The sequence below is a fragment of the Artemia franciscana genome, chromosome 5 (genome assembly GCF_032884065.1).
Source record: "Artemia franciscana chromosome 5, ASM3288406v1, whole genome shotgun sequence".
NCBI lineage: Eukaryota > Metazoa > Arthropoda > Branchiopoda > Anostraca > Artemiidae > Artemia > Artemia franciscana.
This window is the reverse complement of record NC_088867.1, coordinates 53,841,626-53,902,573: the sequence shown is the minus strand read 5'-3', so window position 1 is coordinate 53,902,573 and position 60,948 is coordinate 53,841,626. Positions and strand designations below refer to the sequence as shown.

At 35.7% G+C, this 60,948-nt stretch overlaps 1 protein-coding gene across 1 annotated transcript; it reads right to left on the bottom strand.

Moving 5' to 3' along the window:
- Positions 1–277: 277 nt before the first annotated feature.
- On the bottom strand, positions 278–19,189 carry LOC136027603 (hematopoietically-expressed homeobox protein hhex-like). Its single transcript, XM_065705015.1, has 4 exons — positions 18,740–19,189; positions 12,902–13,086; positions 8,970–9,020; positions 278–744 (listed from the first exon to the last, which is right to left on the bottom strand). The coding sequence occupies exons 1-4, from the start codon at positions 19,020–19,022 to the stop codon at positions 688–690; spliced, it is 576 nt and encodes a 191-aa protein (XP_065561087.1). The 5' UTR covers positions 19,023–19,189; the 3' UTR covers positions 278–687.
- Between the last annotated feature and the right edge of the window lie 41,759 nt (positions 19,190–60,948).

The following is a 60,948-nucleotide window of genomic DNA, read 5'->3' as shown; positions in this document are numbered from 1 at the left end:
CAGTCTTAGAAAGTACTTGCAGAAGATTTTTACAAGCGATCTATAAACTAGTAAGTTAATTACCCTCACTCAATAAAATAAATTGTTAGTGTTCGAACCAGTTCATAAAATATAGCTTTTTATGTGAAAAAATTGCAACAATCTGCAATATAAACGTCAAAATAAACTTGGATATTTAACAGCACTTTTAGTAACTATATACATTTTTTTTAACTTTGCTCATATATTCAAAATTTTTCAAAAACTAGCGCTATTAACCATAGCTCTATCATTAAGGTAATTTTTAAACTATTTTTATTTACAATCATTTATCATAGAAAATTATGGTAAAAATACAAAAACTATAGAAATACAACAAAATTAGCCTCTTGACTCAAAATCATAATATTACAAAAAAAAAACATAATGAAGACGCATAATAATGGGATACCAGAGGGGTTACCGCAATTAAAAACTTTTTATTTAAAAAAAAAAGAAGGAAGCTACAGCCACTAAAATATGTGATATGCATATGCAACGAATATGTATTACAAAAGAAAGACACGGAAAGACACAGTTTAGAGTAATTTCCCCTGGCAGCCATACAATTACACTTCCCCTCTACAAGAATCTAAGTAGTGAGTAGTTAAATATATATGATTCTTGTTAAATTAAGCATTTGTGAATTTGTCCATTTATATGCTTACATCAATCGTCAGTATCATCACTTTCAAGGCTTCTTGGACTTGATCCAATTGGGGTTTCCTAAAACATAAATAAGGTAATTATACAGAGAAACATATTTTTTTTTTGTATACCAAGTGGAAATCATCCTTAGCACATAATTTACATTCGTACTTAGCAAAATTATTTCCCAAAATTATTATTTTTTGAATTATTATTTTATTATTTTTATTATCAAAATGATTCACGCGTTTTTATGGGGCTAATGTACACAGTCACTGGTCGTAGAACATAAGTATATGACATATGCAAAGTACGTGGGGGTAAAAGAACCTTAAGTTGGGCCTTTCAGCCGTATAAATTGAACACCCGATAGTTGAATGTTCAGACCAGTTGTCTACCTTTTGCTTTAATGAGATGCCCACCTTTCTATACATAAAAGGAGCTAGAGAAAAGGGGTTGAAGGAATCAACCCTTCTCCCCAACATAACCCATGGACAAAAGACCCCACTTTGGGAACTTCATACGGATTAAAATCCTAAGTAAATTTAAGGTGTAGTGAACGGGATATGGGCCCTAACTCTTCATTTCGAACTCTTTAACAATACAAATCAAATATCCTTGTTTGAATCTGATTTCAAAGTGCTTTGGGACGTAAAATTTTTTCGTCTAAAGTGTATCTGTGAAGCCTATTTTTGTATGGCATGTTTGCATATTATTACATCATTGTCCATGAGGCTTTACTTATCATTCACCCCTTCAGGCATGTTTTTCGAAGTATTCAACTTGTTTTCATTAAAACGGCTATGTATTAATTTTTACCCAATGCCAGGTCATTGTCCTCGAAAAGGTTTTGGTTTAGTTTCTTTATTTACAAACAGAAAAACAATTTTTAAAAACGTTTTAAAACGTTTGTGCTGCTATCGTGCAGCATAAGATACTAATCAGTTTCATCCCCTATAATACAAAAATGACCAACGGAAAAAAGAAACGAAAGAGAAAAAGAATAAACTAGACTCTTCCAACAATATCATTTCTATAACTGACTCTTACCAAAACCCCTTATTAGACTACCTCCCTTCCTCACTACCACTCTTCCTCCTTGATACCCACAATTATAACAAACTGTTCGAGACAACATTCAAAATAGCCATTTTCTCGCTTCCTAACAACAATAGTCAAATTACCCTTCATTTAATAAGTACTGCAATACTCTAAAACTAAAAGATGCCAAACTGTCCTGATGCTTAATGGTAACGAATTCAACACAAAAGTTCCAAGTTCCAAACAGTAATCCAGACCGTGTGCTGCTCCTATCCTTAACCACCAAAATTTCACTAAACCTATTCATGGATATCACTATTAAAATGGTAAAAATTCACAAATATACATAAGACTAGATTTGTACATTGGAAAAAAAAACACAGCTTGATAATCACGTAGTTCACCAACGCTAAGCAAATCCAAAGGTCTAAAAGAAACATACGTATCCTTCATCTTTTTAACATACTTTTTAACTATTATTCTTGCTTCTTTATTTTGCGGGATTCGTATTTTTTTGAAATTACCATAAAAATTACTGCTCCAGATGAACAGACATAAGAAATATATGGGAGGATAATTGGTAGAATTTTCTTTGGCAAAAAATGCTGCAGGTTTCAGATCATTCTAACTTGTCTGGCAATTATACAGCATCAATATGGTACCTCTATAACAGATTAGATTCAATGAAAAATCATAATTATCGCAGGCAATCCACTTGGTCCATGGGCTTGCCACTAGCATCAACAGGCAGTCCTACTTTGCATGAGGTTATGAGGAAGATCTTGTTTAAGTTGATGCAGAGTAAACTAAGATTTATAAAACCTTCAACTCTTTCAACTGCTTCTTTAGTTGTTAGCATAAGCTCGTCAATAGACTTTGGGCATATTGTTAATACATCGACATCAGCAAATGCAGTGTCACAAACATCTTGAAGAGGAAGTTTTATGTTGTCGATATGTACCAAATAAAGGAAAAGAATTAAAACTGAGCCCTGCTGCGCGCCACATTTTAATAGGAACAAGGATGAAACAACATGATTTAATTCTACCTGCATGCCACTAGGCACTACAGATAGTGCTAGGGTACTACCCAAAAGAAGTTTTAATATGTAATTGAATGAGCACTCTCCAATCAGCCTGTAGAATGAGGCTGAAAAAAAAAACAATTTATGAAAAAAACATTTCTTTTCTAAATCTGCGCAAACGCATATATTATAACTGATTCATTAATATTACCAGGTAGATAATAAGTGGAATTTTGATTCAGGGCCTTTGTACTTGTAAGGAACGTTTAACTTTTTGTGACCACATACGTATAGGAAGGGCCTTCTCTTACCCATCTCACGAACAGATTCTATGTTGTTTCTATAGCAAATCTGCTTCAGTGGATTGTTCGAAGTTGTCTCTCCTTTCCAACACCAACAGTTTTTGGAAATATGCCAAATGACTACAACCAGGAGAAGACACAAGATAGATGGCTTTTGACCCGTGCCTCTACCCAAAACACCGATTAAGGTTTATTGAGACGAAACTTTCTGATTGCTGTTCGTTTTTCAATATTGACCATGCAATTTGTTTCCACAAGCTAGGCAGCTATTCGCCAGAATGCAAAGAGAGGGAAGGCCCTTAAGAACCTCCAGTTCTTAAGGGACATTATTCAGTTCTTAAGTTCGCCAGTGACTGTCGAAATTAATCAGATTTCTGACATTCACCATAACATATATTTGAAGCACTATCGCTATAGAATAATGTAAACAGACGGAGAAAAGAGTTGGAACTGAATTGGCTACTAGAAATAAATTTTGATTTATCATAGAGATTGCTCAACACTCTTTCTGTTTCGTCCGTTCACTCTTTCTGTTTCTTTCCTTTCATATTCAGAACTGACTTCTAATAGCTCATCTCCTCCATAATTCCCAGTAAGTTGTTCCTATAGGTAAAATGAACATAAAACATTGAAAAATGAGTATAAACACGCATGCATGTTTATTTTTTCTCTTTTTTCACCCAGGGGCGATTCGTATCAGACTGAGAATCTTAAAAAACCGGGAGAAAGGACTCATTCTAACAGAAACTAGAAGTTCTAGTGCCCTTTTTATGTGACCAAAAAGTTTGGAGGCTAACTAGCCCCCTCTTATGCCCTCTTTATTCCCAAAAACATTCTATTGAAATTTTAAGATAGCCGTTCGTTTCAGCATATTTGACATGTCCAGTAACTATACCTCTGAGGATGACAAAAACCCCCCCATAGACCATAGGGAAAAGGATGTAAGTTATGCGGGGTGTAAGGGATGTAAGTTAAGCTAGAGCCTTGAAAACAATAAGCGTTTTGCTTATTGTTTGCGTATATTTTTATCATCGGGAAATATACAGACATTTTTTGGGGATGGGATTTTCTTCGAAGGTAATGTTCCAAGGGAAGAATTTTTTGTGGAGAGAAAAGTTTCCGGGGTAAGTTTTCAAGGGGAAGTTTTACACGGGAGGGGGGTTTCTGGTATGATTGGAAAAATGGTCAGAGATTAAATTACAAAAGCAAGCTTTTCTAAATGAAAGTAAGGAGCAACATTTAACCTTAAATCGACCAGAAATTATTCTGAATATGAGGGGAGCTATCCCTTCCTCATCCCTAGCTCTTTACGCAGAAGTTTGAGTTTTCTCCGCGATCCTTTAAAAAATAATTCTTGGAACACAAAGGCCGTTGAATTGGAACAAAAGATTTTTTAAAGCATTAAAAAAACAAATCACGGAACGAGCGAGGAATGAGGAAGGGGCAGCACCTGTCACATGCAAAATATTTTGATTCGTTTCACGTTTTGATGTAACTCCTTTATTTGAGTTGAAAAAATTCATCGCCTTAATTTAATACAGAAAATAAACTGAAAATTTCATGAATTTAATCCTTGTTACATCCGCTTTTGGAAACTATTAATTTTTGATGTTGTAATTGACTTTCATTTTCGACAGGTATGAAATTACGACAGGTATGAATATGACAGGTATTTTACGCTGTTTTGGTCCTTTTTTTTAGACTGTTGGATGAAAAACAAAAATTAAATGGTTTCCCAAAAACTTGGAAAACTATAGATTCTATGACTATTTTAGCTCTATGACTATCTACCTTAGCGCTTTTGCCCTAGGAATGACGCATAGATGTATAATAAATAGTCTTATCTATAAACAAATGTACTAACATCCTTTTTATACAATCCTAATAAGGGGGTTAATGCCAGATTCGCATCTCACTCAATCGGACTATCTGACTTGGCTTTTTCTACCCATAGCCATTGCTTGATGCCCACAACTATTCGATTTTATTTCGAACTTTTTAGGTATTCTTGTGAGAAATCAGCCAATGACTTAATTTGAAAAAGTAACATTTTCACAAATTTAGAGCCAAAAGTAATAGCTAACTACAAAATGAATTATATAAATAAACTCACACTGCATTTGAGCAATTGGGAATTATATCTTAAACATGAGCGAAAAATTAGCAAAAGTAAGTCAAAAACATAAAACCGTGAAAATAAAACCTTATTGTTTGAACTGGTCAGTTAGAAGCTTAGAAAACTATCTATATTTCAACAAGAAAGAAAAACTGAAAGTTCAATTTTTAATTAAAAGGACCTTCACATGCAGTTATACAGCAGCAAACAAGCACCAGAGTAAAAAAAAAGAACCTGGGCGAAAAATTAGCAAAAATAAGTAAAAAAAAGTATAAGAAAGTAAAGCTGTTCTTCAAAGATGTAATTGTCTTTGGAAATAAAAATATGCCTACTGTTTGAACCTTTAACGTAAGAAATCGTTGTCAAATTTAATCGATAATTTTTGCTTATTTATTTCGGTGGTTCAACACTGCAACTCTGACGAAAATGTAATACAACCTTTATAGCTTCATTACTTTGAAACCACTAAAAGGAAAATTGGATCTTTTCCGTTATACCTATGCCATTATTTAAAATTTATTTTGTAAGCCGTTTAAGGGTACTAACTTGAAACAAAAGAGCGGTGTACAGCAAAATTTACTTACTTACTTGTACTTGGGTCAAGTTCGAGCCTCGTCCAGGCCCATAGTGGCATCAAGAATTTGCCGAAAAGCGTCCCTCCATCGTTCTCTTTCAAGTGCGACTGGCTTGATCAACTGAATCCATTGTCTATTCCAGCGATGGCCGTGCTTCTTTAAACCTCCCATTGGCTCGAGGTCGGCTCTAACTGTCAATAAGCACGTCTATTTTTGTCCTCCAGGCTTCTACCTCCAGTGCGTAAGAGGTTGGCATTTCAAGCACTGTTTGCTGACTGAGTCATCCGGTCGACACAGTGTATGCCCGAACCACCGTAGACGTCTCGCTTGACAACATCTGAGACAAGTGGTATATCACTACATCTTCTTCTGATGACATCATTAGGGATGTGGTCAGAGAGACGCAAGACAAGAATACAGCGCAGACACTTGTGGAGGAAGATGTTTAGGTCACTAGCTTTCCCAGCTCTGAGGGGCCACGTTTCGCAATCATAAAGAAGTACAGAGAGGACGAACGCGTTATATATCCGGAGCTTTGCTCGAACAGAGATTTCATTTCGTAACCAGAGACACTTCCGAAGCTGAATGAATGCTGCCCCGGCTGTGGAGATGCAACTTTGTATTTCGTTTAGAGCTTTGCCCTTGGGATTTATTAGGGAACCTAGATATTTGAAATTTTGGACCTCCTCGATTGGGACGTCATTTAGTGTGATCGGAGTTTCATCTAGCCCAGAGGTGCGCATTCATTCTGTTTTCGATTGGCTGATATTTAGTCCGGTAGCAAGGGATCTAGCAGCAATGTCGTCTATCATGAGCTGTGCTTCTGTTACAGACTCAGCCAAGATATCAACATCATCGGCGTAATCAAGGTCTGTTATTGATACTGTTCGACTGATTGCCACACCTTTGTATCAAACAGTTCGTGGTAACGAACTGTAGTAAGGAGCGACCCGGCTCAATAGTAACCAAAACTCTAAAAAATGGAATTTTGATACCAATAGCTACATCAAAAGAATCGCATTTTAATGCTGGTTTTAAATATATAAGTTTCATCAAGTTTAGTCTTACCCATCAAAAGTTACGAGCCTGAGAAAATTTGCGTTATTTTAGAAAATAGGGGGAAACGCCCCCTAAAAGTCATAGAATCTCATCGAAAATCACACCATCAGATTCAGCGTATCGGAGAACCCTACTGTAGAAGTTTCGAGCTCCGATCTACAAAAATGTGGAATTTTGCATTTTTTTTTGCCAGAAGGCAGATCACGGATGCGTGTTTATTTGTTTTTTTGTTTTTTTGTTTGTTTTTTTTTTTGTTTTTTTTTTCCTAGGGGTGATCGTATCGACCCAGTTGTCCGAGAATGTTGCAAGAGGGCTCATTCTAACGGAAATGAAAAGTTCTAGTGCCCTTATTAAGTGACCAAAAAAATTGGAGGGCACCTAGGCCCCCTCCCACGCTAATTATTTTCCCAAAGTCAACGGATCAAAATTCTGAGATAGCCATTTTATTCAGCGTAGTCGAAAAACCTTATAACTATGTCTTTGGGGAAGAGTTACTCCCCCACAGTCCCCGTGGGAGGGGCAACAAGTTACAAACTTTGACCTGTGCTTACATATAGTAATGGTTATTGGGAAGTATACAGGCGTTTTCAGGAGGATTTTTTTGGTTTGGGGGAGGGGTTGAGAAGAGGGGGATATGCTGGGGGAACTTTCCTTCGAGAATTTGTAATGGGAGAAGAAAATTTCCATGAAGGGAGAGCAGGATTTACTAGCATTATTTAAAAAAAAACAATTAAAAAATAAAAGTGAAAAAGCTTTTTCAGCTGGAAGTAAGGAACAGCAATAAAACCTAAAACAAACAGAAATTATTACCCATATGAGGGGCTCACCTCCTTCTAATACCTCGTTCTTTACGCTAAAGTATTTTCGGTAATTTCAACTACTTATTCTACGGCTTTTGTGATTCAGGGGGTCATTCTTAATGAATTGGGATAAAATTTAAGCTTTAGTGTAAAGAGCAAGGTACTGACGATGGGGCGAATCCCCTCATATATGTAATAAAAACATGAGAATACAAAAGTTCTTTACGTAAGCTAATTTATAAGTTACGTAAATCTTTTACCAATAAAAAGATTCGTAAAAAATTAAAAGTTCTAGTTGCCTTTTTAATTAACCAAAAAATCGGGGGGCAACTAGGCTTCGTCCCCCGCTCTTTTTTTCTCAAAATCCTTCGATCAAAATTATGAGAAAGCCATTGAGCCAAAAAAAAAATATGCAAATTTCGTTTTGATTATTCCTCTGCGGAGAGCCAAAATCAAAACATGCTTTGATTCAAAAACGTTCAGAAATTAAATAAAAAAAACAAGTTTTTTCAACTGAAAGTAAGGAGTGACATCAAAACTTAAAACGCACAGAAATTACTTCGTATATGAAAGAGGCTGCTTCCTCATCAACGCCCCGCTCTTTACGCTAAAGTTTTTTACTGTTTTAGAAAGAAGAATTGAGAGAAAGAGTCAAACTTTAGCGTAAAGAGCGGGGCGTTGATGAGGAAGCAGCCTCTTTCATATACGAAGTAATTTCTGTGCGTTTTAAGTTTTGATGTCACTCCTTACTTTCAGTTGAAAAAACTTGTTTTTTTTATTTAATTTGTCAAGGGTCTTCATGATCTGGTCGATGACAAAGTTAAATAAAATGGGCGATAGGGCACAACCCTGTCGCACTCCTTCGTCGATTGATAGTCCTGCACAACCCTGTCCTACTTCTTCGTCAATTGATAGTCCTAATTATTTATTGCCATGCAAGATGCATGGGCAATATATAATTTAAGGCACTGACTAGGACATAGGGCAAGTGCGCTGAGGGGTTGAGTAAAGTGAATCGCACTAAGGCATGGTAAAAGTAACCATGCTAGGATTTTTTAGGTTACTTATATCGTTTCTAAAAGCGTTACACTTTACTCAATCCCTCAGCCCTCATCCCTCCCTTTAATCTGCCAATATGCAGCCTAAGTTATATATTTCCGTGAATCTTGCTATACGTCACTCTTTTGTTTCATCTTAAACCGGTAAATTGAAGTAACTTGATCAACGGGTATATAGTGGTATAAGTATAACGAATAAAACTTGATGTTTTGGGAAATCGGAGTTTCCAGGGATGAAAAAATTGAACAGGGGCCAAAGAAGGGAAACTTTTGTATTTTGATATCTTTGGTAATTGAACTACAAGGGTAATATGGAACAGGATCTTACCTTGGAAGTTCTTCTGCATTTGGCTCTCCTGTTCTGGAACCACGTCTTAACCTGCGAAAAAATACGAGGGTAATCATTTGTTTTCTTTAACATTTTTCTGATTTCTAAGCTATCCCAATCAAGAAGATGTAAATTGATATTCAGCTATAGATATTTTTCTACCTGTTCTAAATGAGTTCTTCTTTTAAAAAAAAGCCATGGGGAAATATCTATTGAAGATACGTTTTATTTTAGTTTGGATTAGTGTCTAAAATCCTTAAGATAAAAGAATCTATGTCGTTTAATTTGGGGGTGCTGTTTGTATTATGTTGAAGTATATTCTATGCTCAAATTTTTAAATGAACAAATTTGAAACGAAAAAATAAGACACATTATCCCTGAAAATACGGAGGAATCCCATCAAGCAAAAAAAAAGGATCTATCTTTTAACAACCAGCCTCTCCACATGTCAATGGAAACTTCTTAGAGGGTTGTGGTATCAAACGTATTTAAATTTTAAATTAAAACTTTTATATAAAGTTATTATATATATATATATATATATATATATATATATATATATATATATATATATATATATATATATATATATATATATATATATATATGTTTTAACAACCAGCCTCTCCACAAGCCATTGGGATCTTCTTAGAGGGTCAAACGAGCAAAGAAGCCCCACAAATGTAAGACCTTTGACATACACGAACAGTGATAACTTGATGCAGTAAGGAAAGAGGTTGACATAAAACTGTTCGATATTCATGGAAGATACAGGGATGAATGCAGTCTGGAACAGGAGATTTATTCATTTTGAGAGACATAAGTTCCTTTAGAACTATTGTATCCTTAACCTGAATAGGGTCCATATTATATGGTACACCATATATAGGAGATGGGCGTATATGGGAGGTCCAGCAGCCTTGTAAGGAATTATATAAGATAATATAACGAAATTAAAGACATAAAAAATACATAAATCCTTTTAAAGCTGTTATATCTTTACAAAGATATAAATATGTGGTGATATACCCTTAATGTACTTTATACAACAATTTGTTTCAGAAGCCACTCTTTTTGTTTAATAAGACAAATTTCATGTGCAGTTTGTTTCATATAGGATACCTAAATTTTCATACAAAACATCATTAGATATTCGAAATTAACATTTTATGCTAAAAGAACTTTTTTTAATTATATACCTCACCTAACAACATTTTAAATTCCCTTTCTAACAAAGGAGTAACATTTAAACCTATAAGACATTATTACAGCCCTACAGTATGGCCATTAAGCCATATACATGTTGCTACCATGCAATCGTTATATGACTGTCTTTTTCTTCTTTATTTTTATTTACGATGATTTTAAATTTGTATTTTAAAAAACACAAGAAAAAAAACAAATCTTCAAAAACCAGATATTATTAACACACTAACTTGGCCTCTGGAAGAAACTCGGGTTCGTTTTGACATAAGAGGGACGTTAGCTATCACACACCTAATCCCTCTGTTCCTAATGTCATCTCCACATTATAGTCACATTCCTCAATCAAACAGTTCGTGGTAACGAACTGTAGTAAGGAGCGACCCTTACTAAAAAATGGAATTTTGGTACTAATAGCTACATCGAAAGAGTTGCATTTTAATGCTGATTTTAAATATCAAGTTTAGTCTTACCCATCAAAAGTTACGAGCCTGAGAAAATTTGCGTTATTTTAGAAACTAGGGGAAAACACCCCCTAAAAGTCATAGAATCCTAACAAAAATCACACCATCAGATTCAGCGTACCAGAGAACTCTACTGTAGAAGTTTCAAGCTCCTATCTACAAAAATGTGGAATTTTAAATTTTTTGCCAGAAGGCAGATCACGGATGCGTGTTTATTTGTTTGTTTTGTTTTGTTTTTTTCCCCAGGGGTGATCGTATCGAACCAGTTGTCCTAGAATATTGCGAGAGGGCTCATTCTAACCAAAATGAAAAGTTGTAGTGCCCTTTTTAAGTGACCAAAAAAATTGGAGGGCACATAGGCCCCCTCCCACGCTAATTATTTTCCCAAAGTCAACGGATCAAAATTCTGAGATAGCCATTTTATTCAGCGTAGTTGAAAAACTTCATAACTATGTCTTTGGGGACGACTTACTCCCCCCCCCAGTCCCCGTGGGAGGGGTTACAAGTTCAAAAACTTTGACCAGTGCTTATATATAGTAATGGTTATTGGGAAGTGTACAGGCGTTTTCAGGAGGAGTTTTTGGTTGGAGGCAGGGGTTGAGAAGAGGGAGATATGCTGTGGGAGCTTTCCATCGAGGAATTTGTCAAGGGGGAAGAAAATTTCCATGAAGGGAGCGCAGGATTTACTAGCATTACTTAAAAAAAAAACAACGAAAAAATAAATATGAAAAAGTTTTTTTTCAGCTGGAAGTAAGCAGCAGCATTAAAACTTAAAACGAACAGAAATTATTACCTATATGAGGGGCTCACCTCCTCCTAATACCTCGCTCTTAACGCTAAAGTATTTTTAGTAATTTCAACTATTTATTCTGCGGCTTTTGTGATTCACGGGTCATTCTTAATGAACTGGGACACAATTTAAGCTTTAGTGTAAAGAGTGAGGTACTGACGAGGGGGCGAACCCCCTCATATATGCAATAAAAACATGAGAATACAAAAGTTCTTTACGTAAGCTAATTTATAAGTTACGTATATCTTTTACTAATAAAAAGATTCGTAAAAAATTACAAGTTCTAGTTGCCTTTTTAATTAACCGAAAATCGGAGGGCAACTAGGCTTCCTCCCCCGCTCTTTTTTTCTCAAAATCATTCGATCAAAATTATGAGAAAGCCATTTAGCCAAAAAAAATAAATATACAAATTTCGTTTTAATTATTCCTCTGCGGAGAGCCAAAATCAAAACATGCATTAATTCAAAAACATTCAGAAATTAAATAAAAAACCAAGTTTTTTAAATGAAAGTAAGGAGCGACATTAAAACTTAAAACGAACAGAAATTACTCCGTATGTGAAAGGGGCTTTTCCTTCTCATCGCCCCGCTCTTTACGCTAATGTTTTTTACTGTTTTAAAAGTAAAACAGTAACAATAACAACAGTAACAAAACAAAAGTTTTGTTGAGTTAAGAAAAAGAGTCAAGAACACAAACGACTACAGCGCCAATTATGCACCTGGTTCATAGTTTCTCAACTGTTCTCGATTTTCATCTTGATCTTGATTTTCTCAATTTCTCGATTTTTAAGCATACAATTTTGGTTGACCAATCAGAGTCAAGTGCTAAGGCACAATTTTGAAAGTAGAAAATATGGAAGGGGGAAACAGCAGTTTTCTTGTTCGAAACTCTTACAAAAGATAAGAACATGTACAAGTATTGCAGAATGTCCGGTAACGAATTAGTGTTGGGGCTGCCTTTCCAAACTTATTTCTTGCCATTTTAATTTTCCGTTTCTGAAACACGAGCAAGGCGTTAAAATCAAGCCAAACCCCATGCCGTTCATGGAACTTGGTTTCTTATCAACAGATTTGACAATGCTGTGGCCTTGGCCTTTTGGGCTAGACCAGTTTATCGTTCTCTCATAACGGTATATGAACTTATACGTGCGAATGATGGGCTGACGTTTTTAAGGAAAAGGCAGTGTATTCTTTGCTAATGATTTTTAATTTCTAAAGTAAGGACACACATCGAAGAAAATTTGCCTTAGCCAGGTTATACAGTAGCATATTAAGGGAATTAGTAAGTAACATTCGTCCCAAATATTATCACCATCATTTCCCTTGTGTCTCCGCAAAACCAATTTCAGCCATAGTAAAACTTTCGCAAGGCCACAGTCTCGTCCTCCGAGACTGTGATTATTTAATTTAGTAGTCCTTATTTTTTTTATTAGTCAAACGACTTTTAGCTACTTGTGTAGACATTTTGCTACTTACTTGTCTCTCCGAAAGTCCAAGAGAGATTGCTAAATTTTTCCTTTGATCAGGGCTCAGGTACCGTTGGTTTTGAAAAACTTCTTCCAATTTTTGAGTTTGATTGCTTTCAAACCTGACTTGGCCACCACGATAAAATCGACGACGCGTCCGGCGATGTGTATTCAGATACGCTGAAGTTGAGTAGTCTATAAACAAAATCGATAGCTATAAAATCTGTAGCAAAATCTAAAAAAAAAAATCTAAAAGCAAAATCTTTTTAAAAAAATTACAAGTTCATTCTTATTGTGAATGCTAAAGCACTAAGTATATACACATACACAGAAACTTATTTCAAGGCAATCACAGCTTGTAGTAAAGGGGAGGAATAAATCCCTGAAAATAGGAGAAAATAATATTGAGATTTTTGTAACAGACCTAAACAGCGTCTTAGGTATAGGCCTGTTTAAAACAAGCCAGAAAATGAACAAAAAACAGCAGAAATAGCCCCAGAGTATCCCGAACTTTAAAGAGAATTATAAATTTTAAGTAAAGAGCATTTTTACCATGTAATACTATAAATTTGATTTTTAAAATTATCTAGGGAAAGAATTTTTTAAGCTTTTCAATCATTTATATCAAATGATCACAGAACATCTATTATTTTGATTAACATAACTTTCTAGCTGCTTCTACTGGTAGCTTAAGTATCTTCATAGCTCTACTGAAGTAGCTTTTCTTGTAGAACCACTCTTAGAAGCTACTCTAGTAGCATCTTGGCTCGACTGATGTAACTTCTCAAGTAAAACTGCTCTATGAAGCTACTCTGGTGGCATCTTGGCTCTACTGAAATAGCTTCTCTTGTAGAAATCATCTAGGAAACTACTCTTGTAGCACCACAGCTCTACTGATGTGGACTCCAGGTAAAAATTACTCTAGATGCCTATTGTTATAGCATCATTACTCTACTGAAGTGGCTTCTTTAGTAAAACTAATCTAGGAAGCTTATTTAGTAGCTTCAAACCTCTACCGAAGTAGCTTCTCTAGTACAGCTACTCTAGGAACCTACTCTTGTGGCATCATTCTTTTAAGAAAGTAACTTCTTTAGTAGGAGTAATCTAGGAAGCTGCTCTTGTAGCTTCGTAGCTCTACTGAAGTACTTTCTCTTGTAAAACTATTCTAGGAACCCACTCTTGCCGGATTATTCCTCTTCTGAAGTGGCTTCTTAAATAGAAAAATCTAGGAAGCTGCTCTAGAAGCTTCATAACTTTACTGAAGTAGTCTCTCTAGTACAACTACTCTAAGAACCTACTCTTGTGGCATCATTCCTCTACTTAAATGGCCCCTTTAGTAGAACTAATCTTAGAAATCGCTCTAGTAGCTTTATAGCTCTACTGAATTAGCTTCTCTAGTACAACTACTCTAGGAACCTACTCTTGTGGCACCATTCCTCTATTGAAGTGGTCTCTTTAGTGGAACTAATTTAGGAAAGTGCTCTAGTAGCTTCATAGTTCTACTGAAGTAGCTTCTCTAGTACAACTGCCTTAGGAGGCTACTCATGGTGCATCATTCCTCTACTGAAGTGCCCTTTTTAGTAGAACCAACTTAGGAAATTGCTCTAGCAGCTTCTTAGCTCTACTGAAGTAGCTTTTCTAGTACAACCACTCTAGGAAGCTACTCTTGTGGCATCATTTTCTCTAATAAGTGATTTTTTTAGTAGAAGTAATCTAGGAAGTTAATCCAGTAGCTTCATAGCTCTACTGAAGTGACTTTTTTAGTACAACTACTCTAATAACCTATTCTTGAAGTGACTTTTTTAGTACAACTACTCTAATAACCTATTCTTGTGGCATCATTCCTCTACTGAAGCTTCATAGATCTACTGAATTAGCTTCTTTACTCTTGTAGCTAGTAAAACTAATCTAGGGAATTGCTCTAGCAGCTTCATAGCTCTACTGAAGTGACTTCTCTAGTAAAACTACTCTAGGAACCTACTCTTGTGGAATCATTCCTCTAGTGAAGTGGCTTCTTTATTATTATTATTATTATTATTAATTTTTTACCCGTCAAAAACAAAAAAGACAGAGATCTAGGAATCTAGGAGGTTGCTCTGGTAGCTTCATAGCTCTACTAAAGTAGCTTATCTGGCACAACTACTCTAGAAGCCTACTCTTGTGTCATCATCTCTCTACTGAAGTAACTTCTCTTGTAGAGCTAATCTAAGAAGCTACTCTAGTAGCTTTATAACTCTATCAAAGTAGATTCTAGTCTTGACACGCTTCTGTTTGTCACGCTTAATCCAACTCCGAACTTTGTCTGAGAAGCCACATAATATATAATGAGAAAACCTTTTTGAAAACATCCTAGATTAAACAAAGTAAATAGCAACTAAAAATATTAAAGTTGCCACCAGCAATGCAATGATTCAGCGTCAGTAAGCTTCGATTTAAAATTTTAAAATTCGAGGTGTGAATATCAATTAGCGGTTGAAGAGCCCTTGGACATTCCGTGTCAAGCCCAAAAATATGGGGTTAGTAAGGGAAGATTTGACGCTTTGAGAGTAATTTAAGGAAGCCTTAAAAAAATGAAGGTTTCTTTTCTTATAGTTCTATGGCCTAAAATAAAATAAAAATTAAACAAAGTAAATAACAACTAAAGACATAGAAATTGCCATCTGAATTGCGATAATCTAGTGTTAGTAAGCATTTGATTCAAAATCCAAGGTACAAATGTAAATTAATGTTCGTAGAGCACTCGGAGATCTTGTCCGAACGGTTATAAAGAGGATTTAAACAAAGAAAATAAGATAGGTTTCTTTTTTATATTTCCATGGTCAAAAGTGCGCTATATTTACATTGGTTTATGTCTGAAAAGAGTTTTTGTTAGCCAATCAGATTATTACCTAAATGCATGGACGAAATGGAAGCCAAGTAGTCACCACCTTTGTTTTATTTTATTTTTTTTTGTTTTACTAGTTTTTATTTGATTTGTAATGCACTTCATGATTTTGCTAAGTAACGCTTGATGGCGTTGGTTTACCATTTTTTAACACTCTTTGGCACGTAGCCCTCATCTATGAGTTTAACTTTGGAAAACCCTGTTTCAGTCTTTATTTTCTTTTTTCTATGATAACATGAATTAAAGTTCAAAAGGATGAAAGATAAATCGGTCACACCTTACTGCAATTCAATTTTTTTTTTTTTTTAATGTCAATCTTTCGTTATCTTATTAACTTAGGAAATAATGTGTTTGCCTTTATCCAGAATATCTCCGATTTGTATTAATAAGCTGAATTAATTAATAAGTTTACTTGAAAATAACAAACGGATTACATCTCTGAGTGAGAAAATTATGTTTGCTTAGCTAAAGCAATATTTTTTTTTGAAAACATAGATCAATTAGCTTAAATTAAAGTAAGCAACTTAAAAGCCTATATTTTATGCTGCTTAAACACCCCCCCCCAAATATTGTATTGTTCAAGCACAGCTATAGCATTTTTTTCCATTTCAAAATAAAACAACAAACTTCAAAAGAAAGTAAAAAAAAGGAGTCCGCAAAATTCAAAAAGTCTGAAAGTCCATAATACTAGAGAGTTTATTGTTGTATTCAAAAAAAATTTAATTTTCAATTTTTGCTGAATTTAAAAAAAAGATTAGACTTTTAACCTAGAAAATAGCTTTTATACAACATCAGGTCATTTTTTAGATCTGACCTGATCTAAAAAATAAATCTGGTGTAAATCAGGTATACCAAATCAGGTATACCAAATCAGGTATAAATCAGGTATAAATCTGAATAAATCAGGTATCGCAAATCTGGCTATGAGTTAATACATTGTGAATTTCTGTAAAAACGAAATTAGATTGTAAAAAACTACAAAAAAGGATGTGTTTACATTTGCTGAAGAATTTCGACATAAGTAACATGTTCGAGAAACTTTTTGACTTCAAATGAGTCGGCTTCTGAGAAAAAAGCTCGTAATAAGTGACAATGGTAGTTTATATTCTAATGAAATTTTTCTCGGTAAACATAGGATATATAATAAAAACGAACAGAAACAAAACAGAGCAGAGTTTAAAATCAAAATACATATGATGAGGAAGTCTGTTACTAGGAATATTTTTCTGTTTCTCCGGCATCCATTCATGTGCATAACGTCTACTGCTATCCCATCTGTAACAAACATGCAGCAACATTAATTTTCCCTGAGGCCAAAACTTTGGTGATCACTCCTCTTCAAGCGATCCCACCCTGTTTAAAGGTCTTGTTTGGGTCACCTCCCCAAGAGACTAACGTACCTAAACAGCATTAGGATATAAACATCCTGGAATGTTAAGATGGGAGGGGTTTACAATTAAATTCTACGGTAATCCGTATGGGCATGGCACAGCCAAAAAAAATTTCTATTAAGGTTTGAATTATTTGTTGATCGAATGTTTGGGACTCGATTTTAAAAGAATTAAGATCAATCTTTAATATAATTTTTGTGAGTTATTTCTAATTTTAGGCTAACCTATTAAAGCACTATCTATTTTAACATTTAGAAAAATAGTATGATATTGTGCATTGTAGTTCAACCCATGTGACTACGCCAGTCCATTACTCAAAGCCACCTCCCCTTTTTTTCCCTCTTCATTTTAATTTAACGGCACAACTAGCGGTACAATAATTTTTGTGAGTTATTACTAATTTTAGGCTGACCTACTAAAGCACTGTCTATTTTAATATTCAGAAAAATAGTATGATATTGTGCATTATAGTTCAACCCACATGACTACTCCAATCCATTACTCAAAGCCACCTCCCCTTTTTTTTCCTCTTCATTTTAATTTAGCGGCAAAACTAGCGGTACAATAATTTTTTTGAGTTATTTCTAATTTTAGGCTAAACTATTAAAGCACTATCTATTTTAATATTCAGAAAAGTAGTATGATATTGTGCATTATAGTTCAACCCATATGACTACTCCAATCCATTACTCAAAGCCACCTCCCCTTTTTTATCCCTCTTCATTTTAATTTAGCGGCACAACTAGTGATACAATAATTTTTGTGCGTTATTTCTAATTTTCGGCTGACCCACTAAAGCACTGTCCATTTTAATATTCAGAAAAAAATATGATATTGTGCATTATAGTTCAACCAACATGACTACTCCGATCCATTACTCAAAGCCACATACCCTATTTTTCCCCCTTCATTTTAAATTAGTGGCACAAATTTTTGTGAGTTATTTCTAATTTTAGGCTGACCTATTAAAGCACTGTCTATTTTAATATTCAGAAAAATAGTATGATATTGTGCATTATAGTTCAACCCACATGACTACTCCAATCCATTACTCAAAGCCACCTCCCCTTTTTTTCCCTCTTCATTTTAATTTAGCGGCAAAACTAGCGGTACAATAATTTTTGTGAGTTATTTCCAATTTTAGGCTGACCTACTAAAGCACTGTCTATTTTAATATTCAGGAAAAAAGTATGATATTGTGCATTATGGTTCAACCCACATGACTACTCCAATCCATTGCTCAAAGCCACCTCCCTTTTTTCCGTTCTTTATCTTAGGTTAGCGGCACAAAGGGTTACCTTGTCAAGGTAAATGTAAGGTAATAATAGCAGTACTAGTTCCAGTAAAGTTAATGGAATTATCGAAAAATAACATATACAGACAATCGTTATCGTCCTCCTTCTTCGGGTCAACTAAAATTCCTTATGTAATTTTTTTTTTAATGTAGGTGAGATTTTTTTTTTCTTTTACCTGGAATGTTCGTTATTACCAACATTCAAATGGTCATATTTTTCAACTTAGTGAGAAAACCAATGATGTCAATTTAGCATTAATCAAAGTGCTTGCTACTTACAAAGCTCTTCATTACTATTGAATGTATCTTCAGGGTCGTTTTTATAATAGTCAGTCAAAGAGAGTGTCGCATAGCCCCCAAAGCGACTGATCCTCAACATCATCTTTTCATCTATCATCTGCGTAACCGGAATTATCTCTTTCTTCGGTGTTTCTCTAACAACTACCTCTGTTAAAACGCTAAGAAAATCGGACGGTGTTTTAGGAATAAAGGTAGGCTTTGGCGAAAGATCCGATCCTAGGATACGTTCAATAGAGAAACTAAGATAAGGCTTTTCTGCCATTTTTATTGTAGTCAATATTGAGTCCAAATCAGGGTCCACAGTTTTGTTTTTTTTGAACTGGCCGAATCTGCGCCTGCGTTCCAATTATTCACATGGATTTAACTGAAATTTCAAACTTCGAACGGATAGTCACTGCCACCGCGTTCTTCGGAAACTGATTTACAGAAGTACGCTCCTTTCCATATATACCAGCTCTTTCTTATCTGAATAATACTAATTTGTTTGCTTTGTTCCAATAGTGTGCCCTCCTGAATACTTTAATATGTTTGATTATGTTTGTTTTCAGATTTACTCGGGTTATAGTCTATTGTATCAATTGACTCGATTGAATATAGCGTCACGTTTTTCTACGAATTGGCTGGCTAGAATAGATTGAGTGGAATTTTTTGTTTGGACAGCAGGACTTTTGATGCTATCTCAATAATTTAAACATTAATAAAGCGGACTAAATTATTTTACGATCTTCTTGAACACTAAGCATTTCAAATTTCACTAAAAAGAAAAAATAAATTTGTTTTAGACCCATGTACTATCGTGGCCCATAGTAACTAATTTTTTTTCTTTTTTAACTGTCAAGTGACGAAGAACTCACATTTGAAGATGATTCAAGAGCGGTAACTATTATTTCGATTAATTTCAATGGTAAAAGTCTATTGCATGGAATTTTCTTATATGCACCTAAGAGCCTATCTTGTCTTTGTTTTTATATTGATTTTATGTTTTCAGTAAAGCACTAGTTTTTAGAATTCCACCAATATAACAAAATATTACAAGCAAGTTTATTTGAGCTAGTATTGCAACTGTATCTTGTGTAATCTACTAAGCTATAATTTTGTTCTTTTTAAGCTTTAACTTCACTCTTTACTCCCGAAAGAAAAACTTCTTTTCGTTTTTAGTTGGCATTTCTTATGCAGAGAGTAACCATGTAAATAAATGCGTAAAAAACACGATAAAAAATATTATAATAAGGAAAAATGTTTGTTGCAATTTCGAAAGGGGAATCTCTGAGACAGCAGAGCTGATTGACTTGAACCTCTCTGTTTCTTGGGTAATAATGACCTGAAATATACTTCTCAGCTTCTCAGGAGGAGAGGAGATCTTTAGCAGGGTCTATGTGATATAGCACCTAATGTGTAAGATTGAGCTCTAATTATTATGTAAGATTGCCCGGACCTACAAGACTCTAAATATTGTAGAAAGTTTTGGAAATTTTAGGGGAGGGGACACCCAAAATAGGTTTGGAATTTTGTGACTTTTATAATTTTCATAAACTAAATTGATTGTTTATCCTAGCCAATTGTGTGCTTCGACCCTTAGGTTTCCTAAAAAACTAATCCTTTTCTATAGCATGAGAATCATTTCTTAGCGTAAGTGATCTCATTTTTTACTTAAAAAGAGTACTAGAAATTTCACTATCTATCCGAATGAGCCCTATCCCTGTTCTCTATGGCTAATAGTTCAGTAGAATGCTCCTTATGAAAAAAAGAATCAACGATACATAGGTCCTTCTAAAAAATTTAGTGTTTTTGTAGATTCGGGCTTGAAAGCTCTTCAGAAGGATTTTCCAATAAGCTTAAGTTAACAATGGAATTTAGCAGTTCAGGATAACGAACACTAAGTAAGGAGCGACCCGGCTCATTAGTAAAATTTAAAAAAACGGAATGTTGGTACCAATAGACATATCAACGAATAAGATTTTTTTGCTGATTTCAAACAGATAAGTTTACATCCCCCTAAAAGTAATTAAGTCTTAACAAAATTAACGCCATCAGAATCAGCGTATCAGAAAACACTGCTGTAGAGGTTTTAAGCTCCTACCTGCAAAAATATGGAATTTTTTATTTTTTTGCCAGAAGAAATATCATAGATGCGTGCTTTTTTGTTGTTTTTTTTTTTTTTTTTCAGGGGTGATCGTATCAACCCAGTGGTCTAAGAATATCGTAATACGGCTCACTTGAACGGAAATTAAAAGTTTTAGTGCCCTTTTAAGTGACCAAAAATATTGAAGGGCAACTAGGCCCCCTCTGCTGCTCCTTCCCCCCCCCCCCCAAAAAAAAAAATTGCCCAAATAAAATTTTGAGACAGCCGTTTTGCTCATTATTTTTGAAAGGCCCAATAACTATGACTTTGGATATAACATGACCCTCCCATAGCCCCAGAGGAAAGGTCTTTAAGTTATAAGATTTGCCCATTGTTTACACAGAGTATCTGTTAGTGGTATTATCTCAGTTATTTTAAACAAAAACCTAAACCTGCTTTTACACGGAGCATTGCTTTTAAACGGAACCCTATCCCTGGATTCCAGAACATCCCTACCCCTTCACTCCATGACAGCCAGCAGGTTTTTGTTACGTCACAGGGAATTTTTACTTGTGGTTGTTATGCAATAGGGAATGTTTACATATGTTAAAGATGATGTAATCATACCTGGGATTTTATGCACTGACGGCACACACGTGGGTGTTACGTAATGAAATCGCACACAAGGTTTTTACGTAATGACAAGGCACACGCTAGATGTTACGTAGAGGTGGCGCACATGTGAGATGTTACGTAATAGCAGCACTGTGTTTGTGTCTCTCTTTCCGTACCTATATGTAAAACTGTATGTGTGTGCCAGTTTGTCTGACTTTGTGTGGTTGTCTGTGTGTGGGTGTTTGTGTATATATTTTCTCTCTGTGTGTTTTTGTCTTATTCTCTGTGCATGTGTGTCTGACTGTGTGTATGCCTGTGTGTCTGACTATGTGCAGTTGTGTGTATGTGTATATTCTTCCCATGTGTGTTTCTCTCTCTCTCACCGTGCCAGTCTGTCTTACTGTGTGTGCCTGTGCGTCTGACTTTGTGTGGTTGTGCGAGTGTTTTTCCCTCTAAGTGTTTTTGTCTCTCTCTCACCTTGCCTGTGAGTATGCCTGTATATGCCTGTGTGTCTGGCTTTGTGTGGCTGTGTGTATATGGTTTTCCCTCTGAGCGTTTTTGCCTGTCCGTCTGTATCTGTGTGTCAGACTGTATGTGTCTGCCTGTTTGTCTGACTCTGTGTGGTTGTGTGACTATGTGCATTTTCCTTCTGTGCGTTTTTGTCTCTCCTTCTGTACATGTATGTAAAACTGTATGGGTGTGCCAGTTTGTCTGACTTTGTGTGGTTGTGTGTAAGTTTTTCTCTCTGTGTAATTTTTGTCCTTTTCTCCGTGCCTGTGCGTCTGATGGTGTATATTCCTGTGTTTCTGACTTTATGCGGTTGTATGTGCGTATGTGTGTGTGTATTATTCCCATGTTTTTTTTCTCTCTCCGTACCTGTATGTCTGACTGTGTGGGGGCCTGTGTGTCTGACTTTGTGTGGCTGTGTGTGTTTTTTCGCACTGTTTGTTTTGTCTCTCTCTCCGGGCCTGTTTGTCTCACTGTGTGTGTACCTGTGTGTCTGACTTTGTGTTGTTCTATGTATATGTGTGTTTTCCCTCTGTGTGTTTTTGTCTCTCCCCTCGTGCCTGTGTGTCTGACTGTGTGTTTGACTTCCTGTGGCTATGAGTGAGTTTGTGTTTGTGTGTGTGTGTTTGTGTGTGTGTGTGTGTGTGTGTGTGTGTGTGTTGTGTCTGTGTTTGTGCTTGTGTGTATTTTTCAATTTGTGTTTTTGTTTATCTTTACGTGTCTGTGTGTCTGACTGTTTTGGTGTCTGTTTGTCTGATTTTTTTGGTGTCGTTGTGTCTTTGTGCATATGCGTTTTTCCCTCTATGTGTTTTGTCTCTTTCTCTATCTCACCTTACCTGTGTGTCTTACTTTGTTTGGTTGTGTTTGTGAGTGTGTGTGTTTTTCCCTATGTGTGATTTTGTCTTTCCCCTTGCGCCTGTGTATTTGATTGTGTGTGTGTACTTTTGTGTCTGACTTTCTGTGGTTGCATATGTGTATCTGTGTTTGTGTATGTGTTTGGTTTTTTCTTTGTATTTTTCTCTCCCCATGCCTGTGTGTTTGAGTTTGTATGCCTGTGTGTTTGACTCCATGTGGTTGTGCAAGTGGGTGTGTGTTTGTGTGTGTTTTCCCTTCTTTGCGTTTTTGTCTCTCTCTCTCCCCGTGCCAGTGTGTTGGAATGTTTGTGTGTGTATGCACGTTTTTTCCTCTGTTCGTTTTTGTCTCTCTCCATGTCTCTGTGTCTGACAGTGTGTTCCCGTGTGTTTGACTTTGTGTGGTTGTGTGTGTGTGTGTTATTCCCGCTATGTTTTTGTCTCTCCCCCTTGCCTGTGTGTCTGACTGTATGTGTGCCTTTTTTTACTTTGCGCGGTTGTGTGTGTCTGTGTTGTTCCTTTTGTGTGTTTTTGTTTTTCTCTCTCTCTCTCTCTCTCCCTATCTCTCACTCTCTCACTCTCTCTCCCTCTCTGTCCGTGCCTGTGTGTATGACTGTGAGTGTGTGCCTGTTTGTCTTACTTTGCTTGGTTGTGTGTGTGTGTGTGCTTTTGTTTTCCCTCTTTGCATTTTCGTCTTTGTCTCCGTACCAGAGTGCTTGACTGTGTGTTTATGGCAGTGTGTCTGAATTTGTGTGGTTGTGTGCATGTGTCGGTATTTTTCCCATGTGTTTTTGTCTCTGTTCCTGGTGCCTCTGTGTGTGTGTGATTGTGTTTCTGTCTTTTTGTGGTTGCGCGTGTTTAAGTGTATGTGTGTGTGTGTGTGTGTGTGTGTGCGTGTGTTTGTGTGTATGTGTATGTGTGTGTGTGTGTGTATATATATATGTGTGTGTCCTTTTGTGTTTGGCTGTGTGTGGCTGTGTTTGTGTGAGTGTGTGTGTGTTTCCCTCTGTGTTTTTGAGTCTCTCCATGCCTATGTGTCTGACTGTGTGTGTGTTTATTTTTGGTGTGTGTGTATATTTAGTGGTGGCGTGTGTGTGTGTATTTTTTCCCTCTGTCTTTTTTCGTCTCTCCCCCCTGTGGCTGTTTGTCTGACTGTTTGTTACCTGTGTGTCTCATTTTATTTGGTTTTTGTTTTTGCTTGTTTTGCCCTCTTTGTGTCTTTATCTCTCCCGCCCTTGCCTTTGTTTCTGACTGTGTGACAGACTTTTTTTTGGTTATGTATGTGTGTGTTTATGTGTATTTGTAGGTATGTGTCTGCGTACTTTCTCAACTGTGTGTTTTGTCCCTTTCTCCGTGTCTGTGTGTCTGACTGTGTGTTTGTCTGATCAGAGGTGTCCAGAGGTCTAGTCATAGCCTGGTAAAGTGACGAGAATTGGCATTGTGTATCGTGTTTAACCTGGGCTGCGAAAGCATGAACCATTTATTTAATGCAATATTTTATCAAGAAAATATCTGAAAAATGTCTTAGGAACGATGAAGGGGTGACAGGGGGTAGGCATAGTGTAACACGGTGGTGTTAATTGCGAAAAACATAAGCCAATGTACTTAATGCAGGAATTTTAACAAGAAAATACCAAGAAAATATCTTAGGAACTTGGAGGAGGTGCCAGAGGGCCAGTCATAGTCTAGCATGGTGGCATGAATTGACAAGGTTTATCAAATTGAGGTTGGCTTGCAAAAGCAAGAGCATTTATCATGAAAATATCTGGAAAACGTCATATAAATGATGAGGGGTTGCCAAGGCGTAGTGACAGTGTGATACGGTGGTGTGAATTGAGATGCAAAAACATGAAACATTGGATTAAAGGTGAAAAGTCCTAGGAATGATCAGGGGGTGCCAGGGGGAAGTCATAGTGTGACACAGTGGTGTGAATTGAGATGGCGTATCGAGTTGAAGGTGGCTTGCAAAAACAACATGAACCAACGAATTTAATACACGATTTTTAACTAGAAAATATCAGGAAAATGTCTTAGGAATGATGATGGGGTTCCAGGGAGGCAGTCCTAGTGTGGAATGGTGGCGTGAATTGACATGGTGTATCAGGTTGAGGGTGGCTTGTGAAAACATGAACCAATGGATTTAACTAATGATTTTTAACAGGAGAATACCTAAAAAGAGGGGTGCCAGAAGGTGCCAAATGCTCAATCAGGGTATGGCACGGTGGCGAGAACTGAGATGGTTTATCACGGAGTGTCGGCTTGTGAAAACATACAATTGGATTTAAGTCATATTTTTAGCAAGAAATATCTGAAAAATGTCTTAGGAATGATAAGGGGGTGTTAATATGGAATTTATACGAATTTATAGTCTTAATGATAAGAGAAGTGCTAGAGGGGGGCAGTAATAGCATGCCATGGTGGTGAAAATTGATATGGTATATCACGGAGTTTTGGCTTGCATAAACACGAGCCATAGGGTTTAATACATGATTTCTAACGGGAAATTACCTGGAAAATGTCTTAGGAATGATGAGGGGGACGATGTCAGAAGGTGCCCAAGGGTCAGTAATAGGGTGGTACAGTGGCGCAAATTTCTTGGGCTAACATTTTACAGAACTTAAAGTTAAGCTGGGGGGTGATAAAAGAATTTTTCGACTGAGGGGGAGCAAAATCGAACGCTCAGTCAAAGAAACGAGATAGTTTCATTGAAAGATGTCAAAAATATCGTAATGGGGTTTAAAATTACCTCTAATGAAATTATGTGAAATTCGAAGAGAAAATATTATTCAAACCTGCGCTTGTCAACGGGGAAAGTATAGTCTTGGTTCAAAGAAACGAGGAATTTTCATCAAAAGCCCTCAAAAACATCTTAATATGGTTTAAATTTACTTCTAATAACAACCTCCCCTCTGGAATTGGTTTGTATGATCCCCGCCTTTCTTTAATTCATTGCTCTTTTTGCTTATATTTTATCCTTTATTAGCCTTCTTCTATATTTTGTTTTGTCCATTTTTGAGTTTGAATTGCTTTTTTTGCGTTTTACGGGCCAGCCACATATTGCCGTGGTGGTGTGAATTGCTTGCGACTAACATTTTCTAGAAATGAAAGTTAAACTAGGAGGTATTAAAAGAAATTTTTTGACTGAGGAGGCGTGAAAAATAATTCTCCGTCAAAGAAACAAGATATCATCTTTAAAAGCCCTAAAAATATCATAATGTGGCTTAAATTTACCTCTAACGATACTATGTGAAATTTGAAGAGAAAATCTTATTCAAATACGCACTTGTCATCGGGGAATGAATAGATTTGGTTCAAAGAAACGATGGATTTCCATTAAAAGCCCTGAAAAATATCTTATGGTTTGAATTTACCTCTAATAACAAGCCTCATCTCTAGATTTGGTTGGTAAGATTCTCGCCTTACTTTAACTCACGGTTCTTTTCGCTTATATTTTATCCTTTATGCGCTTTTTTCATGTTTTGTTTTATCAATTTATTTGACTTTGCATCATTTTTCTGGGTTTTACGGGCCAGCCACGTATAGCCATGGTGGCCTCACTTGCTAGGAGTCATCATAAGAAACACTACTGGGGACTTTTCATTAAGTATAAATGATCAATTCTTGATTAAACGAATATTTTTGCATGAAAATGCCCCAAAAAATGCAACGTGCGCACTGTCAATATATAACACCCACGTGTTCTCCACCATTAATTAGCATCCACGTGCGCGCTGTCATTACGTACCGTCCAACGCGTGGGCTATAATTAAGTAACAGCCACTTGTAGGCTGTCTTTACGTAATACCCACGTGTGTGCCGTCATTACGTAACACCCCACGTCAGATCCTTAATATAATTTTTAATTTAACATGTCCTCCTTAGTATAAGTAAACATTCCCTATTGCATAAAAACCAAAGTAAACATTCTCTATGACATAACAAACACCTGCTGGCTGTCATGGAATGACGGAGTAGGGATGTCATGGAATCTAGGGACAGGGTTCCGTTTAAAAGCAGGGTTCCGTTTAAAGTAGGGATAAGCTTCCGTTTAAAGTAATTAAGGGGTTACTACTTTTGTTATTTGGAAGCTTGCACGCATTTTAAGGTGGGCGGGAGTCAAATGTTCTGCTGGGGATTTCTCCACGGGGAGTTTTCGATGTTGTGGGAAGTTTCCAGGGGATGAACTTGTCAGGGAAACTATACACTGAGGGAATTTACAAGAATTCCTACACAAACTTCTTTTTATGTGTCTTGCTTTTTCTTATCCGTCTCAATTTCACCCTTGGAGTTATTAAGGGTAATTGCCCTGTTTAGAATTTCACTGGGATTGAATTGTCTAGAGGATATTTCTATTGGTAGAGTATTTGTCCATGGAGGTGGGGTCAGATATCCTGAGATTACTTAAGAAACGGTTTGAAATTAAACAAAAAAATGTTTTTTTCAACTGAAATTAGGGAACAGTATCAAAACTAAAAACTACAGAGATTATTACGTATATAAAGAGGATTCCCTCTTCCTCAGCACCTCCCTCTCTACAATATTAAATAAAAAAAAACTAGTTTTTTTAACTGAAAGTAAGGAGCGACATTAAAACTTAAAACGAACAGAAATTACTCCGTATATGAAATGGGTTGTCCCCTCTGCAATCCCTCGCTCTTTACGCTAAAGTTTGACTCTTTGCCACAATTCTACTTTTTAAAACAACTAAAAACTTTAGCGTAAAGAGGGTGGAACTGTGGAGGGGACAACCCATTTCATATACGGAGTAATTTCTGTTCGTTTTAAGTTTTAATGTCGCTCCTTACTTTCAGTTAAAAAAAACTACTTTTTTTTATTTAATTTCTGAACGTTTTTGAATTAATGCATGTTTGATTTTGGCTCTCCGCACATAAATTATTGAAATGAAATTAGTATATTAATTTTTTTTTTTTGGCTAAATGGCTTTCTCTTAGTTTTGATCAGACGATTTTGAGAAATAAGGGTTGGGGAAGGAGGCCTAGCTGCCCTCCAATTTTTCGGTTACTTAAAAAGGCTACTAGAACTTTTAATATTCAACGAACGTTTTTATTAGTAAAAAATATACGTAACTTAAGAATTAACTTACGTAACAAACTTTTATATTCTTATATTTTTATTATGTGTACGAGGGGGTTTGTACCCTCGTTAATACCTCGCTCTTTACACTAAATCGTAAGTTTTGTTCCAATTCTTAAAAATGACCCCTGAATCAAATAGGCCGTAGAATAAATAGTTGAAATCACTAAAAATATTTTAGCATAAAGAGCGAGGTATTTATCTCCTCCTAAATACCTCGCTCTTTATGCTAAAGTATTTTTAGAACCCTACATATGCGTAATAATCTCTGTTTGTTTTAAATTTCAATGCTATTCCTTACTTTCATTTGAAAAAACGTTTTCATGTTTATTTTTTCATTGTTTTTTTTTTATAGTAATGCTAGAAAATCCTGCGCCCTTTTCATTGAATTTTTTCCCCCATGGCATATTTCTCCAAGGAAAGATCCTCCCACATAGCCCCCTCCCTCAACCCTACCCCCAAAACCAAAAAAATCCCCCTGAAAACGTCTGTACACTTCCCAATAACCATTATTATATGTAAACACTGGTTGAAGTTTGTAACTTGCAACCCCTCCCCCAGGGACTGTGGGGGAGTAAGTCATCCCCAAAAAATAGTTATTAAGATTTTCGACTATGCAAAACAAAATGGCTATCTCCAAATTTTGATCCGTTGACTTTGGGAAAAAATGAGCGTGGGAGGGGGCCTAGATGCCCTCCAATTTTTTTGGTCACTTAAAAAGGGCACTATAACTTTTCATTTCCGTTAGAATGAGCCCTTATGCGACATTCTAGGACCACTTGGTCGATACGATGACCCCTGGGAAAAAAAAAAAAAAAAAAAACAAAAACAAACAAATAAACACACACCCGTGATTTGTCTTCTGGCAAAAAATGCAAAATTCCACATTTTTGTAGATAGGAGCTTGAAACTTCTACAGTAGGGTTCTCTGATACGCTGAATCTGATGGTGTCATTATTCGTTAAGATCCTACGACTTTTAGGGGGTGTTTCCCCCTATTTTCCTAAATAAGGCAAATTTTCTCAGGCTCGTAACTTTTGATGGCTAAGACTAAACTTGATGAAACTTATATATTTAAAATCAGCATTAAAATGCGATTCTTTTGATGCAGCTATTTATATCAAAATCAATTTTTTAGAGTTTTGGTTACTATTGAGCCGGATCGCTCCTTACTACAGTTCGTTACCACGAACTGTTTGAAAGTTTGAAATTTGTTCCAATTCTTTAAAAAAGACTTATGATACGTATATTGTGTGTAGGTCTTATGATATGATACAAGAAGCCTTTTTAAAGTACCAAGAAACTTTAGCGTAAAGAGTGAGGTGTTGAGGTGGAGGTAACCCCCACTATATCCGTAATGATTTCTGTTCGTTTTAAGTTTTAATGTTACTTATTACTTTCAGTTGAAAAAACTTGTTTCTTTATTTAATCTTCACCAAGATCTTTCACATTCTTTGGGATTTTACCCATGTTAATCATCAGGCTAACTCATTAGTGCTTAGCCATCAGCCTTAGCCGCTATTAGCATATAAGCTTCTGTAAGGATCGAAAACAAAAAAAGTATTCTCACCTTCAACTCCCATAACAGCTGATATTCCCAGTTGCTCTTGCTCCACTCGTTCACACCTCCTTGAAAATTTTAATCTGACAGCCCCAGTTATTCTTGGGAGACTAGAAATTGATACTTAAAATTACCAAATCATCTAAAGTAACTGTATGCAAACTAATCTATTTGCAAAACTCTATTAATAACTCTATTTGCAAGCTAATCGACTATTTTGGAGGACACTGATCACAGAAGCTACATCTCAGAATCTGGGAAAAAGTTTACCACAATCTAATTTCAAAACAGTCCACAGTCTCTTTTTTCTACAGCAGTCCAGGGAGTTGTTAGCTCCTCGTAGACCAAGTTGTAGTTGTTCATCAATTTAGATGAGTTCGGAGCTCCTCATGTAAAGTCTTTCCAATACAGGGATGGATAGAGGGGGGGGGATTCCTCCAATATTTTTCTGGCACCCTCATTCGGTTTTTTTACTCTTTTTTTAAATAAACCTGTCAATTTGGCCAATTATTGGCACTCTTGTCAATTTGCCCCTATCCACAAAAATTACTCTGTTTCCACCTTTGTACCAATTCACTGCTCTGGGGAGCTTTGAGCTCCTCATGCCAGAGCCTTAATTGGACCACACTTCAGGGAGTGGCAAGTCCCTTAAATCTAAGATCCTACTGGAAAATCACTCCAGGTGGTTGCTAGTGCTTCGTATGGGTGGTGTCCTGAGACTCTACCTTTTTAACGATTCCAGGAGAGATTACAAAAAGTTTTTGATTCAACATAAAGATACTATGTAATTTCCTAAATTACTATGTTTCCTCATTTCAATCCCAATTATTTAAGTTTTTCTAAGAGCCAAACAAAGTTATAATTATGTCGTATGATAAGGAAAATAGATTTTATTTTTTAAATTAAATAAGAAAATCAAGTTTTTTTAACTGAAAGTAAGGAGCGACATTAAAACTTAAAACAAACAGAAATTACTTCGTATATGAAAGGGGCTGCTTCCTCATCAACGCCCCGCTCTTTATGCTAAAGTGTGACTCTTTCTCTCAACTATTCTTTTTAAAACAGTAAAAAACTTTAGCGTAAAGAGTAACGTTTTTGAATCATGTTTTGATTTTGGCTCTCCGCAGAGGAATAATTAAAACGAAATTTGCATATTTTTTTTCGCTAAATGGCTTTCTCATAGTTTTGATCGAATGATTTTGAGAAAAAAAAAGAGCGGGGGAGGAAGCCTAGTTGCCTTCCGATTTTTTGGCTAATTAAAAAGGCAACTAGACCTTTTAATTTTTTACGAATCTTTTTATTAGTAAAAGGTATACGTAACTTTAAATTAGCTTACGTAAAGAAATTTTGTATTCTCATGTTTTTATTACATATATGCGGGGTTCGCCCCCTCGTCAGTACCTCGCTCTTTACACTGAAGCTTAAATTTTGTCCCAATTCATTAAGAATGACCCCTTAATCACAAAAGCCGTAGAATAAATAGTTGAAATTACTAAAAACACTTTAGCGTAAAGAGCGAGGTATTAGGAGGAGGTGAGCCCCTCATATGGGTAATAATTTCTGTTCGTTTTAATTTTTAATGCTTCTCCTTATTTCCAGCTGAAAAAAACTTTTTTCATATTTATTTTTTCATTGTTTTTTTTTTAAATAATGCTAGTAAATCCTGCGCTCCCTTCATGGAAATTTTCTTCCCCCATGACAAATTCCTCGATTGAAAGTTCCCCCAGCATATCCCCCTCTTCTCAACCCCTCCCCCCAACCAAAAAATCCTCATGAAAACGACTGTACACTTCCCAATAACCATTACTATATGTAATCACAGGTCAAAGTTTGTAACTTGTAGCGCCTCCCACGGGGACTGTGGGGGAGTAAGTCGTCCCCAAAGACATAGTTATAAGGTTTTTTGACTATGCTGAATAATTTGGCTATCTCAGAATATTTATTCGTTGACTTTGGGAAAATAATTAGCGTGGAAGGGGGCCTAGGTGCCCTCCAACTTTTTTGGTCACTTAAAAAGGTCACTAGAACTTTTTATTTCCGTTAGAATGAGTCCTATCGCAACATTCTAGGACAACTGGGTCGTTACGATCACCCCTGGGAAAAAAAAAAAAAAAAAAATTCCTCCATTCCTTGGAGGAAATTGGAGGTAAAATTCCTTCAAGGAAAGTTCCTTCAACATATCTCCATCTTCTCAACCCCCCCCCCCAACCTAAAACCCCCCTGAAAACGTCTGTACACTTACAAACAACCACTACTATATGTAAGCACTGGTCAAAGTTTGCAACTTGTAGCCCCTCCCACGGAGACTGTGGGGGAGTAAGTCGCCCCCAAAGACATAGTTATAAGGTTTTTCGACTACGGTGAATAAAATGGATATCTCAGAATTTTGATCCGGTGACTTTGGGAAAAAATTGGTGTGGGAGGGGGCCTAAGTGCCCTCCAATTTTTTTGGTCACTTAAAAAGGGCACTAGAACTTTTCATTTCCAATAGAATGAGCCCTCTCGCAAGATTTTAGTACCACTGGGTCGATACGATCACCCCTGGGAAAAAAACAAAAAAACAAACAAAAAACAAATAAACAAGCATCCGTGATCTGTATTCTGGCAAAAAAAAATGTGAAATTCCACATTTTTATAGATAGGAGCTTCAAACTTACGCTGAATCTGATGGTGTGATTTTCGTTAAGATTGTATGACCTTTAGGGGGTGTTTCCCCCTATTTTCGAAAATGAGGCAAATTTTCTCAGGCTCGTAACTTTTGATGGGTAAAACTAATCTTGATGAAACTTATATATTTGAATTCAGCATTAAACTGCAATTCTTTTGATGTAACTACTGGTATCAAAATTCCATTTTTTAGAGTTTCGGTTACTATTGAGCCGGGTTGCTCCTTACTACAGTTCGCTACCACGAACTGTTTGATTTTGTATAACTGGATGCATTGATTCGAATTTTCTATAAATTTTGCCGATACACGACTTTAGGAAGCTGTAAGCTCCTCATACCCAAGGTCGAATTGGTTCGCACTTCAGGGAGTCCCGAGCTCCCTTAATCTAAGGTTTTACTGGTAAATCATTCCAGAGGGTTGCTAGTTTTTCATATTGGCGGTGTCTTGAAGGCCTTATCTACTTACGGATATTAGTAAAAATCACAAAAAGGTTTGTAATTCATCTTATGAACTCCATAAGAGGAATTTTCTAAATTACCCCATTTCCTCATTTTAATCCCAACTACGTAAATTTCCTTGACACTAAAACTTATTTCTTTGTAGATGATAAAAAAAAATGGATTTCGCTTTTTAAATATTATTTAAGTGGTTGAATTGCAGTCAAATATACCCAATTTTTTCCCCAATATAGTTAGGCACACTGAATTTTCAAAATACCTATTTTGCATTATATGTCTTTCCCTTTTTACTATTTTCCTTACCATAAGCATTTTGTTTTTTGTACAATTCTAGGCTCTATTTTTTAATATTGTTAGTAGAATCCCTAGATTTAGGAACTGAAGAATGCTAAACCTTAGTGTTAAGATTCTCTATTTCTCTATTTTTTCATGAAGATCTTTGGTGGTTTCAAATACAAACTGGAATTCGTTGAGAAGTCTATTAGCTCAGGTAGCAGACCCAACTAAATTCCTAAATAAGACATGATTCCAATTAAAATTACTCTTTCTCTTCAACAAATACCCTAGGCTGTAAATTTGTATTTAGAATAATTTTAGCACAACTGCTTCTTCCTGAAGATCCGCGAGGACTTTATCTAAATTGAAATTTGTAGAAAAGTCTCTTCGATCATGTAACGCAGAATCTGTTTCTGTAATAGGACATCATTTCAGTCTAACAGTGAAGTATATCCGAAAGTTCTAAATGCTTTCTTAAAATATTCTCCCGGGGTTAGGCTATTGCAGCTCGATTCTCTAGCAATATCATGTGAATGAATCCCACTGGATTTTGTTTGGACGAATGGTAAAAGCCAATCCCTGTTTTCTAGGTAATCGCCGTTTAAGGAAAGCAACGGCCTGACTTTCTAAATGGATGACTCTACTTACGTTTCATTCAAAAGATGAAAACTTATGGCTCCACCTCTGCTCTAAAACTTGGCATTGTTTTCGTGGGTTTTCTTCTGTAATTTAAGAGTTCCCATTTCTTATTGATAGCTACAATACCCGAGATATAAACGTGTTCTTTAAGAAATTATTTGCATAGATTATGCTAAAGAAGAAATTATCAAGGCCATCATACGCGTGAATACTATTCTGAATAATATTATTTATTTTTTTATTTATTTGCTTTACTCTAATAACAAAGAATTGTAAAGGTATTAGAAGTGTTGGAGGATTAAGTCATCCCTAAAGACATAGTTATTAGGTTTTCGACTAAGCTGAAGAGAATGGCTATCTCAAAATGTCTTCAAAATCTGGTGACTTTGGGGAAAAATGAGCGTGGGAGTGGGCCTAGGTACCCTTCAATTTTTTGGTCACCTAAAGGAACTAGAACTTTTAATGTTGTTAGAATGAGCCCTCTCGCGACATTCTAGGACCACTGGGTCGATACGATCACCCCTGGGAAAAAACAAATAAACACGCATCCGTGATCTGTCTTTTGGGAAAAACTACAAAATTCTACATTTTTGTAGATAGGAGCTTAAGACTTCTACAGTAGGCTTTGATACACTGAATCTGATGGTGTGATTTTCGTTAAGATTCTATGACTTTTAGGGGGTGTTTTCCCCTATTTTCTTAAATAAGGCAAATTTTCTCAGTATCGCAACTTTTGATGGGTGAAACTAAACTTGATCAAGCTTTTATATTTAGAATCAGCATAAAAATTCGATTCTTTTACTGTAACTATTGATATCACTATTCTATTTTTTAGAGTTTCCGTTACTATTGATCCGGGTCACCCCCTACTACAGTTTTTTACCACGAAATGTTTGACAAAAAAAATTGAAGGGCAACTAGCCCACACCCATTCCCATTTTCCGCCGAAGACATCCGATCATAATTTAGAGATAGCTATTTGCTTCAGTATATCCGTAAGATCCAATAACTTAACATATGAGGATAGCATGACCCCCGCATCTCCTGGAGAAAGGGTTGTTAGCTATGGAATTTGTTTACATATAGGATTTGCTATTGGGAAATATAGGGATTGGGGGGGGATTTCTATAGGAAGGAGATTCTTAGGGTAATTTAGAAATGGAGGGAAGGGAGGTTTCCCTACCTGATTTGAAAAATAATCAGCAATTAAATAAAAGAAGTTTTTTCGCTTGAAAATAAGTAGCAGCATTGAACTTCAAACGAACAGAAATTATTACGTATATGAGGACGGCTGCCCGTCAATGCTTCATTCATTACACTGAATTTTGGCTTTTTTGTCCCAATTCTTTAAGAATGACTGCTGAAACACAAGAATCCTTGATTTGGAATAACAGACTTTTTTAAAGCAAAACAAAAGACTTTTGCGGAGCAATCGAGGGAATTAGGAGGGGACAACGCTCCTCATATACATAATAATTTCTGTTTGTTTTGAGGTTAATATCATTTCTTATTTTCAGTCGAAAAAATTGTTCTTATTTAATCACCATTAAGGTTAATCGAAATCTAACACTCCTAAATCGGCTTCAAATTGCGACTCTTCCTCATGAGATAGTTTTCTTAAAGAAGTTTTTAAAATTTTGAGAACAATGGGCTATGGATCGTTTTTCAATTTGTTGCCCTGAAGGGCAACCATGATTTGCAAAACAAACAAAAAATATGTATACTGAATGAAAAATGGATTAAGCCATGCTTAATCTTTGCAACAGAATCTTTTTTCTGTGATCCATCAGAGAAGTAAAACCTTTGCCAATTTATAATATTTCGCATTGCAAAAATACTTCACATTGCAAATTAGCAGTCCTTGTGTTTGAGTGATCGTTCTGAATAAACTCAGACAAAAAAAAAACTTTAGCGTAAAGAGCGGTGGGGATCCCCTCATATATATGGAATAGTTTTAGCTCGTTTCAAATTATAATATTGCTCTTATTTTCATTTGAGAAAACAATTCTTTTACTTAATTGTAGTGAAAGACCAAATATGGGACGACGTATATAGCATATCAGTATCAAATTAATTGATAAAAATCTGTCCGCTCCAGTCACGTGAGCAAAGTAAATATTTCATATTAAGAGATGATTTTTAGTATTATTTGTTTCTAAAGTCTAATTTAGAATGAGTTAGGTGATATCAACCAGGAACAAGATTCTTGGAGTTAGGTACTTTTAGACAGTCATGCTGATGGCATCCAACCCGTATAAACCTTAAATTAAAGTTATTAATTTAGAAATGGAGATAACTTTCCTCCTGCTTTGTCGTAAGAATATTCCTTAATTCAGTTGCCTTCCGTCTAGGACTTATTTGCATACATGAGTCATATTATTCCTTAATTGTAGGTCAGAAATTTAATAATATCGCTGTTTTAAACCTGGTTGGTTCTCCTGTGCGACATTTTAAGCCAGTTTTAAGTTACTTTCCACCTCATTGGATCCGTCAGTGTAAATTTTTTGCAAGCAAAAACAACAGAAAGCTTCTTGTAAAAGAAAAGTCACAATATGTCTTGCGAATAGTCTCCATGCTTCTCTAATATTCAAATCTAAACTATATATATATATATATATATATATATATATATATATATATATATATATATATATATATATATATATATATATATACATATACATATATATATATATATATATATATATATATATATATATATATATATATATATATATATATATATATATATATATATATATATATATGTATATGTATATATATTTCCCAGTCTTGTGCTTGTCGTGGTAATGTAAAAACCTTCCACTAATTTTTTTTAATTCTACTTCATTTCCAACAATTTTCCCTTGCTTATTTCTTAAAACCCTAATTCTGTTATTTTCTCTTTTCTCTTTTGGCTTAATTCTTCTTGCTAGATTAACCTTTTCTGATTATTTTCTTCAGCCATTCTCCTTTCCATTTTCCAAAAATCGAAACCTTTGTCTTCAATCTTCTGTATTTCATGTTTTATCTCTTTAAGCTCGTACCGCACCTCCGTTCTCTTGTCAATTTCTTCCTTCTAGTGGGGTCGTTAAGCATAAGAATCGTGAACTTCTGGCAAAAAGCACCAAAACCAGTACAAATTTAAATTAAAGCACACAGAAAACCTAATGTTGACAAGAAGCACGTCGAGCAGGCGCTTTAAAGCACCTTTATGAGCGCCCGAAGCGCTAAAAAATGCGCAAGTTTACCAGCATATCTACAGAAGCATCAAAATCTCTGAATATACATTTTATGATATGGCGATTCCAACGGTGGCTATATAAAAAGTAAAAGACCACTCTGAAGTGCGCAATAGAAACTAGAAAAAGGACATAAAGCACAAAATATCCCATGTAATACCAAAACAGACAGAAACATAGTTTAGAGTATTAGAAGTCCGAAGATTACAAGCAGCAGCTCAAGTCTGCGAGTCAAAGTGCAAATTTACGCGCTCAAATTTGTGCAAAAAGCGCAAAACTGATCGGAAGTTTGAAGAAACTCCGGAAAAGATGGTAATGTAATATAAAGTGTTGGAATCCAATAGTCACAGGTAGAAAGTTGAGCGGTCACTTTATAGCACCTTTTCGAACGCTGAAAAGTGTTCTAAAAGCGCAAAACTCATCTGCTTGTTACAGAAAGTTCAGATTCAGTAGAAACACGATTTGAAATACCAATAGTCGAGTGGTGTTGAAAAGAAATTGAATCGGTAAGCTAGAATCCTTTCTTGGTAAGTCTTAATGCACGCTTGAAGTCCAAAATAGAAAAATTACAAAACATTAGTTTCTTAAAACAAGCGATAATTCGAAAGGACATAGAGCGTGCAATGCGAAACCCGATTTAGTGCGTTCCGGAGAGCCCACGACACTTAATGAAACGCAGAGAATGAAAAACTCCAAACACCCATAGAGACCTATATGGCACTTTTTCGGAGAAGCGTAACTAAAAAAGCCATTTCCATTTTCTACTTTAGCTAACATGTTTTTATTGTCATTGTTATTGGAAAATGGAATACAAAATGAGGCAATAATAATCGCATAATATAATATTCCGCTGAGATATCAGATCACATGAGGAGCAACCGAAGTTTTAAGTTAAGCTTAAGCCTTAAAAGTGACATCAAAGCACATGATACATAAAAATTCATTACACTTGACAGGACCAGTGTCAAGAACATAACGCGATGCACTCAAGTGAGCTACTCTTGCAGTTGCAGCGCCCAGAGCATTGCTTTTTACAACTGCATCGTATAAGCCCATCGGGGAGCCCAAAGCCCACTGCTAGTCTTTTCCCATTCGTAAGCGACCATGCCTGGCCATGAGAACTGCACCGTGCCTGGGCTTGAATGTAACCACTCTAAATGTGCTGGTTTAGTGCATCCTGGGTTGTCGGAAGTCGGCCCATTGATGATCGTTTTTTTGTGAACAGATACTTTTTCAACTTGTTTACTGACTCTTTCCTACTAGAGCTGTCATATACAAGCACGATGAACTTTTCAATCTGTACAAAGTCGTTTTCAGCGAGCTATTGAAGAGGAGAAGACAAACTGTTGAAGACCAGTGTTATGGCAATGTGTGCTTCCCATGCTTTCCAAAACCCTCCTTTGCCATGCCACAGGAATGTGGAAACGGTGTCGCAGCCACTTAGAGCATGTAAAAGAAGCAGTGACTGTGGCTTTACACTAGTGAAAAATCCTCCCTTGGCAGTTCTATGTTACTTGGTCTAGCGGGATAGAAGAAAATAGTTTGCCTGTAGCAGAAACTACAAACTTTCCTGCTTCGAATTCTGTGTAAACAGATGGGCAGACTGACTGTAGTGCCTGCATATCTATGATATGTACAGACAACCATTGGGCATGGTTTTGACGATCAAGGGCAAAAAAGAGCGGGACCATTTTGGTAATAGCTGCAATGTATAAATAATAATCACCGGTTCGAAGAGACTTAACCAGAACAAATAGCAGATTGATGAGCCTAATTACCAGATTTCATAAGGCAATTTACGCTTCCATTTTGTGCTTTCGTTAGTGCTCTATCCGCACTTCAGAGCGATTATTTGCTTTTGTAAAGCCGCCATTGGAATTGCCGTATCGTAAAACAAACTTTCGAAAGTTTTGATGCTTTTTTAGCGAGACTGGTAAACTTAACCTTTTTTAGCACTTCGGGTGCTCTATTGGGTGCTATAGAGCAATCGCTGGACTTCATACTGACCACCATTGGGTTCCCCATATTTTTTACCGTATTCCCACTTTTTCTGGAGTCTCCAAAACGTTCCATCAGTCTTGTGCTTTTTGCGCGCATTTTGAGCACGCAAATACGCGATTGGACATACAAAGTGCTTTTTGTAATAGTCAAACTTCAAATACTCTAAACTATGTTTTTGTCAGTTTTTGGTATTCCACAGAATAGGCGCTTTCATTTTGCGCTTTACGCGCTTTTTTCAGCACTCTATTGCGTGCTTCAGAGCAATCCTTTGCTTTTTATTTAGTCACCATTGGAATCTCCATATATTCATACGTAATTAGAAGTATTGATGCGCCTGTAGAAAGACAAGTAAACTTACGTTTTTTTAGCGCTTCGGGTGCTCGTAAAGGTACTTTTGAGCATTCGATCGACGTGCTTCCCATCACCATTAGATTCCCGTGCTTTAATTTATATCTTCACCAATTTTGGTGCTTCTTCCAGAAGAACACGATTCTAGTGATATTTTCCGTTTAACCCCACTATTCAGCTGGTTTAGTACTTCATGGAAATTCAGTTTGCGTGCCTTATTATCCCTTATTGCTTTTCTCAGTTTTGGACATAATTTTGAACAATCTTGGCTTTATTCAAATATATATTTCCAGGGTCGATTCTTAGAATCTTGTTCTGCAGCCTAGTTCAGCCTTATGTTTCATATTGTTCTGTTATTTGGATGTCAACTTTTCCCTCGTCTCTGAAGCCACTTTCAAAACTTTATGATAAAGCAAGGACTCTTATTCAGGAAACTAACCGATTTTCAGTTAAACCCTTGCTTGATTTGAAATCAATCTATTTTCTTTCTTGTTCTTCTTTAATTTTTTTACAGTTGCACGGCCATCTTCCTTCTGTCCTATGTAATAATATATCTTTTGTTTCTGATCAATCGACTTATCATCTCCGCACTTCCAACGACTTACTGGTTCTTCACACACCGTCAGTGAGGTCTGACTTCAACCCTCTGACAGCTTGCAACAGGATCTGGAACACGCTCCCAGAGTTCGTACGAAGCTGCCACTCGTTTGGTATGTTCAAAAATTATGTTAGAGATTTTTTAGCTAGTAAATAATTTTGTTTGTTTGTTTGTTTTTTTTGTCTCTTTATTTATATTCCGGTTTCCCTTGGAGTTGATGTCTCTGGATTGAGTTGGATATTTAATTGAGTTGGTGAAATCATGTGCTACCCCCTGCCTAGCTTGTCATTTTTTTGAGATTATTAAGGTGGCCAATTTTGTTTTTTGGATTTTTTTAATATTTTTTTTTGTTGATATTTTTTCGTCCCCTGTTCTTTCCCGGCCATGGAGCCTTATGGGGGAGATTGTCTTGAAGCAATTTTTTATTTATGGATTTTATTGTTAAATAAAGAGCTCAAAACTCAGATTAAAATCCAATCTGAAATCGGACAGAAAATGAGGTTTTTCTCAGATTTTGATTGTTTAAAAATTATCAAGTTTTTACAACAGTACACAATTTTTTCAGTGTTGCCGAATTGAATCGTAAAAAAAAATAAACAAAACTAATTAGATAAATCTGAAAATATTTTGCAACAAAAATTCATACATTAACAGTCTGCTGATTCACAAAGAAAATTACACCTTCAAATAAGAGCTGCACCTTTTGAGGCCAATAGGTGCCAGATTTTTTTTATATCATTATTTTAATATAATATTATTTTTTTATTTTATTTTGATTTATTATTATTTTACATTATTTTAATTTTTTAATTGGGTACACCTGCTACTAAAAACTGCATAAATGCAAATGTCTCTCTTTTCATTACAAAATGGATTTCTAATTTCCCTAGTTTTTTTTTAGATATATAAGGTTGTGTAAGTTTCCAATTAACCAATTCAAATAATCCTATTCAGTTTCCCTGTCCATGGTACCATTAACATTCTAAATGTCATTTGTGTTTTGCTGAGAACGATTTACATTTATTACATTGAGCTTTAAAAGCAACAGCACAAAAATAGCTTCACAGTACTGCTAGAGACCTACAAATAAATATACCACAAATAAAAGTCATGCTACCACCCCCTAATACTCTTCAAAATAATATTATTCCCGCTTTACTGAGAATTATACCCTTTTTTCCGGCACACATACCACAGTAAGTGCTTTGTCACCCTAATGCGCCCTTTACGAATGTCATGTTTTAACTTTGTATTTTTCTTCAAAATTTTATTTAACTTGATTGGAAAAGACTCAAAGTGTAGTTTTTAACCCCTCAAACTCATTTACTAACACCAAAAAGCTCAAGATAATAATCATTTCAATTATAAGATGCTTTGTCAATATTTCTGATTATAGGAGCAGATGGGCCATAAGGCTATTCCCCTCTTGGAGAGGATTCACCCTGTAATAGCAGCGAATGATTATAAAAAGATTGAGATGTTAAGGTGAATGAAAACAGAGTTGTCCCTTGAGGTTGTGGGTGGTTTGAGTGGGAAATTTGATAGTAGGATAGAATGACTCTCAAAGGAGAAGTCATCATACGATAAATAGTAGTTTGCAATGCAGGCAGGTGCGTAATGACAAGTGAATCCAAGCCTTCTCAGCTAAAGGAAAAAAAGAAAGCAGATATTTCCTATTTCGACTAAAACGACCTATTAATTTAGGCTTTTTTCCCCATATGATATAAAAGCCACCAATACAAGACAGCTTCCTTTAAGCTCTTGCAATAATAATATTAAATCATGGGCCAAAATTACTGGGAAAAGCAATTGTGCCCTCTGGCCTCTGAAAAAGTACATTTTTTTCATATTTTCAACAAAAAATTTAAAAAAATTGCCTCCCGTCTAGATTCTAAAGAATACATTCTTTTATATCTTAATTGTGAAAATTGAAAATAAGGATCTTTTCCCTACTTTAAGGGCAGCAATTGACACCCCTGTGTCAATGTTTCGATGGTGTATTTATTATTCTACTGTGTATTATGTCCCTTATTTCACTATATCTCTTATATATATATATATATATATATATATATATATATATATATATATATATATATATATATATATATATATATATATATATATATATATATATATATATCTTGAAAGATACGTTAAGAAAAAACAGAAAATCATGAGTATGTGATTGATAAAACTGCGGGGAAATTTCAAGCCATGTTTACCCAAGAACAGGAATTTGAGCTTGTGGCGTACTCAAAAGTTATGAAGGCGCAGTTATTTTGCTTTACGATGAAGAACTTACGTACCTTAGCGAGGGCGAGGGGCATTTTTCATAGAGGGTGGGCCAGATTTACCGGCATTATTTGAAAAACGAACAGAAATTATTCCATATATGAAGGGTTGCCCCCTTCTCAATACCTTAATCTTTACTCTAAAGTTTGACTGTTTACTAAAACTGAAGCATGGGAGTTGTTTAATTAGAATAGAAGGCTTTTTCGAAAGTGCTAAAGGCTTTAGCGTAAAGAGCAAGGTATTGATGAGGGGGGAACCTTTCATATACGGAATAAATCTGCCAAAATTAATATACAAATTTTTTTTTTATTTTTCATATACGGTGAGCAAAATTCGAACCTGCATTAGATGAAAAACGTTAAGAAATTAAATAAAATTATTTGTTTTAACTGAAAGTAAGGAGCGACATTAAAATTTAAAACGAACAGAGATTATTCTTTACGCTAAAGTTTTATTATTTTAAAAAGTAGAGTTGCGACAAAAGGTCAAACTTTAGCGTAAACACCGAGGCGTTGAGGAGGGGACAGCCCCTTTCATATATGGAAAGATTTCTGTTCATTTTAAATTGTAATGTAGCTCCTTACTTTCAGATAAAAAATTTGTTTTTTATTTAATCTGAAACATGATGATTGCGATGATAAAGGTAATTTGCTGAAGATCATAAATATGATTTTGAAAAAGGGCAAGTTTCTAGTGATTTTGGAAAACTTGAATTAAATTCCTATTTAAGAAAAGTGATAAGAGTGAGTGTGATAATTAACCACACAGCAAAGTGTACATCTGTTGTGAAAAAGTTTAAGGGAGATAGGAAAATAAATCTATATTTAATGATGTCTTTTTAGTAAAATATGATTGTAAAACTGGTTCAAATAAAATATTTTGTTTATTTGAGTTATTTTAAGTTTGAGTTATTTGAGTTTATTTGAGTTTGAATTAGTTTGTTTATTTGAGTTATTTTAAGTTTGAGTTATTTGAGTTTATTTGAGTTTGAGTTATTGAGTTATTTTGTTTATTTGAGTTATTTTAAGTTTGAGTTATTTGAGTTTATTTGAGTTTGAGTTATTGAGTTATTTTGTTTATTTGAGTTACTTCAAGTTTAAGTTATATGAGTTTATTTGACTTTGGGTTATTGAGTTATTTTGTTTTTATGAGTTATTTTAAGTTTGAATTATTTGAGTTTGAGTTATTTTATTTATTTGAGTTATTTTAAGTTTGTGTTATTTGAGTTTCTTTGAGTTTGAGTTATTTTGTTTATTTGAGTTATTTTAATTTTGAATTATTTGAGTTTATTTGAGTTTGAGTTATTGAGTTATTTTGTTTATTTGAGTTATTTTAAGTGTGAGTTATTTGAGTTTATTTGAGTTTGAGTTATTGAGTTATTTTGTTTATTTGAGTTAGTTGTTATTCTGTTTATTTGATATTTCCGTATATTTGTTGAATTCTGAAAAACTGGGGCTCTACTATACACAAAACCAACGCAACAAAACAGAATTAGAAGCAAGAAAGTTTTTAAGTAGCCTGCGGAAAAGAAAGTACCAATTTATATGGTTATCAGTTGTCTTTCACAGGCCATGAAGTCAATAAAATTTTTAGGTAGTTTTAATTCTCTAAGAATACCAAACAAGCTCATTTTCCAGTAAAGCACTAGTTTTTCAGAATTCTTCAAATAATTCCTCCTCTCCCACGTCAAACTTTTTACCCTTTTCACCCAGAGTAAAATCAGTGAAAATTTATATTCAATCATGAATCTCGGGGGCTACAAGGGGGCAGGTAGTGAAAAAAGTGTTGGTTGTCCCTCCATCACTTTTGGCCCTTAAAAAGAGCCCTAGAAAAATAAAGTCTAAACCAAGTGGTTGTTAGCTGAATTGTTTATAGCCATCCCTTTCATGCAAAGTTGTCGAGCAAGGGGGAGGGGATGACAATACATTGTAGGCATATGGATCTTCAATCAAGCAACCCTAGAGATGTCAAAAACTGCCTCCAAAAAATTGCTATGACAAATCATTCCATCAGCTTTTACCTTTCTTCAATTGTCTTTATTGTACAAATTCAGCGAGCAAGTCCTCTCGAGAGAAATCAGATTGAACTATTTCACAGAACAGTTCCTACGTATCTATTGACATCAGAGATTGATGAGAGATACTTTTTACTGTGTTCATTCTTGCTTGAAATATAATTCACATGAACCTCAAATCGATTTAACCCAATCATCACACATACACAATCCCTAAAGCCGCAATTTCAGAAGTCCTCAACTGAGGAGTCACAGAGATTCATTTCAACTCCCTAGAGTCATAAATAGGACTTGAAAATGAAGTCAGGGTTTAGTTTCGAAATTGAAAATGAAGTCACTAATCCCTCCACAAGGGAACAGTTAGAATTTTGTTACCATATTTGTTGTTGAATTAGAGGATCTCATTCACAGTCCTGTTGTGCTAAGCTAAGCTAAATGAGTTTTCTGATAATATACGTTAAGACATAAATTAAGTTTTTAGTATTGTCTCTTGACTCAACGTCTAATATGCAGGAATATGATATTCGTAGAAAAAACAGAAAACGGTCGGTATACTCAATTTTTTTTTTCAATCATTGCATAAAAATTTAAAATTCATTGCCAGAGAAAAAAAGCAAAAAAAAGAAGAAAAACCTAAATAATAAAGTATAAACCTAAAACAGAGACCTGAATTTCAAAGAGAAAAAAAAATTGTTTTCCTTTCTATAACGGAACTAAGCACAGAAAAAGGAGAAAAAGGGTTTCACTGGCTAAAAAAAACACATAACATGATATCCCCAGTCTCTATGTTCAGTGAAATAAATAAGAAACTAAAAAAATAAAAATAAATCTGATGTATCTCATCTTAATTAATTTGAAAAAAAATTCTTACCGATTTGAAGATCAAAGTTAAAACTTAAAATGGAAAAAGGTTACTGCTCCACAGCCTGTAAGGGAGCGCTGACTTCCCACAACCTGGTGTCCATCTCGGAACGCCACGTGTCTCGGACAGTTCCGCCACGCTTGGCACATGCAATTCCACCACGTTTGGCGCAGTCCGCCATGTTTGGCTGTCTCTACTCCACTTGTCACAGTTCCGCCACGCTTGGCACATTTGGCACGAGTCACTTCGTGTACATTATTTTTGTGAGTCAGTGACCCCTCTGTGTTTCTAGTATTACTATATGTGCTAAAGTTTAACTTAAGTCTTATCGAGGATAGCATTAATATCTATTTGGTGACAGTGTAGTATAACAAGCACGGAGATAATAGGGGCTTTAGCCCCCCCCCCCAGCTCATATAGGACATTTCAGTTCACTTTAGGATTCAAAATTAAGATTTACTTTCGTTAAATAGCAAAAATCTGGTTTTCAGACGAAATTAAGGAAAAATATTAAAACTCAAGAGAACAGAAATTATTGTGCATATAAGAGGGGTTTGCCGCTCCCTCAACCCTGTTATTTACGCTAAAGTTTTTTCTTGCTCTACTAATAACATTTTTAGTGTGACAAACACTGACATGTTCAGTGTTTCCCCCCAAATATCCCCCCAAAATATGGGGGGAAATTTTTGTTTTTCCGGTTTTTCAGTAAAAATACTAAAAAAGCTATTTTTCAAAATCTTGGAGGAGAGGCAAAAAACCTTAAGAAAGGGAGTAGTACAAGTTAAAAGTTGCTTTTTATTTTCTTTTTGAAAAGAGAAGTTTTTTCACTTGATAAATTTTGATTTTGCGTTTCAATTTTTTGTTTTTTTTTGGGGGGGCGAAGTTGCGGTCGCTTTCTACATTTAGAGTGGGTTTATCAGGGTAAGTTATCATTTTTAATCATGCAAATTACAGGGAGGACTAAGTAAAAAAAAAATGTTAAATTATATCAAAATATTAGAATCAATGAAGGGAATTATAAAAATATTAAGATCTGTCCAATGCATGTTTTTATCCTTGGGTTATAGTATATAGACTTGTAAATCTTTTTGATTCACATACGTAACGTAAAATCTCATGTATACATATAAGGAATTAAGGGAAAAGAATTCTCCATCCCACCCCCTGCATATGTGCTTCAATTTATCCTCGAATTTACCGCATCAATAGAAATGGAATATGGGTGTCCAGATATAGCTAAAAAGGTTAGGATCACATATCTGTTTTTGATAAATTTCAATAAAACTTACTTCGATAAATTAAGTCTTGTACGTTTAATACTTTATTTCCCTACAATTTAACAAACAGATATGTCACCTCTTAGTATGAATTTGCCACAGATGGAGACACGCGCATTGGAACGGAGGATTCTAGCCTCCTCCATCGGACTATGGATACCTAGTTAACCGTAATTTCGGCGCTCAAGTCTGCTATTAAACCTTTATCGTTTATGATCCTTAAGCCTTTTGGAGTCTTACTAAAGGGGCAGAGGGGGAAGGCGACCCAAACCCAGACGGAGGAAATAGCAGAGGTAAATCAATTTTTGCTTAATATCAATTATTATTATGGCGACTATTTTCATTTTTAGAGAAAAAAATTAAATAGTATTAAAAAAGTCACACTAGAATTTAACGCCACAAACAAATATATGGGGGGTAAAAACAGAAACTCGCAATGCTAGAACTTTCTAACTTGGATGGTAAAATATACAAAGCACAATGCGAGTAATATTGTGAAGATTGGTTTAGAATTCGGATTGAAACGCCCTAACTTATTTAAAAAAGGGTCGCCAGAGGATCCTCGTATTTCGTTCAATTGTACTTTGATTTAATTGGTGGTTACTTCCTCCGCTACACCAATGGTAATAGTTGCTCAGACCCCGCTATGGCCTATTTGCAACAGATACAAGTTCTGAGGCTGGGTCTTGCAGACATAACTTGGTTTGTGGTAGCTTGTCAGGGTCGTTGGCAAGTGTTAAGGTGTCGATAATCACACCGTTAATGCTTCTAATCCTTTCAACCTAAATCGTAGACTGATTTGTTGGAGGTTTATATTATGCCTCCTCTAGTGCCGTATCTAGGGGGTTTGCCAGGTTGGAACCCTCCCCTCCCCCCTCATTTTTTGTAAAGTTTTACAAAGTTTTTTGCAACCACTTCCCCCAAAAATAACACTCCCCCCACCCCCGAATAAAATCCTTGATATAGGCCTGGCTCCCTTCCCTGTATTTGGTAACTAAGACCCGGCCCATTCCCCAAAGCACAAATGTGTAGGAAGTTAGAACTATTTTGTTAAAATCAAGCGCAATTTCAACTTGAATGTTCGAATAGAAAAAATTACTATTTTGTCAGAGACTGTTTTTTGCTTGCCTGTCGCTCCTCAGCGCTTTATTCGAAAGATTAAAGCAATTACTTGAGGGATATTTTATTTCAATCAGATTACTCAAGTGTGCCTGAGTCATAGTGGCAGATTACTACTTAAAATTTGCGTCAATCTTGTTGACCCATTGAACGTAGGCCTTTGATCAATTTAGATGATTGGTCTGTTGAATAAGATACCAAAAGGCGGTATTTATTCCCGTCACTACTTATTAATTTAAAAAAGAAGTTGAAGTGGAGGGATTAAACAGGTGGAAGTTGTATAGTTGCTTTTGGGTATCAAGCTTTCATTTTGAATGTTCCCATGGTATTTGTGGCAAAAAAAAAAATGCAGGGTGAGATTAAGAGAGAGGGGAGAGAAAGTTAGAGAGAGACAAAGAGAGAGATGGCAGTCAAGAGAGATAAACTGTGAAATGATATCACCTGAGAAGAGATCAAGGGTTGTGTTTACCCTTGGCACGCTCAGATATATGAAAGTTTGCTTTTTTAAGCGGTTTTCTTACAGTATATGTTAAATTACTTTTGAACCTTTTGAACCTAAATTATCATTTGAACCTTGTGCTAAGGCTTCTGAAGATCAAGTTAATTATGGCCGAGATTCCATTCTTTTGTGTAAAACACGCAGTTTCAAAAAATAAAAGCACGCAGATTCCCCCCCCCCCTGAAAACCCAAGAGGCAACATTAGGTAAATTACTCTGGCACGGCATCAGAAAAGAAGCCTTTTTGAATCTGGGGTGGGAGAGGGTGGTGGTGGTTATAAGAATATTTGAGTCACACCGTATAGTAGTATGTGGCAATTAAATTATAGCCATTATGACATTCATTTTGACTTTTATATATTTACTGAATTTTATGTATACATTTGGTATTATAAAGTAGTTACAAAATTCATATACTTTCTAAGTGATTGGCACTTAATTTAACTACTTCAGCTGGAAAGTCGCCCCAATGAAGTCAGGTTGCAACACGTCCAGAGCATAAAGTTTACTGAAATACAATTACAAAGCAGTAGACCTGTTATACACCTGTAACACACACCTGTTAGCCTTAGTTTGAAAGAAAGGTCCTTTAATTAAAATTATATTTATCCCTTAACTAGTTTTGCAACTTATCCTAAAAAACTGAAACACAGAACACAAATATGTACAAAAAAGAAGGTAGATATTGTTCAGTTCCCGACAATTTGAGAAATCGGAAAAATTCACATTATTAAACGAAGATATACTCCATGCCAAATGGGTAATTTGGCGCATCAAATGTGTAAAATAGGGGGCTTGCGGTGTTTTAATTTAGGACAGTCATCTAATTACTGAAAAATGCTCTTTAAATGGCCTTTGAGCAGCAGAGATGGTTTTAGAGGAGGAACAAAGGGGGTATTTGTCCCGGGTGCATAAATTTTAGTGGCGCAAAATTTTAATCAAATAATCTAACGGTTATAATCATTTGTAATTTTTAAAATGTCATTAATAAAGTGAAGAGTGCAGTGAATAAATGAAAATAATTAACAAATCATTAATTAGTTAATAAAATAAAAATAAATTAAAAATTAATTAAATAGGAAAAACTAAAATAATTTATAGATTATAATTTATAGATCAATATTATAGATTTATAATATTGAAATAATAAGTTAAATCATAATTAAAAGATAAATTATAAACTAATTAATAAACTGAAAATAACTGCACTAATAAATAAAGATTTTGCTAGAGTTTGGCCATAAAATTTTGTAGAAGACACGAGGGGGGAGGTGTTGAATCAAAATTTATCCCTCAGCGTAAAAGGCCAGAGCCGCCACTGTTGAACAATTACATGTTGAAAGAGGTATAGGACATCGATACTTACGAAATTCGAAAATGGTGAAGAGAGATCGGTTCATAAGCCCGTTTTTGGACTGTGCAGTTACGTAAACTGAAATCCTACTAGGATCCAGATTAAAAAAAGAAGGTCTAACGTACGCATTCTAGTCAAATGTGCCTATGAAGCTTTTAGTTTAAAACAGGGTCAAACAAGAAAGCCTTAGACACAAGTTTTGGTGGAAATCAAAAGTAATTTCGAATAACATAGGCTATAACCTATTTTTTGATTCAGGGACACTGAAAACCTTTAAAGTCCTCAAAATACAGAAACACTCCCTGATCCCTGAATAGTCGTGTAAGCAATCAAAAGCCAAATGAAATGCAACTTGTATTCACTTATGAGTATAGCGAGGGCCCAGGGCCAACTGTAGGACTTCCATTAAACAGACACAAATATTTTTCACATATTTGATTGAAATAAATCACCTGACTTTGTGTGTGGAATATTTACTTATCCTCTTCGGTTTTACGTAGGCAATTATGTTATTTTGTTATATATCATTGTCTTTTTTGTTTTTATTTGGTCTCATTTGCTTTATTCTAGTATTTCTGGTGATGACAGTCATTGTACATGTGAGCCGAATATCTTGTGTTTTTTGTGAATTACCACTGTCTATTAAAAGAATCTATTCCTATTTGAACTTGTATTTATTGTCTTCTGTTTTAGGAGTCATCCGGTCACTTAAGACTAAAATCTTCATCGACCAGACTTCTACTAAAATGAACCTATGAAGCAACTGTTTCAAATGGGTTACAAAGCTGTATCCAGAGGGAGGGGTGTTAAGCGGTTTGAACATGCCCCCCCCCCAACCCGGAGATTTTTATTCGAATCGTAAAAAAGTTACAATGTACATAAAACAGAGGCGCCATTTGGGGGGTCAGGGGTGGGCAAATGCCCACCCCAGATTTTCCAGGGGGCCCAAGTTTCCACCACAAAGGGCCCTTTGCCATCCATAATGTCCAACATAATCCATTCTGTCCAATTTATTTGAAATTACTGCACACCTATTAACCAAAGTGCGTAATTACCTGACGACCAATAGGATAATTACGCTATTTGCTATTGATCATTATAAACTTTGAAAGTAGGTTAGATACACAAAAAGTCTCAAAATTTGTCAAATGCCCATTTCCAGATGGATGATTATATTAATATTATAAATTCTGAATATTTACAGTAATTCCTCTAAGTTAACAGATTAAAATAGGTCAGTTCCTATCAAATGTTTCGATGTTTATTTCCATGTTTTAGAGAATATAAGCCACCGTTTTAGATTACTCGAGTCAGTTCTTATTCTTTTCTGTCCTCGTTTTATGTACATTTACTGTATCATATGTGTAAATAAACATTTCTATGCTCGAAACATAAGCCTTATGAAAGTTAGAGACGCTTGACATCCTCTACCGGTCAAACCCAAGATTGCAGACCAACGCTACCATAAGACTTTAAAGACAAGAGCACAGAGAGAAGTAGAAAAATTTACATCATTAAGCCTATTAACTTTTAAGCTAGGTAAATATAAAAGTATTAATAGCAATTAGCATTAGAACTCAAAAGATCACCAAGCATCTGAAACAATTTGTGACAACTTCGACACTAGGAAAGAACTTCATCAAATCTGGAAATCGGACTACTACTACTTTGGTGGATGAAATGAAGCGAGAGTACTCCGAGACTTTCGACCGTCTACTAGCCGAATTTGACAGAAGGTTCACAGATAATTTGCCAGTGCTGAGCACACTCGGACACAGAGTTGCTCAAGCGTTTCTCTGTTCTTTACGGCAAGCTGGATATCAACGACATTCTTCTCGAATCTCAAGCTGGTATTGCCAAGTGTTTCTTGCTCGATGAGGAGAAAAATCCAGAAAACTTCCTAGACATTGTCGTCCATCTTCAGGCATTACCAGTGGCTTACTCAGAAGTAATTAAAGTACTTCGTATTGCTTCCACACTTCCTGTGACAACAGCAAAGAATGAGCGTCTGTTTTCTAGCCTAGAAATAGTGAAAAAAAACTACCTGCGGTCTACAACAGAAGACGACCGTCTCAGTCACCTCCTTTTGATGTTTGCAGAGAAGGATTTAGTAAAAAATTGGACTACGACCATCTTGTTGACAATTTTCCAAAGATGAAACCTTGACAGTTCCCCTTGTTACCTTGAGTGTTGTAATTGTTTTTCTCTTGTTATGTTTTTCCTTTTTGTAAATTTATTTGATCTGAAAGATTTCTGTTGAAGGAAAACCGAGATTTTGGATACAACCCTCAGTATTTTAATGAAGATTACTTTCACCGACATATTGTTTACTTAAATAAGAAAGTTTCTTGCTGAGGAAGGCCATCCTGTAGTCTGGTTGAATATTACACTTTCAGTTTAATCACTTAACCTTGTTGATTGTGATCTTCGATGTTATAATTAATCTTAGAGGTCAGAGTGGCTGAGTTCCACATTCGATCACAACGGCAACACACGGGTGCTGAAAATGCCTTTTTACTTAGAATATTCGACCGATATGCTGCAAAAACCCGCATTTTTTCTTACGCGACACGAAGTGAGTCGGGGGGGGGGGGCATTATGGAGCTCATGCCCACCCCAAGATTTGGCCCAAATGGCACCTGACATAAAACATTTTCGTTGTGTTTTGTAAAGTTTTTTTTTGTGTTACCCCCCCCCCCTGACGAAAGATCCTGGATATGGCCTTAATGGGCTATTTACCTAATTTGGAGCAATTGCGTCTGGTAACTCATGGAACATGAGGCCCTATAGACACTCGGTTTGGACTTTTAAACCGTTGCAATTGATATGCTTACCTTGAAGTTTCAACCTGATCCCCCATACGGCTACGAGGACAAAAGCCACACTGGTGGGATAGTGAGTTACCTTTTGATTCGATTCTTAAAAAAGTACTAGAACTTCCGATTTCCAGCCGTTTTGACCTGTCCTTAATTTCCTGCAGCCATTCATTTTACAAACTGACGAAAAAAAAATATTGTGCAAGGAAGACATTACTATTTAATAAGTCACGAGTACTGCATCGATTAAGAACAGAAAGTTCAAGGATAGTCAACCCCCAAAGAGTAACACTTATTATTATTTTTTTATATTCAAAATTGCACTTTTAATACAAGTAATCAATGATAGGTATTATTCAATTCGGGGTCGTAAGAAGGGGTCTCACACCTTTCCCCCAGAAATCCTGAAATTTTCTTATTTTCAGGAACTCCTTATTCAAATCACAATTTTTTATTATTAACCCCCGCCCCTAAAACAATTCTCGCGTACATGCCTGATTCAAGGAACAAAACTAACCTTTTTTGGTGCAAACAATAAAAACTTGTCCTGCTGTGAAATCACTTGTTTTTAACGGAAGTCTTATGTCACTAATCCTATTGAGGCTTTCAATTTTTATTTTTCTCTTTTTTACTGTTTTAATATGACTTCTGTTATTCCTCAAATACAATTAGATTATAAAGGATATTATCTACTTTGCCTATTTTCTTTTTTTATGGTAACTTTTTTTTGTTAGAAACCCTGCAAGGTGGACGTTGATCAAGCCAAGTCATCCCTAAAAATTGTAACATAAGGTGTTCTCGACTGTCAATCAAAATCCATGCTTTGGATTGTGGGATTTTGAAAAGAAAGGCAAATTTGGCAATCCCAATTTTGCAAAAAATCTCTCCAGTCAGATAATGCAAAGAAATTGAATTTTGGCACAATAATTGAACAGATAGAAATCTGGCATCAGATTTTACTTAGTTTTTGCTTATCATAGTTTTATGTCCATTCCTTAAATTCTGCCTGATCTCCTCCCATCCCCCTACAAAAAATGAAACTCGGGTATTATTACTAATACTAATGCTATTACTATCAACAACTTACTGAAGCACCAAACTGCCATTAACACAGCTACGGGAACTCCTCCTCAATCCCAACGTATTCGAAGCTTCACTCCATAGCCCCTCCCAAGAACTTCCAGTATCTTTCCAATCTTTTTTTACAATCTCTTTCTCCTCATTCGGAGACGACTTGCTTTTTGTTAGGCCTTAGATAGATGGCCAGAAAAAAACAACATTTGGCAATTTGTCATCCTCCATCTGCAAAGCATGTTCTAGCCACCTTCACCTTTTTCTCATTATAGCCCTAAAAAGTGGGATAGAACTACTTTTTTGCAGAGCTTAGAGTTTGAGAAACGGGCAGTCAAATTGGTACCCAAAACTATCAATAAACAATTCTTCTCGAAAACATTTAGCAAATCCTCCTCTGTCTGGGCCTATTAAGTAAGATAACATCAAATGGTAAAGACCAATTTAGAAAAAGGAAAGAATCTACACTTTTTCTCGAAGAAGAAGCTTTCCATTTTCTAGAACAGTACAAAGTGTATTCATATGACAAATTCCTGAATTTTTCCTACATTCTGACAATCCAAAAACCTTAGTCCTCGGTCACAATAGAGTCGCGGATTTTATAATCTAATCTAGACCAAAGAGCATGGGTAACTTCTAAGAGTCGAAACTGGTGCTAGTGTCAGCCAAAAAACTATCAATATAATCTATCGTTTGGGAACATTTGACATTTTTTCAAGCTTTGAAATTGCTTCTTTTTTTTGTCTGAAACTGATATCACACACTCATTAATACCAATTCATAAATCCAAACACACTCATAAAGTTTACCAATTACACTAATTAAATTAATTATTCTTATTATTATACTTGAAAAATGCTAAATGTTGCAAATGTTCGATGGCGTCGAGTTTTTTCGACGCTAGCGCCAGTTCCCACTCTTATAAGCTAACAATACTTTTTGATTTAGACTGGAATCTAACTGCCGCAAAGTGAACAGAATTCAATTCCGACGACCTGATTTTTAATTCCTGAATCCAGATTGTCAATCAGAACGGCCTCTATTGTTCTGAACGAACTATCAATACCCGGTATCAATACCACCATCTTCTTTTGAATAAATGCTTGCCGAAAAGACCTGGTCAAATTGACTTTTGAACGGTCTAAGTAGTTTGGGATGAATGAACAAGAGATTCAAGGAAAACAATCCAGGATTTTTTTTTTACCGAAGGGGGGAGGGGTGAAAACCCACAAAAAGTATGGTATTTTTTTCCTTAGCCCAGAGAATCCTTCGGACTCAACTTTGGAGGAATATCCCCGTCCCCTCTTCATTCACTTATGGATGTAGGGATGTAAATTTTAATGTTACCCCTTTCCCCCAATGCTCAGCTTAGACACATTGGTGAAACCAGCCCCTAAACAAGTTGTTTCAATATTTTAAAAGGCGTTATGTACCATTGTATCGAATAGTTTAATTCGTTTTTTTTTACAACTCATTTGGTTTTCAAGATATTTAGTCTATTAGTTGACTTCCAAACAACACTATCACGATTATCATACAGTATACTACACAACATGTATTTTTTCAACTGTTTTGCAAATCTCCCCTTTTGATGAAAATCTAAGTGCCGGAGCTGTACAACACAGGATTTTCCATCCTCACCCCCTCGTGAAAACAATTTTCTAACTTGAAAAAATAGTCAGGCAATGAAGCTTTTGATGTCAAAATTGTTTTTATCATATCTTGGGTGTCAAGGAGACGTTCCTTGTACAAACGACTGATCCTTAGTAACAGTGGGTAGCCCCAAAAGTTTTTCCTGTGTTCATCTCGGTAATTGTAGTATGTAACGCATTTAAGAGACAACGGGTTATAACCTGCGCAAGCAAGTTCCTTGGTCTGGAAAAACATTACTATCAGTGGCGTAATTTCACCAAAATCCGGAGGGGGGGCAGTTGAAGCCAATGTTCTCAAATCTAGTGAAAATGACAGTAAAAACTGAGGAATTAGCCATTTGGTACCATGAAAATACTATATAGTACTATAAAGATACTTTGTGAATATATACTAAAGAAAACTGATCAGTTTGTGTTGATGCTTGAATTATGCAGGCTTATGTTAGTTTTGACAGTATTTTGAAAAAACAGAATTTCAGCTGGGGGGGGGGGCAGACTCAGGCCTGGGGGGCAAACTGAGGTCTGGGGGGCAGTTACCCCTCCCTCCTGTTCCCCATGGAAAATTAAGACCCTGATTACTATTGACCTTGGTTTTTTAGTGCAATTGCTGTCCATTTTTTCCTTTTTTCGCCGTCAGGTAGCCCCATTTCGTATTTTTTACCACAAATTCTATTCAACAAATTCTGTTTTTTGTTTACAACACAAAAAAAATCAAAGACGCATCAAAAAATTGTTTTTATTCATTTTGTTACGTTTTTACGAGTCAGACAGACATTTACCCCCCCCCCCTCCCTCACCCCTCCTTCCTTCCCCTTCCCTTCCTCGAAATAAACTTCTTTCAGGGAGGGCTCATTTTATTTAGTTTTATGGTGAATTGTATTTAGAGGTTTAATACTAAGTGTTGACGCTTATTGGTTTGTTCCTTTTATCATGGCATTACTTGGCTATTGCGCAAATGAATTACTACTGTTGATCTAGTGAGAGGAAATAACACCTACGGCTGGCTAACGCTATTGCTGCAGGATTATTTCCATGAGCAAATATTTTTCTTGGCTGTTTTCCAGGTCGTTTTGCGGGTATGCTTTGTGATGGGACTGACGTTCATCGTCACTACTCGAATATGTAGTAATTCTGAACTTTCTCGCCTGGTTTGCACCAGGATTATTTTTAATTTATTCTGGTGGGTCTAAGCTATAAAATAAGCTTAGCTGCTGTATAAGAGAGCTAGATAAACTAAGTTAACTCAAGTATGATGATGTTGGGTAGGTATGCCTTCGAATTACAGTGATTTGGTTTTATGCCTAATTTTTTTTTAATTTATTCACTTTACCAAGCGATGTATTTATACATATACAATAAATAAAATATTTTCGTTTGTCCTGTTAATCCATGTAACATGTCCTACATTTTTTGTTGTGAATTATGTTTTTCGTCTGTGTGCAAAGATTTATCCATAATTTTTTCGGTTTTTTCACTTTTTCCGGAAATGTATTTATTATTTATCTACAGCTATATTTTCTCATAAAAACTAGCTGTTGTACTACAAGAGTAATAATTACTCATAAATTATACATAGTTCTTAGAGTAACATTTTTAAAACTAATAGTCGTAAATAATTACAGTTATAAAATTAAAGTAGTTAGCCTATAGCTTACAACAAAATATCAAAATTTGTGTTCCCCCTGTATCCGTCTTAGGTCTGTTCACACATCTGATTCTTATGCCTACAAAATTAAACAGTTTTAGAACAGTACCACATTTTCGTCATTGTTGCTATGGTGAATCGTGAAATTAAATAAGCGAAACTGTTTAGTTAAATTTGACAATGCTCATCATCCATAGAAATTCAACCATTAACAATCCCTTCTTTCCCAGACACAACTACTTCTTCAAAATATACAGCATCTTTTCAAGCTTTTTGGTTCCCTATGTTTTTAGCATATTTTCTGCTATTTTTACAGTATCTTATCAGGCTTTTTGGTTCGCTATGTTTTTAGCCTGTTTCTACTGATTCTTCAACATCTTTTCAGGCTTTTTGATGCCCTACGTTTTTAGCCTATTTTTCTGCAGATTTTTCATCATCTTTTCAGGCTTTTTTGTGCCCTATGTTTTTAGCCTGTTTTCTGCTGATTTTTGAGCATCTTTTCAGGTTTTTTGGTGCCCTATGTTTTTAGCCTATTTTCTGCTTATGCTTCTTTTTGATTTGGAGCTACTACCGAGAGCTGCGTGACTAGACATTGAGGTCTTTTTGATTAAAATTGAATCCCCAATTTTATCCGCTTTTAAGATATATACAGTTGTGTAAGTTTGCTTAGCCAATCCCTAAAACTAGATTTCATCTTCACTATTTTTGCACTATAATCTTAAACTTAAAATACCAAGGACAAGAAAATAAGAACATTTTTGCCCCCACCCTTTTGGCTCCATCTTTGGTTTATTCATTTCTGAAAAACCAGGATTTTCAACAATTTTCCTTTTGGTTGTTAGACATGTATCAACATTTTTTTGTTGCGTAAATTCTCTCCACTGTTGCCACGTTTGAATCATGAAATGAAACAAGCGGAAACTTTCCTTGTTTACAAACAAGCCCAACCAAACTTTTGCAATACCCAATTTATCTGTAGCTGATCGTCAGGCAATACAACAATCAATAGAGTGATATAACTATTCTTTTCAGTCTGGCTATGGAACAAATATAAACTAGTTGAACTATGTAAAAATTAACTAATAAAATTGAAATTTTAAATCAGAAAAAAACAATTGACATGCCAATAGTCAACTAAAAGAATAAACATGACAAATAAAATAGACTAATTAGTCTTTTTAAAAAGATGGTTAAGTAGGTAAGGAAATTAACAAATAATTTGAAGTTTTTAATCTTGAATAGTGTTAATAAAGTTCGTTTTAATGCATAGCTTAGGTTTATGGCACCGTTTGTCTTTTGATACAAAGTTACATTTCTAGAACTCCACGTTTTTTCGCTCATTTTCTGCTGTTTTTTTTTACTCATGATCCTTATTTTCAAACTTGGCGCCCGCTAAGCGTAAAACTACAAAACTGCGCATGGAGTTTTTTTTTAATTTACAATTGAATTTTAGATTTTTTTGTAAATTTTATATAGTTGTGTAAATTTCCACTTAACCAATTCAAAGAATCATATTTCATTTTCACCGCTCTTCGTACTTTGAGAGAGTTATAAAACTAAAGCAGAGGCATCGTTGAAGTTGACATCTAAGTAGAGGTACAGTCAATTTAAATTAATATTAGGGGTAACCTCAAACATATTGCAGTAGTTTTGATTTCGGTATCATCGAACCGAAAAACATTTTTCTATAAAATATACAAAATTGGTTGGAGAAAAATTAACGTTTTTTCGTCTTTTCTTCTAAAATAACGACTTTAAAAAATTAATTTGCACTTCTAAAAAGTCAGTGATAGGAAAATCTAGTACATAAATCACAAATATAAACTCAGGTCTGTGTTTGACCATTCCTGAGACGTTTACTCCGTTCGCACACATACACACGCGCGAGATAAAGCGTGCATGAGTATACGTTGAATATTACATGAAGTTGGATCCACGCAGAGAAAATTTACACTTTTTAAGCCGAAATGCTAGGACAAAGTCGTGTTCTAGTATCTTGCGTATTTTGCCCCCCACGCACACCCAATCAAATAAATGGTTTTGCAAACATCTCAAAATTGTCCCGTGCGTCCAATGTTCTTCAACGCTCGCGGAGAGAAATTATTCCATAGACGCAGTGATGCCCAAGAATAAACTGACTCGTTTTGCCGGCATTTCGAGTTTGAAAGAACGTGTAAGCAGTAAGCTTACTGAACAATTTTGGCTTCTAGTTAACTTTTTAGTTGCATTCAAGATCCAAGGTAAGTATTGCCAAGCTGAAATCGGAGCATAGCTAAAAAGTGAAAAAACGTGATGGTTATATTTTAGTATGGGCCATCAAAATTAAGGATATATTTTATTGTCAATAAATACTGCTTCTCCACTAGAATGATTGAAATGTGCGGGGGATAGCCGCAAATTTATTATATTTGACAAGGTATGACAAGACTATCTTGTGAAACTGTGAAAAGCATCAAGAGAAATTGTTCCATAGACGCAGTGATGCCCAAGAATAAACTGACTCGTTTTGCCGGCATTTCGAGTTTGAAAGAACGTGTAAGCAGTATGCTTACTGAACAATTTTGGCTTCTAGTTAACTTTTTAGTTGCATTCAAGATCCAAGGTAAGTATTGCCAAGCTGAAATCGGAGCATAGCTAAAAAGTGAAAAAACGTGATGGTTATATTTTAGTATGGGTCATCAAAAGTAAGGATATATTTTATTGTCAATAAATACTGCTTCTCCACTAGAACGATTGAAATGTGCGGGGGATAGCCGCAAATTTATTATATTTGACAAGGTATGACAAGACTATCTTGTGAAACTGGGAAAAGCATCAAGAGAAATTGTTCCATAGACGCAGTGATGCCCAAGAATAAACTGACTCGTTTTGCCGGCATTTCGAGTTTGAAAGAACGTGTAAGCAGTAAGCTTACTGAACAAATTTGGCTTCTAGTTAACTTTTTAGTTGCATTCAAGATCCAAGGTAAGTATTGCCAAGCTGAAATCGGAGCATAGCTAATAAGTGAAAAAACGTGATGGTTATATTTTAGTATGGGCCATCAAAATTAAGGATATATTTTATTGTCAATAAATACTGCTTCTCCACTAGAACGATTGAAATGTGCAGGGGATAGCCGCAAATTTATTATATTTGACAAGGTATGACAAGACTATCTTGTGAAACTGTAAAAAGCATCTGAAGAGATTGGTGTTATTCATACTCTAAGGCAATCAGCTTCTAACGCATGTGAAACCCGGTTTTCCATAGGGGAGGTCGGGGTTGAACCGGACGAAAAATTGATGAATTTTTTTTTACAAAAATTAGTAAGAATGCTATCTAACCTTCATGTCTCAAGGAAGGAATCCTAGTTTGGTTGATTGATCCTTTCAAAAGTTAAACTGCAAAAACTGTTTTAGGCAGGTCAATTTTTTTCTGGCACCTTGACCATTGGTGTTTGGAAACTTCATTTGCAAACAATTTCCGACATACTCCCTTACCTTGCAGCAGCTTGTCACAATAACTAGACGAAGTCGGAGAGGCTGTACCTACAGCAGATGAACAGACTTGAACATACAAGCCCAACACTTTACAAGTCTTTCGGAAAAGGCTTAAACGTTGTGAGAAGATCCGACAAATCTTGGGCCGGTTTAACTACAGGGTTGGTCATTGAACAAGAACCGCTGAGAAATGTGAAAACAACAACCGGATTGACTAGAGGTAGAGGAAAGACGGAGGAACTGAGACTTCAGTGGGTAATGGGCGTCCGGCCTGTGCTCACGTTTATCTTCTAAAGCAAGCACTGACGGATGTTTTGTATTGCACAAGCGACCAACACAAAGAGTCGGGTATTTCAAGGCAGCAGAGGGACTGCAAAGACACACAAATAGTTATTGACTTTGTCGAGCAGTCGTCTCCTTTCGAGGGTGATCTGCTATCGCTTCAAAGCCTTACTGCTTCTATGACTGCTGCAGAAAACGTGAACGCCAACAAAGCAGTGGAAGTTGGGAAGAAGATTCTTGACGGAATGGTAAGGCAATATGTGAAGGAGTTTTCGTTCAAACAGAAGGATCAGTCAGTACTTATGACGACGAAGCAAAAAATGGGGGAGAAACCCACCGTTTAGACCCTTCATTGCTGTTTCAGCGTCTTCTAACAATATCCAAAAGACTGGGTACGGACAAAGAAGCTTCATTTAAATATGAGCTTTGCTCCTATCCTGCGTCGTTTTCTGATGATTCTTGCACGTTCCGAGAGACAAATAAACCAGAAATAGCAAAAGCTATCAAGCGGCTTTTCAGATATTGATACTATTGTGGGAGAACATAACCTGAATTGTGAACGTGAACCACGTTGTGCACCAACGAAAGATTCTTGACCGGATGGTAAGACAATCTGTGAAGGAGTTTTCGTTCAAATGGAAGGATCAGTCAGTCCTTATAACGACGAAGCAATAAATGGGGGAGAAACCCACCGTTTAGACCCTTCATTACTGTTTAAGCTTTTTCTAACTTATCCAAACAGACAGAGTATGGACAAAGAAGCTTCATTTAAATATGAGCTTTGCTCCTATCCTGCGTCGTTTTCTGATGATTCTTGCACGTTCCGAAAGACAAATAAACCAGAGCTAAAAAAATCTATCAAGGGAATTTCAGATTTGGATACTATTACAGGAACACATAACCT

Bases quoted from the DNA above. Each gene is read 5' to 3' on its own strand.
- LOC136027603 (XM_065705015.1), bottom strand. From the start codon at position 19,022: ATGGCAGAAAAGCCTTATCTTAGTTTCTCTATTGAACGTATCCTAGGA. The intron at 13,087-18,739 runs GTAAGTAGCAAG...TTTTGTTTATAG, and splicing joins CAATAGTAATGAAGAGCTTT to ACTACTCAACTTCAGCGTAT. The intron at 745-8,969 runs GTAAGATCCTGT...TTTATGTTTTAG, and splicing joins AATGCAGAAGAACTTCCAAG to GAAACCCCAATTGGATCAAG.